Here is a 66,835-nt window from a genome sequence, read left to right on the forward strand (position 1 = left end):
AGCGAGAGAGGGAACACAAGCAGGGGGAGTGGGAGAGGAAGAAGCAGGCTCACAGTGGAGGAGCCTGATGTGGGGCTCGATCCCATAACGCCGGGATCATGCCCTGAGCCGAAGGCAGACGCTTAACCGCTGTGCCACCCAGGCGCCCCTCAATCAGCATTCTATATATTTTTTTCAACAGGTAAAATACCCTGCAAGTTTCCACAGGGACCTCTGAAGCTTGAATGAGGAAGGTGGCGTGGGGTTTGGGGGGTGGCTGAGGTCTGGTTCTGGCTCCGCCCCCTTGCCTAGACTCAGTTTCCTCTTATGACGGAAGGTTGGAAGAGATGGTATCTAAAAGCCACAGAAATTCTGCCTTCGGAGTGGAGAGACAGGCCCCCAGATAGACTGTATTCATTTCCTGTGGCTGCCTACCAAAGTACCACAAACTTGGGTACCGCTTGGTGGCTTAAAACAACAGAAATTTATTCTCTCACCGTTCTGGAGGCCGGAAATCCTAAATCCAGGTGTCGGCAGCAGGGCCACACTCCCCACCCCCCAAGCTCCCCGAAAGGTTCTGGGGGGAGATCCTTTCTTGCCTCTTTCAGCCTCTGGGGGCTCCAGGCATTCCTCGGGCTTGTGGCCAGATCACGCCGGTCTCTGTGTTGTCTTCACAAAGCTTCTGGTCTACCATCTGTGTCCAATCACCCTCTGCCTTTCTCTAGTGAGGACACTTGCCGTTGGGTTGAGGGGCTGCTTGGATAATCCAACGTGATCTCATCTTGAGAGCCATCCCTTAATTACATCTGCAGAGACCCTTTGTCCAAATCGGCCCACATCCACAGGGCTCAGGTGGACATATCTTGGGCAGGGGAGGGGTGTATCATTCAACCCATTACACAGATGAAACAAGAACACTGAGAACAGGGAAGGAGTACGTGGCAGAGGCTGGACTGGGAGGTGTCCAGAGCCTCATGATTACACACGCCCGTTCCAGCACGGAATTCCGGTGGACCACCCTCCCGTGAGGACCCAGGTGACCAGTCCATCCTACACAAGGCTCTTAGAGGTTGTGTGAACTGCCTACGTACTCCTGGACATCCCCCACTCCGAGGATGCTTAGTCTTGAAGGGCGTTTTCCTTCTTCAACTGTTTTAAAGATTTTATTTGAGAGAGAGAGACCAGGGGCAAGAGCAGAGGGAGAAGGACCAGTATACTCCGTGCTGAGCACAGAGCCCCATGGGGGGCTTGATCTCACGATCCTGAGACCATGACCTGAGCGGAAACCGAGAGCCGGTCGCTTAACTGAGCCACGAGGCGCCCCCATTCTTTGACTGTTAACGTGGGGTCGAGAGACCTTCTCTTACACAAAAACTCCAAACAACACAAAAACTGCAAACAACAGTAAAAGCCAACACTTATACACAGCACTTAATTAGGCCAGGCTCCGTTCTAAGTGTTTAATATCTATTAACTCACTTAACCCCCACAAAGTCCCTATGAGGTCCTTTTATAGAAGAATAAACTGAGGTGCCAAGAGGTTGGAATTACAGGTTGGAAGTTATAGAGCTAACATTGGAACCCCGCAGTCTAGCTTCAGAGTCTAGGGCCTTTTTTTTTAAGATCTTATTTATTTATTTGAGAGAAAGAGTTCGAGTGCATGAGCAGAAGAGAGGCAGGAGACTCCCCACTGAGCAGGTGTGGGGCTCGATCCCAGGACCCCAAGATCATGACCTGAGCCCAATGCACATGCTTAACTGACTGAGCCACCCGGGGACCCTAGAGGCGAAGGTCTTGACTGTAAGCCAAGACACTGTCTCCTGGGGGCACACTGTCACGTGTTCAATCTGGACTTTGCGGGGGGCACCTGGGTGGCTCAGTGGGTTAAGTGGCCGGACCTTGATTGCAGCTTCCATCATGATCTCAGAGTCGTGAGATCGAGCCCGGGGTGGGGCTCTGCGTGCAGTGCAGTCTGCCTGAGATTCTCTCCCCCTCTCCCTTTGCCCTTCTCGCTGCTCTCTCTTTCTCTCTCTCTGAAATAAATAAATAAATCTTAAAAAAAAAAAAAAATCTGGACTTTGAGGAAGCCACGCTCCTAGATCCGTGGTCAGGCAACTGTCCGGCCATGTTGTCAGATACGGCAGCCACTGGATGAGTGGTGACACTCTTGAGAGCTTGAAACTTGTTTGGTCCAAAACAAGATGCGCCATGAGTATGAAATCCACACTGGAATTCGAAGACGTAGTGCAACAAAAAACATGTAAAACATCTCATTAAAAACTGCTGATGTTGAGGGGAGCCTGGCTGGCTCATTCGGAAGGACATGTGACTCTTGATCTTGGGGTTGTGAGTTCACGCCCCGTGCTGGGTGTAGAGACTATTAAAAAAAATAAAACGGACATTGAGTACACGTTGATATAACGTTTTGCATATTTCTGGTTAAATAATATATACAAACAGAATTATTTTTGCCTGTTTCTTTTTACTTTTTCTTAGGGTGGCTACTAGAACATTCTCACTTAAGCACGTGGCTTGCGTTGTATTTTTTCATGGGCAGCTCTGGTCCCTGGAATTTGCCCTCGGCACGTTCTCCATCTGGGGCCACTGAACCTCAGGATTTCTTGTGATCTACTAGAACAATCCACGCCAGAACCACATTCAAGTAGAGTGGCTGGGACTCGTGTCCAAACGTGGCCTCTAAAGGATGTTCTGAAATCCTTGCTGCCACCAGGCCCAGACTGAGAGGATTTTGTGGCCACTCTGTATACAGAGTTTATTTTTTATTAATAAATTACATAAACGTGTGCCTCTACTGAGAATGCTATAAAATAAACACTTACGAAGCTGAGATAAATACTCAGCGTAACTGGACAAGCCAGCCTGCCTCAAGGTCGAGAGTTCAAGTCCTGACTCTGCCCCTTCCCTGGCTGTGATTCCTTTGGTAAATCATTTGTCCTCACTGGGCCTCAATTCCTTCATCCAGAGCTGGGAGTGTTTGTTCCTGGCCCTGACGGTTATTGGGGGAAACTCCATGAGGCAGAATGTGCAAAGGAGGGGAGCCTGGGTGGCTCAGTGGGTTAAGTGTCTGCGTTCAGCTGAGGTAGTGATCTCAGGGTCCTGGGATTGAGCCCCGCATCGGGCTCCCTGCTCATCAGAGAGCCTGCCGCTCCCCCTGCTTGTGCTCTCTCTAATAAATAAATAAATAAAATCTTAAAAAAAAAAAAAAAAAAAAGAATGTGCAAAGGGCCCAGCACACTGCCCAGCAGAGAATGAGCTCCGCCAACCAGTTATCTTAGGGGTGGGGGCCTGGCTTAGGTAGAGGGATTCATGCTAAGTTCCGAACAGAGGGGATGGTTGAGTTAGCCCTTGAAGGATGGAGAAAAATTCAGTAGGAGAAGGATGGGAAAGGTCTACCAGGAAGAAGGAACTGAAGTTCAAGTTCAGGTGGCATGCAGGAGCACGTTCGGGAAAACGCAAGCAGCTTGGGTATGATTTGAGGGCAGAATGAATATGTGTTGGGGAGAAGGGAGGGCAAAAGATGAGGATGAAGAAGCAGCAGCATTCAGGCCACGGAGGGTCTTGTAGGTTATGGGACTGGAGCACTGGGGAGCCATAGCAGGCTCGGAGCAGGAGGAAGACCTGACAGGAGAAGCTTGTGTTTTAGCAAGATCCTTCTGGATGGGAGGGCAGGTAGAACTGGGGTAAGAGAACGGGGCGGGGGGGGGGAGTGTAGGGCAGAATGAAGTGGGGATAGGGGATCAAGTAGAAACAGAGAAGAGGCAGAACATAAATGAAATCTTTAAAAGACAGAATGAAGAGGAGAGACAGCCTATGGGGGGAAATAGAAAGAAAGCAACCAGGATGAGGCCAGGCCTCTGGTCCAGGAGACGGGGTCAATAGTGGGCTTCTGCCTGAGCTGGGGACCCTGGAGGAGGAGGCACAGGAAGGGAGCTGCAGAGGTCAGGGTGAAATCCTGTAGGACATCCAAGAGGAGGCATTCAAGAGCTGCCAGACATTTGGATCTAGAGTGCAGAAGAGATGGCAGGACTGAGACTGGGAGGCTGTCAGAGCTCACACAGGGCTGAAATCCTGACAGTGGGAGAGGGTGGAGGGTGCAGCTGGCCAGCCAGGGCTGTGGGAAGTGGCCTGGCCCAGGAGAGCGGCCTCAGTCCCCAGGTTCTCATGTCTGTCTACGCCTGGGGACATAGAGACGGGCAGACCCAAAGCCCCACAGGAGTGCCCGATCAGTGGAAGAGCCCAGACACACACAAGGATTCCATGCCTCCACGGGGTATATGTGTGACAAATGAGGGCTCCAGGAAGTACAGAGACCTATTCCCAAGGACCAGGGACAGTGGAAGTATCAGGACCAGTTCCTGGAGGGGGATTGGAGAGGGAAAGTGAATTAATCAGAAGCCTCTCAGCTTCAAGTGCAAACATGTTTAGCGAAATGTATTGTCTCGCATTTAAAAAAAAAAAAAAAAGGATCAAGGGATCATACCAGCTTCAGTCACAGCTTGATCTAGGAGCTCAAATACGATATGAAGTCACTGTTCAGTCTCTAGCTTCCGTATTTCTCTGATTTTTCCCCCCCTCTGGAGGACTTTTCCTTGAGGTAGTAAAGATGGCCCCAGCAGCTTAGGGCTCACATCCCACTCTCTTGGTGACCCCAAAGGGAAGAAAGGTCTCTTGCCCAATGGTTCCCTCACTCACAAACTGGATTGGACCACCTGTTCACCCTTGAAACAAGCACTGTCATCAGAAGTCAGAAGAACTAGAATGCTCTGGTTGGCTGGGCCTGGATCATGTTCCCTTCCCCAGAAAGGGAGAGTGGGGTGAGATAAACAGGTGCCCTGAAATTTAGAAGGGGTTGGTTTCCCAAAGGACAAGCAGGAGGCAGAAGGCCGGCAAAGCTACAGATGTCCATGTGGCTGAGAGAAATGGGAGGTGGGGAAACAGCGTCCTCACCTGTGAATGGAGCACGGGAATAGTCCCTTATCTGCTAGGTCTAGAGAGAGGATTCAGTGACATAATGCAGGTGAGGCATTTAGCAGATTTTTCTGCAAAGAGTAGGCTAGGTGCTGAATAAATGTCACTTTTTTTTTTTTTTAAAGATTTTAAGTAATCTCTACACCCAACGTGGGACTGGAAGTTAGACCCTGAGATCGAGAGGCGCACACTCGACGGAGCCAGCCAGGCACCCCTGCAGCTATTATTTTTAAAATAGTAATCAATATTACCACCGCTGAGGACCTGCGGTACCTATATGCTGGAAGGTAATGAGCTCCCAGGCACGGGATGAGACCTAAAGTTGAACAATCACACACTGGAAGATGGTGTAGTCTACATTCTGCAAGCCATTGCCCCAACTGGTTTCTCTCCAGGCTTTTGTCTTTTTATAAAGATTTGTATTTATTTATTTATTTGAGAGAAAGAGAGAGCGCGAGTGGTGGGGAGGGGCAGAGGAAGAAAGAGAGAGAAGCAGACTCCCTGCTGAGCAGTAAGCATGAATTGGGGGCCTGGAGAGAGGGCACCTGGGTGGCTCAGTCAGTTAAGCGGCTGCCCCCCTGGGGTCATGATCCCAGGGTCCTGGGATGAGTCTGGCATTGGGCTCCTTGCTCAGCGGGGAGCCTGCTTCTGCCTCTGCCTGCCGCTCCCCCTGCTTGTGTTCTTTCTCTCTGACAAATAAATAAAACCTTTTAAAAAATGGTTAAAAAAAATAAAACACAAGGTCGCTTTAGATGCCCCTTGTCTTTAGTTTGTAGCCACATCACCTCCTCAGAAAAAGGCCTTTCCTGACTACTCTTGCCAAAATATCCGCATTTGTTCGTTCATTCATTCATTCATTCATTCATTCAAGTAATCTCTATACCCAGCGTGGGGCTCAAGAGTCGCATGCTCTACCACCAGCTGAGCCAGGAAGGCGCCCCTATCCCCCTTTATTTTAATATATCATCCCATTTTACTTTTCTTATAGCACTTATCACAATCTGAAAACATCTTATTTACTTTCTCTCTCCCCATTAGAACGTTAGCCTCACAAGGGCAGGAATCTCTGTCTGTCTTGTTCACTGCTCTGTCCAGGTCGTCCGCCACAGTGGCTGGCATTCCGCGGACCCTTGATAAACATTCCTGGAATGACGAGATAAATACCACTTCTGAGAGGTAGTGAGTTCTCCACTAAGAGAGCTATCCAGGGCGCCTGGGTGCCTCAGTTGGTTAAGCAACTGCCTTTGGCTCAGGTCATGATCCTGGAGTCCCAGCATCTAGCTCCGCATGGGGCTCCCTGCTTAGTGGGAAGTCTGTTTCTCCCTCTGCCCCTCCCCCCTCTGGTGCTCGCGGGCTCTCTCGCTCTCTCAAATAAATAAATCTTAAAAAGAGAGAGAGAGAGAGGTATCCAGGCTGAAGCAGAGGGATCGTACCTCGCAATTCATGCTTCAAGGCCCCAACCCGGGTCCTCTCCGGCCTCAGTTTCCCCATTTATAAAATGGGTCCGCGGGCAGGGGGGACCCTTGGCCCAGCTCCTGCCTGCGATTCCAGCAGGGGCCGCCAGGGGGCGCGGCGCCTCTGCCCAAAGCCCGCCAGTGGCCTCCCGAGTCCCGGTGGAAGCGTCCCGACGTTCCTGGAATGTTCTGAGCCCGGGCGAGCGGAACCCAGGAGGCTCGAGCGGATGCGCGGCGTCCGGGGCCGGCTGGCCGCGCTCGCAGCACAGGGGGGCGGGCGGGAGGGAGGTGACTCAGGCGCGCGCCCCCGGCCCCCAGTTCTCGCGAGGGGGCGCGCACGGCTCGGGAACCCGCGCGGCGCCGCGTCCATTTTTACCCGAGCGCCGCTAAAAATAGTCGCCGCGCTCGGAGCCGAGCCCGAAATAGCGGCCCCCAGATAAGGCAGGACGACTCAGCGCTTCCGGGGAGCGGAAGGGGAGGCAGCGGGGGGCGGAGGATGGTGCCGGGCTCCGCGGGGCCTCGCCGCGCAGTCCCGGCCGGTACCCACCCCCCGCCCTGGCCACCGCGCTGCCCCCAGCCGGTCCCCAGCCTGGCTTCACCCTCCCCTCTGCCCGCTGCCTCCCGCGTTGCCCATCTCCTGTCCCCGTCCACCCTCAGCTTCCCCTCCATCTTTCATCCCTGACCACTGGCCCTCCTCTCCCCTTCCCTCTCCCAAACCCTGCCCCGAGACCACCATGTCCCCAACGGGCATTCATCGCCAGCCCTCAACCTCCCCATCCCGGAGCCCTGGCCCTATTCTCCCCCAGCCACAGCACCGATCTCTTGCCTTTCTGAATCTGCCTCTGCCCTCCTCCCCAGTTCTCAGCCCAACTTCTGACGGGCAGGGGTGGGTCGCGGGGTGGGGTGGGGATGGGGAGATCACAGGAAGTCAGACAAGCTGAGGGCTGGGGGTGAGGCTCTTTGACTTATTGGTTTGTTTCTACAGTGGACCCGGTAGGTTTAGGTCTGGGTCTGTGTCCATTTTCTCACCCCATGCCCAGCGTTAGGATTCAGGTTGGGGCCAAGACACAGGTCTTCCGTCACCAATATTGGGGTCTCTGCATCGTCAGAGTCAGGGCCCAGCCCAGCACTCACTCTTTTGTTCCCAATCCTAAATCCACTATAGTTCTTTCCTCCTTTGCAAGTCAGTGATTGGACGCAACAGCTCCAGGCCTGGGGACAGGCCGTGGAACAGCCAGAACCCTGCTTTCTCTGGGCCTATGTGTCCCCTTTGCACTTGAATCCTCTAAGGCACCTTCCTATTCTGATATCCTGTGACTCTCAGTGCTTAGTCCAAGAATCAGCCTCAAGGAATCTTACACTGCATTTTCCAAAGGTTCAAAGGCAACAACTGCATCTTCTAGTCTCTGAAACATCACAGCACAGAGGGACGGCCTGTCCTGTGTGGCCCCGGAAAGCAGGGTGTAGTAGACAGATGTTGGTTCAGGCAGAAATGCTTGGCTGTAGATGGAAGGCCTCAAGTGGTGGTAAGGTCCCTGTCCCTAGAGGACACCAAGCTTTAGCCAGCCGCCTGCTCAATTTGTTGTCTGGATGGCTGGGGGATCTCACCACCAGGCAAAGGGATTGAACTGGAAGGTCTTTAAGGCATGAAGAATCATGTATTTGGGATCAAGGAATTAAGAAGCTGGAAAAGTCTGCAAGGACCAGACCAAACTGGGTCCTGTGGGCCATGCTGAGGAGACTGGACTACCCCCAAGAGCACTGGGGAGTCATGGCAGGTTCTAAGCAGGGGAGAGACAAGGACAGATTTATGCTTTAGTCAGATCTTTCCAGACTTGTGGATGTAGGCTGAGGAGGGGAGGAGGAGGACAGGGCAGATATGAGAGACAGGCAGGAAGGACCAGACTTAGTGGCCAAGAGACTGTGGAGGGAGGGGAGCCCCTGGGATGAGGCCCAGGTCCCTGCCCAGGTGTCAGGGTGGGTGGTGGGGTCCCCCCTGAGATGAGGCCTAGGAGGAGGAAGGAGCAGGTATGGGTGGAGGTACCCAGATAAGTTCCAAAATCAATCCAGAGATGGTAAATTTTAAATAATAAGTTTTTTTTTTTTAAATTTTTGGAAAACGTATTGGCAAAACCAAGGTTATACCTTGGTTTTCCTCCTCCCTCTGATCCCCACTTCCCACTGTTAGCTATTTCTTGTGTACATTGGCCAATAGGATTCGAAGAGCTCTCATCGTGTCCTTCCTGGCCTGTGCTAAACCCAGCCCAGGAGTGCCCTTGCTCAAATCACCCCTCAGTGTGTGCGCCAGGCACCAGTGCTATGCCCATCCTAGAGAAGTGAAAACTGAGGCCTGGAGAGGTACATGGAAGTCCTTTCACCTGCCTGGCTCTGACAGCTTTTCAAAATTGAAGGCATGGGAACTGGTGAGGTTAGAGAGGGAAGGTCCATAAGGCCAGAGTCTACAGCCCCAAGAACAGAAATGGCAAAGGGGAGGGGCGAGGGGAGAGAGAGCACAGTGGAGAGTTCAAGGAAGGCTGCCTGGAGGAGGAGTGAGAGTAGCCAGAAAGGTGGCTTCCAGAGCCTTCTGACTGAAGAGTTTGGATGGAATGAAATCACTTCCTTGGGGGGAGGTGGCTGAGTTACCACTGGCAGCAGGGTCGAACCCCCTCCACAGGCCCGCAGGACCCCAGAGGTGTTTATAGGAGACTGGGGCTGCTTGATGACGTTTCAGGGACACAGTGATAGCACAGCGGGCTGTTATGACGTCTGAGTGATTCGCCAACTGCCTGTTACAACCAGCATCTCTAGTCATGCCCTGTGGGGGGGATGAGGATGGGAGGAAGTGACAGGCCATGGGGTGGGGGTGGGGGCGACAGGGAGGCAGTCCTGCAAAGACCAGGGACTCAGGACCTGAGAGATGCATTCTGCCCCTTGCACTAGGGAACCTTCTCCAACCAGCGGTTGGATGTGAGGATCCATCCTTTTGAGCTGTGTCTAGGGTGGAATTGGTCTGGGCTCAGAATCACATGTCAGCCCAAGACTGCTGGGATCAGGGGCCGATGTTTTTTTCGCTGTGTGTCCCTGTCACCTAGGACGGTAACTGGGACACTGCCCTCTCAATACATCTTTATTGAATGATGGAATCAGATGAAAGGGGTCAGCGTTCTCTGGGACTCAGTTTACCCTCCTGCCTAAAAGCTGTGGCCATCAGGGCCCCTCAGCCAAAGACGTCCGTAGCGATACCCCTCCCCACCGCGGGTCTCGGATGCCAGACCTTGCTTCTTCAGTGGGGCAGAGGGACCACCAAGAAAACGTGTTCGCGCCTCTGGTGGACTCCGCCCACTTGTGATGTCACAAGCCGCTAGGGGATCCCGACCCTTGTCCCTCCCTTGGGATGGGGCGTGGAGAGGAACCGGGAGTCGACTCCGGCCCCTCCCCCGGGCCTGGCGGTGTTACACAACCCGACGTCGCGTCCCCAGGGATGTTGCCGGACGTCCTGACCGGTCCGGGGACAATGGGCGGGGAGTGCCCCTCCCGCCAGGAGCCCGAAGTGGCAGGGGTGCCCCCTCCTCTGATTCACCCTTGTTTCCGGCCCCCTTCATCCTCCTCCTTCTTCTCGGGGATCCTTAACTCCCCCCAAACTCTCTCTATCCTCAATTCTTGTCCCCCTATAACTCAGATTTTTGCCCAACCCACCTGCACTCAGCCTCCCCCCAGCTCCCGGCCCTCACTCGGCCACTGTGATTCTCGAAACTTCCAGATTCCCATGCCTGCCTTCATTCACCCATCCCGGGGCTCCTCTTCCGGCTCCCTCAAACTCCTCCTCCACCTTCCTACCCCGCCCTCCCAATCTCCTCCCTTACCCCCCCCAAGCTTGCCCCATGATCTCAGTCTTCCCCAAAACCCCCCTTCCGCGACCCTCGAACTGACCCCTAATCCTTTCTTGTCCCTAATCTCAGTCCCCAGTCCCCTCTTGTATTCTCGAAACTGCCCGGATATCCCAACCTCATCCCCCCCCCACCCCCAATCGCATCCCCCCCAACCCCCTCTCTCCCTACAGCGGCCGCTCCCCGCCCCCAGGCCGGGCCGGCCCGCGCCCCTCCCCGGCCGGCTCCCACGCCCCGCGCGGGTTCCCAGGCCGCCCCCCCGCGGTGGCCCAGAGACCCAGTTTGCGGCGGCAAAACATTGGTCTCCGGGCAACAGGCCCCGCCCGCCCCGGGGCGGCCCGAGCGAGCCCTGCCGCGCCAGAGCTGGGTGGCGGCAAGGCGGCGGGGCCAGGACTGGAGCCCGGGGCCCTCGCCCCCAGAGGCCTGCAGGGCGCAGGAGACCCGGAGACACACAGCCAGCAACTAGGACCTGGAGATTCGGGGGGGCCCCGAGCAAGAAGCTCGGAGAAATTCGTGGAGGCCGAAGCCACGGGGGAGGTCTGGGACTCAGTGATGAAGAGAGACCAGGAGACACGGCGAGCAAGGACCGGCCCCCAAGTAAACACAGAGATAGCCAGATGAACACAGACAACCCCAGGCCCGCAGGGACGCCTCTGAGGGCAGGATAATCAACCTCTGATCTCAGGGCCTTTGCACTTCTGTCACAGGGACTGCCCCTCGCCGATTCTCAGTTTCCGCGTCCGTAAAATGGGTAGCACTTAGTCTACAGGGCTGTGGCGCCGCTCAGTTAATTCACCGACTTAGAGCTCGTAGCGCGGTTCTGGCTCATACCATCCATCGTTCATTCATGCAACAGCTGTGTGTGAGCACCTACTATGTGCCGGGTGCAGCTGTAAGTGCTGGGTCTTCCGACAGTGAAGGAGATAAAGATCTCGGTCCTCCCAGGAGCTCTCGCTTTGGGGGTGGGGAGGGAGGTGGTGAACAGTACAGAAGCGTAAATAAGCGAAGTATTCAGCGCCCTGGAAAGTACTGAGCGCTGGGGAAGTGCGGAGAAAGGCAGGGCTGAATTGCCATTTTAAATAGGGTAGTCCGGGAAGGCCTGCAGGAGAAGGTGATGTTTGAGCAAAGACCAGAGGCGGGTGAAGCTGATGCCATGCACGCATTCGTCTTAGCATCCGGCTAAGACGATCGCAGTCCCCGGGGGCAGCAAGTGCAAAGGCCTTTAGGTGGGAACATTTCTGGTGTGTTACAGGAACAGGGAGGCCAGTGTGTGGCTGGAGCAGAGAGAACAAGGGGAGGGGGGTGGCAGAGACAGGGAGAGGGAGTAAGGTCAGATTGTGCAGGGGTTTATGGGCCATGGTGAGGCCTTTGACTTTGACCCAGAGTGAGTCAGGAGCCATGGGAGGGTTTTGAGCAAGAAGAGGGGCATGAATGACTTTGGTTTCAACAGCATCCCCAGGTCCGTATGTGGAGAAGACTTTGGGAGGCAAGGGAGGAAGCAGGGAGACCAGCGAGGAGCCCCAGGCCATGGTCGAGGTAACAGGAGGTGGTGACTTGGACTAGGGGTCGTGGGGATCCGATTCTGGAGGTGTTTGAACTTGGAGCTGCAGAATTTGCTGCCAGGCACGTTCACAGCAAGCCCTCAGTAGATGGCAGTAGTTACCATAGTGTTAGTGGGTGTTCACAACCTCTCCATAGGAATCGTTATCACCCCGTTTCACAGATGCAGAAACTGAGCCCCGAGGAGGTCACTCAGCTTGCCTCACGACTCACAACGAGATCAGGCTCCAAAGATGGTACTGTTGTCAAATTCACAACACCTTCGGTGCCTGGAGCTACACTCTAACTTCTCCATGTGAGCCCCAGGACCCCGGGAGCAAGATCCTCCTTGGCCGTACCCGGTGGGCTTGAAAGCGATGACCCAGGAAGAATGCTGCCCAAGTGGTGTTTGGGTTGTCAGCCAGTCACCCATGCTGGCCCAGGACACTTGCTTGGAGGCAGGCAGGTACACGCAGAGAGGGTGCACCCAGCACCTCCCATCCCGGCATCTGCGTCCCACACTTAATCCCAGCGCTTGGCCCTGGCACACCCCAGCGCTGCCTGCAGCAACCTGCTGAACGGTCCCACACTCGCACGCAGACGGGGACGTGGCCCTCCACCGAGGAGCTACATTTTCGGGCAGTGTGCCCAAAACATCGAATTTCTGTCCCTGGCTGTGTCTCTATGTTCCCCTATCTTTCCTCCTCTCCTTTGAACTCTATCCTGTTTCTCTCTCTTCTGGTCTCTGTCTTGTTGTTTCTGTCTCTCTCTGACCCCACCCTCACCCCCACTCCGTCTTTGTCATTCAAATCGCCACCCTCAGGACCCTCTACCTGCAGTGGAAATCTCTCTAGTCCCTGGCCACGTGTCTCCATAGAACCTCTCCTAGTACGTGGCGTCAGAACCTGGCGCTGGGACAGGTATGTCGGAGGCCCTGGGTCAGCAGTTCTGGCTAGCTGATCAGAAGCATCCAGGGAGGATCTCACAGGTTATAATCCCTGCCACCTCTTTCTGAGACTCTGACCCACAGCCTCTGGGTGTGGGACTGGAGAGGGCCACCTTTAAAAAGTTCCCTTGGTGACTGGGACCCCTGTTGGCCTGCTTAGTTTCTCCACCTAATTTTGCACCCAGGGCATAGCAAAGGTTCAGAGACCAGAGGCCCCAACCCAAGGTCACACAGCAGTCCGCTGTGAGGGGCTCCGTGCTGTCCAGAATCCGTGGAATCCCCTTGGGAACAAGTTTGGGAGTCAAAAAAAAAAAAAAAAAAAAAGAATCAGAGAGAGAGAGAGAGAGACCCAGAAAGGAATAGAGACTCAGGATATAGAGACTCAGGAAAAGAGGGAGTACCAGGGGTAGACAGAGACCCAGAAAGGGACTTAGGGGGAATAGAGACAGTGACAGAGATGCACAGAGATAGTGAGACAGAGACAGAGAGATAATGGTCAGAAAGACGCAGAGAAAGATACACATGAAGAGGCAGGAACTAAGACAGCCATTCAGGGGGCTAGAGATACCCCAAGAGGGGAAGCTTTTCTTTTCAATGAGACAGTATACACATGGCCCACGTCTTATAGGCCCTACTTCCTAGAAGCAGCCTGGGCCATGGTTTGGCAATTGCAAGCTTACCAAGCCAGGTCTCCTCCCCAGGCCCGGTATGTAGGATGCACGTTAAATGCATTTATATAACCTGCCCTCTGTGCAGAATCTAGGAGCTTTACATAACATAGCCCTGTGAGTCATGCTGCAGACATGGGGCACTGACCCGACACACCCAACAAGAGGGGACCCCCTCACCCAGGACCATTATCTGGAAGTGACTCTGTGAGATGTGAGCGATCACGCGTTTCACTGAGGAGGAAGTAGAGGGCCAGAGGGGAGCGAGACACTTGCTCTGGGTCACACACACAGGATCCGGCAGGACAGGAATCTCAACCATATCTGCCTGATTCCATAGCCTTTGCATCCCAGGGCACCAGAGAAAGACAATGACTCTCGATGCCCTCTTGTGCTTCTTTCCACATGAGGAGAAATACAAACACTAGTAATAGGACAATGCCCCCCCCCCCATGTATTGAGTGCACGGTGCTGCAGGGAGTACTTAACAAACACCATCTCATTTATTCCAAAACCGAGTGAGGTAGGGACAGACCCCAGTTATTAAATAACATCATTGTAACCGTTATGTACGGAGCACTTACTATGTACTAAGTGCTTAACAGGACTTCACAGAGTCTCAGTTCTGGAGGTGAGTGATGTTATCACCTCCATTTCAGGAAGGAAAGAGGCTCAGAGAAAGGAAGTCACAGGCCAAGGTCACAGAGCGAGTATTTGAACCCAGGTCGTTCTGGCCGGTTATCGATGCCACCCGTCCCCTCGGACGTGCTCACAGTGCGCCTATGCACACGTGCATAGTCTAACATCTAACACTAATATCTCAAATACTTTAGTTCGGAGCTCCCGCCTCATAGTTTTTCTCTGCTCGGGAGGTTCTAACCCGGCCTCCAATCCCCTCCACCTCCCCGACGCCTGGGGAGGGACCCTCTCCTCTCCTTGCAGCGCCTCCTTCTCGCCGCCGAGTCTGCGCCTGTAAAATGTTCCTGCCCCTTTAAGAGAGCGAACAGTCGGCCGGCGTTGCCCAGCAGCACCAACGTGGTTGCCAGGCAACGTCAACAAACGACGCGGCCGCCGTCTCCGCGTGCCCCCCCTCCCGCCCGCGCAGACGCGGTGACGCGACGGGCTGTGGAACGCCGTCGCCTAGCAACGTGAAGGCTGTTTGTCCCGGCCGGGCTGCGCGGCCGCACAGGGCGCAACCAGGACGGGCCCGGGCGGACAGACGCGCCGACCGGGAGCCCGGGGGGGGGGGGGGGGGCTGCGGTGATGGGAGCGGGGGAGAACCGGGTCCCCAAATTGCCGGTTTCCCTTTAGACAGCCGCCGTCTACTTGTCGCCCGCTCCTCCTGTCTGACCCGGGACCGCCTCCGCTCGGGTATCTGTTCGTCTGGGCCCCCTCCTCCCCGGCATGTCTGTTTGTCCAGCGTCTCCTGCGCCGTGGCTGTCTCATATTCCCCCAAACAATAACAACCAAAATAGACACAAGCTTTTGCCTCAGACTCCCGCGTTTCTGGGTGCATTGTTGTTATGGAGGTCCCAACCAGTGGAGACGAGCCTGTACCCGCACACACAGTTGGAGCCACAGCCAGAGCTCCCTCCCGTTCCTTTCCCCGCTCCCCTCTCGGGTTCTGTTCTCTTGCCTGTCCTTGAGCCTCTTTCATCGGACAGGCAGCCCCGCGGTCCTTCCATCCTGTGTCCGCGATGCTGTCCACAGCTGGGAGAGTCTAATAACTCATCCCAACTCACCCCCCCAACACCCCCCATCCAAGTAGCTTCATGTGACCAGGGCTGGGGCGAATCTCCAAGCAGAGAGAAGAAATTGGGTGTGTGACAGCGTGAATGGATGTGACTGGAGGTGCATGACTCGGCCAGTGACAATGTGTACGTCGGGTATTTCCTGTGTGAAAGCACGATCATGAGGGCTTCCTTTGTGTGTGAGAGCAACTAACTACCGGACTGAGAGTTTCCCCAGCTTGCATTTGCGTACCTGGTTATATAGGTATTTGGAGCCCTGCTAACTGTAGCTGTGGGTGTGTTTGTGTAGTTGTGTCTCTGCATGTGGTCATATGTGAAACAGTAAGTTTGTGAGTACCTGTGCATGTGTATGGTTTTGCTCTGGTTTGCATTTCTGGTTTCTTGTGTGTGTGTCGTTCTGGGTCTCGTATGTGTCATCTGCATGTAACTGGATGCAGGTCCTTGTTTTTGTGAGTAGATTATCTCTAGAGTTCTCTCTACAGCATTTATCACAATTTCTAGCAATGCCTTTGTTTGTCTACCATCTGTCTCCCCCACTGCACTGTGTGCCCCATGACAGCAGGGCCCAGAGCTGTTGTGGTCACTGCTGGGTCCCCAGCACTGCCTTACACACAGTAGGTACTCGTAATTATTTGTTGAGTAAATGAATCAATGAGTCGTGTGTGTCCCTGTCAAGTGCACACATCAGTGTAACTGTGTGGGTAGTCCAGTGCTTCTGGGTGGTGGTCTCCTGTGTGTGGTTCGGATCACAGGAGGGGGCACTGCGTTTGGCTGTGCAGCTCTAATTTGCAGCACCCACCACACTGTGTGACGCATAGGAGGGCCTCCGTCAATATTTATGGACTTGACCTGCGTGGTTGTCTCTGTTTTAGCGTTAGGACCTCTGCATACCTCAGTTTTCTCATCTGTCAAATGGGGATAATAACCGGCCCACTCATGGGACTCTTGTGGGGAGTAAATGAGTTCATCTAGAGAGCATTTAAAAAGTGCCGGGCACAAAATAAACATTTACCCAAATCTCACTTTTGATTGTCAGCAGTATTATTACTTCTTCTTCGTGTGGCCCTGGATGCAGAATTCAAGTTACAGACTCAGGTGTTAGCTGTGTGGTCCTGAGCTAGTGGGTACCAAAATACTTCTGAGTCTCAGTTTCCTTCCTGTAAAATGGGCGTGATGACAGACCTCGTCCAGAAGTGACTGTGGCTAAATGAAGCTGAGTCCGAACATCTCAGCTCTGGTCGGGCTCTACAAGGCCCAGTCACATTGTCACTGCCAAGCTCAGGTTCTGGGGAAGGCCGAGGAGGGGTGGAGCTTGGGGGTGGGAGGAGTAGAGGAGCAAATCCTTCAAGGGGACCAGGCACGCACACAGTTGAGAAGAAAAAGCATCTACTGAGGCAGGCTGGTGGACGGTCAGATTCCAGAAAGGACTTCTTCCAAAGGCTGTTAGGGGCTAAGGATTAAAAGAAGCTGGAACAGTCTGGAGGGCTGCCTGGAGGAGGAGAAACCAGCCTGAGTCTTGCAGGCTGGGGGAATGGAATTTGGGGAGGGGGTAACACTAGCACTCATCATAAGGTACAGTGTGTAGACCCCCGCTAGGGGCTTTGTGACAGATTTCTGTCTGTCTTGTTCCCAGCTGTGTCCCCAGTGTCTACAGTGCCTGACACAGGAGACCCGCTGAGTAGATGTGTTTGAACGGCTGATTGAATGAATAACATGAGTGAATGAATTTCACCCCACAACAACCGGAGTCTAGGTCTTGGGGGGAGTTAGGGAAGGCCCGGTGGGCTGGCAGGGCTGGAGCGGGCCCTGAGCCTCCAGTCCCTGCGGAGTGCTACCCCCCCCCCTGCTGTTCCCACAGCTCAGGGCTGCGGAGGGCGTGGAAGGGGCCGGGAAGGGAGTGTCAGGCGGGCCGGCCCGCTGCCCGCCCTGGACAGCTGCCCAGAGTGTCTACTGCAGGAGGGAAAGGGTAGCTCAGGCGCCTGAGTCACCTCAGAGAAACCCCGGGCCGCATACCTGGCCGCTGACATCACCCAGCCAGGGCACCCCCCGGCCGCCCAGACAAGCGGGCTGAATCACAGGCGGAATTCAGCCACCGCGGGCGCGGGCACGTGGCCCGCTGTGACCCCCACGAGACACCCCCGCGTGGCCGTCTGGCTGCGGGGGCCGGCAGGCCGCCTGGGGGTCAGTGAGGGGGCACGGGGCCTGAGTCAGGGACCGGGCGGCTACCGGCGGAGACCACCGGGGCCGCAGGCGTCCTCGAGGTGCAGGAGGGAGAGCGTGGGGCCCAGAGCGGCGGGGAGGCCCCGGAGCTGGAGGAGGAAGCCCGTGTGGGTGTGCCGGGGAGGCTGTGGCTTGTGGGCAGTGGCTCGATGACCTGCTGGGGTGGGGTGGGCCAGGCTGATTGCGCAGAGAACCACGGGTCAGGGAACAATGGAGTCGCCATACAATGCGCTCACGCAAGCACTCTCGCACGCGGACACACCCACACCTGCAGGCACGCACACTCGGAACCCCCGGTGGGGAGGCCCCTGCCGCCATCCACCCCGGGACTGCGGAGCCTTCCTGCCTGGGCAGGCGCCTGGGCCTCACTCCACACAAGCCTGCAAGTTGGGCAAGTTCCCTAAGGGCTCCGGGCCTTGCTTTCCGTATCTGGGGAATGGGGATAATAATTCTGCTCTCCCGGAGGCGCCTACACTCGCGGGGGCGCATACTTTCTGCCAGGCACTGCTCTCAGCATTTTGCATATAAACTCATTTACTCCCCAAAACAACGCTAGGAGGGAGGTGCCCTTGTTATCCCCACTTTATAGATGAGGACATTGAGGCTCAGAGAAGTTAAGTTACTTGCCCAGGGTCACACAGCGAGTGCCCTCCCTAGAGTGTTACTGGAAGAGTTAAACAAGAAAATACAGTGGTCCTAGGGGGGCCTGGTAGGGTCCTTCAGTGGAGCATGTGACTCTTGATCTTGGGGTCGTGAGTTCCAGCCCCACACTGGGTGTGGAGCTTACTTAAAAAAAAAAAAAAAGAATATAGAAGATAGAGTAGTTCTGTATAACGTAGCACCTGTCACATGGTCAGTTTTCTTAAGTGACTGCTGCCATATTATTAATACTACTCAGATTATTTTCATCCTAAGTCCAGCCGGAAAGGTCTCCAAAAGAGTCATCCTCAACACCTTGGTCTGGTCCTCCCTCTTAGCTTCCCACCGTCTCTCCTGCTTCCCCTTCTTTGGTCTTACATGTCCGTCGGGAGAGAGTGCTTTCAGGGACTCACTCCTTATCTAGATCTTTTCAGGACTTGGTGGTGGTCGTTCAGACTCACCTCCACCAGGAAGTTCTCCTGGCTTGCTCCAACCTCGCTGAACGCTCCTGCCACCCCATGCCTGGAGTGATTATAGCCAGTGACACACCATCACACTGGGTGGGTCTGGGTTACAGGTGAATGAGAAGCGAGCCCCCACAGTGAGGGGGGTCCACAGCACCCCCGGCCCCGGGGCCGGAGACAGGCCAGGAGCTGAGAGGGGCCTCTGCTTAGCTCGGTCTGCATGCCCGCATATGTGGAACTACGTGTGTGTGGTCTGAGCGCGCAGGAGAGAGCAGACACAGTCATGGAAGCTGGGCGTGTGAGTCTGTGTATCTGTGTGCCTTGTTCTGTTGGTTTTTATACAACTCTGAGCAAGTCCACGGGCCCGTGCATCTGTGGGTGCATCTCGGCACAAATGTGGATATCTAAGAAATTCTGTGAGTCCGCAGCACTGGGGTCTTACCCGGTGGCGGGGGCGCCTGGCTCTGCCGGTTTGTGCGTATGGAGTTGTGTGTCCGTGCAGAGCGACAAAGGAGTGCACCTGTCCGTATCTGTGCGGTTGGCTCTATGCGCACCTCTGTGATGTGTCCACACAACAGCGTGGGTTTAGCTGTGTGTGTGTGTGATTGTGCATTTACTTCGGTGTCTGTGTATCCGTGCAGACAAAAGTGAAAGGCGTGCGCCTGCCCACCTGCTTCGTGTGCGTGTCTTTCTGTCTCCACGGTTTGGATTCTGTAAATCAAGCCTCCTTCTTCACACCCCGGAAAAATGTGTCTACCCCACCCCACCCCACCCCTGGAAAGACCCACGGTCACCAGCTCAGCTCAGTTCCCCCTTGGACACGGGCAGGAAGGACAAGGAAGCCGACTGTTCATTGACACCTGCAGCCAGGCCCTGACACCCACGTGCAGCCTCCCCGCTTGTCAGCGGGTCGAGAACATCTTCCCCCTTCCAACAGCGTGATGACAAAGGAACAGAGAGGCCCAGATATGCTTCTGTCTGAGACAATCTGTCAGAGTTTGAATGCACCAACGAGTGAATAGTGAAGATTCACTTAGTCCACAAATGTTTACTGAGCACCTATGGAGTGCCCAGCACTGTGTGGGGACATGGCAGTGACCAGGACAGCCCCAGCCCAGGCCTCAGTAACAGTACAGCCCAGTGGGGGAAAGAGCCCCAGTCCCCAGAGAGTGATGAACCCAGAGAGGCAGAGCCCAGAGGGGGACTGCCCCAGGGAGGGCTTCCTGGAGGAGGAGATTATAGGCTAAGGAAGCAACAGGGAGAGTGCTCCAGGCAGAGGAGAGAGCACATGCAAAGACTTGAAGACAGGGAGGGAGACCGTGGTGTCTAGAACATGGAGATTTGGCACAGGCCAGGTTATCCCTGACCTTATGGGCCACGGTGAATGGGGAGTTTGAATTCCAAGTGCAAGTGTGCTGGGAAAGTCAAGCTAGGGGGGCGCCTGGGTGGCTCAGTCGTTAAGCATCTGCCTTTGGCTCAGGGCGTGATCCCAGGGTCCTGGGATTGAGCCCCACATCAGGCTCCTCCACTAGGAGCCTGCTTCTTCCTCTCCCACTCCCCCTGCTTGTGTTCCCTCTCTCGCTGTCTGTCTCTCTCTGTGTCAAATAAATAAATAAAATCTTAAAAAAAAAAAAAAAAAAGGAAAGTCAAGCTAGGAGGCCCCAGTCCGGACCACTTGGCTTCCCTGAAATGCCACAGACACCCCCTCCAGGAGGCCTCCAGGACTGCTTAGTGGGGAGCTGGCCCAGCTAGCCAGTAACACTATTCAATGCTGGGTACCAAGGAGCCTGCAAGTCACCAACCGGCCTAGCCCTACAGTCATGGAGTTGACAGTCACAACAGCAGGACACACACCTGCACATGCACCCCCTCCCAACTCCATTCCGCAGAAACACCCACAGACCTTCCTCTTGCGGCTGAAGCCCCAGCATCGCCCAGGGGCTTGCTGGCAATGCCAAAGGCCCCACCGGATCTGCACTGTAACCAGATTCCCCAGCTCATTCACGATCACACAAACAACTAAGAAGCCTTAACCGCCTTTAGTTTCTTTTCTGCACAATGTGGATAATAACACAACCTCCTTAGGGGGCTGGCGCGCTGTGAGGATTAACTGGGGTAACGTGCGTGAAAGCGCCAAACGCAGCCTACTAAGCATTTGCTTTTTTCCTCCTCCTCCTTTTCATTATTAAATTTTGGAGCCTGAAAGGACTCTCAGAGCCCACCGTCATCCAGCCTTCTTGCTCTGTAGATAGGGAAACTGAGGGACAGGGTAGCATGAGTTTTGCCCAAGGAAGGATGGAAGATGGGCTGAGGCCCGCCTTTGGCAGAGCTGGCCCCATGGCTGTTTACAGGATGCTCTGAGCAAGGGGGGCTGGCACTGCCACCCCACCCCCCACCTGTGGGGGCAGAAGGCTGAGGACTCCCCCTGCCTCCTCCCCATGCAGAGCCAAGCCCTCTGGAGCCAGAGAGGGGGAGGTCTTGCCCTCTCCCCCACATTCCAGCCCTCCTCCTCCTGGAAGCTCCCTGGGATTGAGCGCCATGAAGAAAGACTTGCCTTGCCCACCTCATGCTCTGTGTGTTCGGTGTGCCTATCTGTGCGTGTGTTTGAGTGAGACTGTGTGTGTGTGTGTGTGTGGTCACCAGGGCCAACTTTTCTCTTAGGCACAGAGGGCACAGTACTAGGGCCTATGATACTTTTAGGAGCCCACCAAAAATGTAATTTCTTTTAAAATCAGAAGAAAAAAATCCCCTGAACTTCTAGGTAAAAATGTTCTAATATACAGTATTATCTGTCTTTATACCAATGCAGTCATAATTAATATCCTATTTTATTATTTTTCTAAAGGATTTATTTATTTATTTGAGAGAGAGGGAGCGAGAATCTCAAGCAGACCCCTGCTGAGCGCAGAGCCTGATGTAGGACTCGATCTCATAACCCTGAGATCATGAACGGAGGCAAAATCAAAGTTGGACCCCCCCAACGAACTTAGCCACCCAGGTGCCACATAAAATATATTTTCAAAGATGTCTTTATGGAGGAAAAAGACAATGAAAACAAAAGTTTCCGTGGCTCAGGAGGGTTAGAATGGGACCTTGTGTATCTCTCCTTCTGGCTGACATCTCTGTGAGGGTCTATATCGGCAAAGGTCCGGGTGGCTCTGTTTTAATAACAAAACAAAATCCTACAACGTGCCAGGCATATTCCAGATTTCCTGATACTCACCTCATGCAATCCCCCACCAGCCCCATGAGCTGAGCACTACTCCTGTCCTCCTTTCCCAGGTGAGGAAACGGAAGCTCCAGACATCACTGACTCAAGGTCACCCAAGGATAAGTGCTGGGACCAAAATGTAAGCCCAGGCCCCCTAGATTCAGGGTCTGCCTGTCAAGGGCATAAATGCCCAGTGTCTGCATGAATGTGACCACCTGCACGTGAATATATTGATGTACGTAACTCATTAAATAATTAAAAGCACAGGCTCTGGATGCTTGGCCGGCTCAGAAGGTGGAGCATATGACTCTTAATCTCGGGGTTGTAAGTTCGAGCCCCACACTGGGTGTAGAGATGACTTATAAAAAAAAAAATCTTGGGGGCGCCTGGGTGGCACAGCCGTTGAGCGTCTGCCTTTGGCTCAGGGCGTGATCCCGGCGTTATGGGATCGAGCCCCACGTCAGGCTCTTCTGCTGGGAGCCTGCTTCTTCCTCTCCCACTCCCCCTCCTTGTGTTCCCTCTCTCGCTGGCTGTCTCTCTCTGTCAAATAAATAAATAAAATCTTTAAAAAAAAATATGAGAGGGGCGCCTGGGTGGCTCAGTCGTTGGGCGTCTGCCTTCGGCTCAGGGCGTGATCCCGGCGTTATGGGATCGAGCCCCACGTCAGGCTCTTCTGCTGGGAGCCTGCTTCTTCCTCTCCCACTCCCCCTGCTTGTGTTCCCTCTCTCGCTGGCTGTCTCAATGTCAAATAAATAAATAAAGATCTTTAAAATAAAAAAAAAATCTGAGAAAATAAATAAATAAATAAAATAGAAGCATGGGCTCTGGGGTTGACGTGCTGCGTTCTTATCCCAGCTTTGCCGCTCTTTGTGTGACTCTAGGAAAGTGACTTCACCTTTCTGGGCCTCCATTTCCTTGCAGGTCGAACGACGGTTCCTACCTCATAGGAGTGTTGTGAGAAGGAAGGAAATTAATATGAGTGCTCAGGAAGAATTAGCCCTTGTTATAATTGTGGGAATGCGGTTCAGGTGTGTTGGGGACCGCATGACAGTGTGTGTTTCAACGTGTGTGGGGGGGGTGTTGCCGGTCGGGGGTGAATGCCCACATGAGCCTGTGAGTATGTGCCAGTGGCTGTGAGGACACATGGGCCACCTGTGTCAGGGTGTGAAGGTCTTTGGGCCGCCAGGGTGTTTCCCGTGTGCCTCCTTTATTCTGTGGGAGAGATGAGGGGCTTGGACAGGACAGGGAACGAGGGGTCACTCCCTGTCTGCTGCTGGGCCGAGTCACTGCCTGCTGGTGGTTGCTGTGTCATTCCTAGTCCCTGTCCCCACTTCTAGACTGGTGGCAGACAGAGGGGGCGTGGGGGAAAGAGGTGGAGGGTAGGCTGGAGGCTGGGCTCTTGTCTGGAAACCTCGACCTCCCCCCTTCCCGTGTTGCCCTCTGTGTCCCTCTAGCCTTCCACATCTCCCTCCCCGCTCCCCACGATGGAAGCAGGGAATCAAGATTCTGCTGGGAATCAGGCTCCACCCACCCTCTCCTGCTCTGCCTCGGACCTGCTGTGTGACCCTGAGCCAGGGCCTCCCCCTCTCTGGGCTCCAACAATCTCCAAGCACTTCTCCCTCCGTGCCCAGGGCCAGGTTAGGCTCTGCATTGGGATGGAAATACCGGATCTCTGAGATTTGTGAAGCAGCAGGTGGGACCCTTCCCGGTGGCTGCTTAAGAGTTGGAGGCTGTGGCATCCCAAATACCCAAATTAAACTCTTGAACCCCGTTTCCTAACTGGGAGGCCTCAGGCAAGCAGCTCTACTTCTCCGAGCCTGGGTCACAGCAGTGCACACTGGGAGCGGACAGGTAGGTTCGCGAGGCTTCGAAGCTTCCCCGGAATATCACCGTTACCATTGAAACAATCCCAAGACCCAGGTTTTTCAGGGAGTTTCGCTGAACCAGGCAGTTCTCAGAAATCAGGAAGGGAGGAGGAGCTCTGGAGTTTAACCTTCTGGGTTTGAATTTCTTGCCATGGGATCCTGGGCAACTCACTTAACCTCTTCAAGTACTTTTTCCCTCTTTAATAAAGTGAAGATTTTCCTCCCTTAACCTTCAAACGCTGGTTTAAGGATTACAGATCTCGTGGTGAAAGGCTTAGTACAGGAGCTGGTATTTGGTCATAGTTAAATACACGGCATCTATTATTATTATTATTATTATTATTATTATTATTATCATCATCATCATCATCATCATCATCAATTCTTCTTCACACACACATTCTTTCTGTCTAAAAGTAGGATTATGAAGCGGAAAGGCGACGTTACCAACACCAGCAGCAGGGACGCTTCATCCTAAATTTCGTTCTCTACCCGCTCCAAACCCGCATACCTCCCAAACGCCGGACTGCGGGGCCAGCGGGGTCCAAGACACAACTGGGAAAACTGAAGCTGAAGCTCAGAAAGGGAAAACATTTCCCCAAGTTAGGGCCGTGAGGGCCTCCACCCCCACCTCCACTTTCACCCGGAGCATCACAGCCCCTCCCACTCCGCTCAGGACTCAGTTTCCCCGCCTACGTGACTACACCAACAGTAGCCAGGGTCTCTTTCTGGGGTTCTGACCTTCCTCTTGAGTGAGGGCGCTGCTCCACCGGGAGAACTGGGAGGGGCTGCCAGAGGTGAGAAGTACCCACTTAGCCGGGTCTTCCCCAGGCTAGTTTCAGAGCCTATTAATACCAGCCCCCGGGGCGGCGCGGCACTGCGCAGGCGCGGGCGGGTTCCGCAGGCGCGCGGGGTGAGCGCGCGAGCGAGCGAGGGATTCCCTCTGACGTAATTGCTAGGATACCAAACAAACACTCTGCCGCGCCGGCCGAGCTCCTTATATGGCTAATTGCGTCACAGGAACTCCTGGGAGGCGGGGCCGGGATCCCCTCCCGCCGAGGGCTCTGGAACGCAGCCCCCACGACCCCCAGGGCAGCGAGGGTGATGCGGGTGGACAGATCCAGGCTAGGGCAGACCTCTTGCCGGACGGCGCGGGGCTGAGTTCAGCAGGGCCGGAGATTTTAGGAAGTTTGTGGAGCTTGGGTCGAGTGACGTAAGCAAGGAGGCGGGTCCCGGGCATATAAATACAGGCTGGCGGCTTTGGGGTTCATTCATAAGACTGAGAGCTACGGCCTCGGCAGGGACAGGCGGAGCTGGGACTTGGGGACTTGATTGTTGTGGTTCTTCTTGGGGGCTGTGAAGTTCAGTTTATTTTTTTTTTTCCGGCGAGAAAGTTTTGGGGAGGATTCTTCTAGATAATTCTACATTTTATTTTGGAGGAGCGACTTACTCTTTTAGTCTTCTTTATTACTCCCCTCCCCCCGTGGGACCCGCTGGACGCGTGGAAGAGACCGCACCCGAAGCCGATTCTGTACAGCAAGACAGCGCTTTCCGCCTCTGGGGGAGCGATCCCCCCCACGCCCCTGGGTCCTACGGAGCCTGGACTTTCAGGAGGCACAGCGGCATCTTGTGGGGGCCTGGGCACCGCAGAGGAATTGCACAGAAACTTTGCCATTGTTGGAGCGGGACGCTGCCCCCATCCCGAGTTTCCTCGGACAGCGCGCTTTGGGGACGCGCTCGGCTCACCCCGGACTCGCACCTTTCTTTTCCACCCGGCCATAGCCTTGGCTTCCCGGCGACCTCAGCGTGGTCACAGGGCCCCCCCTGTGCCCAGGGAAATGTTTCAAGCTTTCCCCGGAGACTACGACTCCGGCTCCCGGTGCAGCTCCTCACCCTCCGCCGAGTCTCAGTATCTGTCTTCGGTGGACTCCTTCGGCAGTCCACCCACCGCCGCCGCCTCCCAGGTAAGTTCTAGAGGGCTGGGGTGCTGCTTTATGTTTTTTGGGTTTTTTTTTTAAAGTCCGGGGAGGAGCGAGCAATCCCTCCACCCCAAATAAAGACGCACCAAAACTCAGAATCTGAGAGGGAATAGGCTCACCATGCACTTGGCAAACTGCAGAGTCGGGACGTGTTTGCAATTGGTGGTGTGCGTGGATCTCAGGGAGGGAACGTAGAGGGGTAAGCTTTGGGGGGTGGGGAGAATGCTCCGTTCAGTGCAACGTGTATGCGGTAGCAGTGCTGAGAACTTTTAGCTTGCTCCGGGACTGCTCCCGACTCAGGTCCCCAACCTGAAGCTAGCGCAGTTAGGCTGGTGGGGAAAATCCCGGGGAAGCTTCCAGTAGCCTTCTCCCTTTTCCTTCTCCATCGGAGCGCCTACTCCGGCATCGGGTTGCCCTCGATCCGGCGGGCAAGCTGGCCTCGAACCCTAGCTTGGAAGCTCTGCCTCCGCCTCCTGCGCGGAGACGTAACGGGGGACCCGTGCGTAACGGCTGACGCGCTGGAATCCTCCGTCTGACGCGGGGCACGCACGGCGCGCGGCGCCCCCTTCGTCCGCCCCGCCCCTGACGTCCCGGAGCGTTCTATTTTGGAACGCCGGGGCCACGTTGCTAAGGGAGGGGGCAGCCCGGCGTTCCGATTGGCCGCCGCGGCGCGGACTATAGCCAATCAACTTTCCCTTCCTATTTGTAGGGTGCAGTTCCCTTCCCCCCTCTCCGTCCCCGGAACTCGTGGTTCCTCTGCTCTGGGGTCTCTTTTACGGGCCTCTAAAGGCAGAGCGAGGGGATTCCTGTTGTGACAGGAGCAACCCTCTGCGATCCAATGGGCCCGCCAGGACCTTGCGGGGATCAGGACCCTCCGATCTCAGGGGCCGAGGGTGTCTGTGTGCCGGGGTCTCTTTGGGAGACATGGGTGGCCGTCACCCTCTTCTCCGGGCACACACAGACACAGTCCCAGTCCCTCTGTTCCGGACGCCCAAACCCTCCGCTGTGTCGGAAGACAGGACTAGAACCGCTAACCCAAGGGGAACCGGCCAGGTGGTCTCCAGGAGCCCCGCCCCCTCTGGGTTTCCAGGACTCTGATTGGCCAGCGAGCCAGCCCATCCCTCACCACGCCCCCTGGGAGAGTAGTTAAGCCTTCCGAGCAGTCCTAGGATTCCACTTGGGGGTGGGGGTAGATGAGCGCCGCTTGGGCGCGGGGCCTCGGGACCTACACCGTTCTCCCTCCGTGGCAGTCTGAGGGAGCCCGGATCGTCACTTTTCCCTACCTGTCCGTCCACCGTAACCTGTCTCTTGTCAGTCTCACTCTGTGGAGAGACAATTACTTGAAACGTTGTTCAAAACTCCTAAGCCTGTCCCCCAACACCCTTTTAACTAAGACCCCCGCCCCTGCACGGAGGTCTCATGGACCTTCCAGTCGCTCATCCTCCCGGCTCAGAGGGGTGTGTGTATGTGTGTGAGTGTAGAGGAAGGCTTGGCCTAAGGCCTCTCCCTCTCCCTCCCCTTGCCTCTGGGGTGGGGGTGGGGTGTTGTGGCTGTGTGTGTGGCTGTGACTCCTTCCCGGGGGTTCTGTCACCCGGCTGTGTCCAGCCTCCTCCCCACCCCCCCCACCTAAGAGTCACCAACCCGGGGTGTGATTCACCACCCGCTGGAACCGTGCAACCTTTCCCCGAAGAAGAAGGAGGAGGTAGAAGCCAGTTGAGCAGAAATCCTCTCATTAACCACTGCGTCACGGTGTAGTGGAAGGGTGGGTGTTGTGGCTTTTTGCCTGTGACACACACATCCACACCCGCTCGCCCTGTGCTCACTCACGGGGTCGGTGTGTGTATGTGTGTTGGGTGTGTGTGTGTCGGTGTCTCTGTTTGTGTGTCTACGCCTGTGTGTGTATGTGTCACCCCGTAGGAGTGCGCCGGTCTCGGGGAAATGCCCGGTTCCTTCGTGCCCACGGTCACCGCGATCACAACCAGCCAGGACCTCCAGTGGCTCGTGCAACCCACCCTCATCTCTTCCATGGCCCAGTCCCAGGGGCAACCACTGGCCTCCCAGCCCCCAGCCGTCGACCCCTACGACATGCCAGGAACCAGTTACTCCACGCCGGGCATGAGCGGCTACAGCAGTGGCGGAGCTAGTGGCAGCGGTGGGCCTTCCACCAGTGGAACCACCAGTGGACCTGGGCCTGCCCGCCCGGCCCGAGCCCGGCCTCGGAGACCCCGAGAGGAGACGGTGAGTAAGGGGCATCACAACTTGGCCTGGGAGTAGGAAGCAAGAGAGGCAGGAACTTTCTCACCAGTGGGGTGAGGGACCACCAAGGCCTTAGTGCTACAGAAGCCCTAGCGTCCTTGCCACTGTCAGGGAGGACTGGGTTCTGGAAGAAGAGGAGGTTTGGGATGGATGGAGGCGCGGCACCGGGTCCCCAAACCTCATGGCCTCTGTCTCTCCTACTCAGCTGACTCCGGAGGAGGAGGAGAAGAGGAGGGTTCGCCGGGAACGCAACAAATTGGCAGCAGCCAAGTGTAGGAACCGTCGGAGGGAGCTGACTGACCGACTCCAGGCGGTGAGCATGGGCCCCGGGGGGGGGGTAGTGAGGGTACACCGAAGTGGGGCTCTCCCCCCTCCTCCACCCCTTGCCACCTGCGCCCTGGCCCCGGGGCTGAAGGCCAGAGGAACTAGGTACAGGTGTGGCCAGACGGGGTAAGCCCAGGCGCACACACAGACCCTCACCCCCCACCCCGGCCATGCCAGCCCCGGTTTATGACCCTGCACAGAGGTCCTGTCCTTTCTTCTCCCTTTTGGGCTTGGGCAAGCCATAGCCCATTTTTGCCTCGGTGTCTCCATCTCTTCAACCCCTCGTGGAATCTTCCAGACTCCTTCTAGCTTTGACATTCTGGAGAGTCTGGGAAGCAAAATGCTTTGAGCCCATGTCAGTTGTCAGTTGCTTACCGCAGGCACCCAGACCTCTCAGACCGCAGGCGGGCGGCAATTGCCGGCGCCCCCTACCCTTTTTTACAACTCACCTTGGTCTGGGAGTGGTGCCTGCAGGGTGACCTGCTGCCCCTAGAGGAAATCGGAGAAATCCTCTCCTTTCCCGCGCCACGGGGTCTCTTCCCTGGGAGACAGAGGGGGAAGGGTAACCGCGGGGAAGAGGTGGCATTAAAAACATGGAACAATTGTTCATTCATTTAACAAACCTCCGAGCGCCTCTGACAACCAGAGCCCTCCATGGACCCCTGGCCCCTTCTCAGTTCCCACCAAACACGTGGGGCGGGAGGGACAGGCTCCCGGAAGGCAAGACCCTGGCCCCAGTCCCATAACACATCAGGACCCCATATCAGGGGGTCTCGCCGCTCCATCTGGAGCCGCTTTCCAGCCCCGGGGGCCTCATCAGCAAGGGTAAGGGAGAAGGTTTTAGCCCTGACCCACCTTCTCTAGTCGCTCACGGCCTTTTGCTCCTTCTTCCCTCTCCTCCATGACCGGACCTCAGGAGACAGATCAGTTGGAGGAAGAAAAGGCAGAGCTGGAGTCGGAGATCGCCGAGCTCCAAAAGGAGAAGGAGCGTCTGGAGTTTGTGCTGGTCGCCCACAAACCGGGCTGCAAGATCCCCTACGAAGAGGGGCCGGGTCCCGGCCCGCTGGCGGAGGTGAGAGATTTGCCGGGGTCAGCATCCACTAAGGAAGATGGTTTCAGCTGGCTGCTGCCGCCCCCGCCACCACCGCCCCTGCCCTTCCAGACCAGCCAAGACGCACCCCCCAACCTGACGGCTTCTCTCTTTACACACAGTGAAGTTCAAGTCCTCGGCGACCCCTTCCCTGTTGTTAACCCTTCGTACACTTCCTCGTTTGTCCTCACCTGCCCGGAGGTCTCCGCGTTCACCGGCGCCCAACGCCCCAGCGGCAGTGACCAGCCCACCGACCCCCTGAACTCGCCCTCCCTTCTTGCTCTGTGAACTCTTTAGACACAAAACAAACAAACCCACAAGGGAGAGAGATTTGGAAGAGGAGGAGGAAGAGAGAGAGGGGAAGAGACAAAGCGGGTGTATGGCCTTCCTGCCTCTCCTGTCTGACTCTCTGCGACCACTGTCATCGGACAGGAGGACCTCCTTGTGTTTTGTGCCGCCTCTTGTTTCTGTGGCCCGGCGAGGCCAGAAAGCTGGTGACTTTGGGGGCAGGGGGTGGGGAGGGAATGGACCCCCGCCCCCAGCTGCCTGTTGGTCCTTTCACCTCAACCCAAGCTCTGGGGATGGGTGGGGGGGGCGGTGGGGCGCCTCGCTTTGGGCGGAGGGAAAGGGGTGCTGGTGGTGGGCTGCAGGGTGGGCTGGAGTCTGCTTCAGAGAGGCTCGACAAGGAAATGCCACAGACCATGGCCCCACGACCTCGCCCACACCCACCCTTCAGGGGGTGACCAGGCCGGTTCTCCCTGCTCCCCCGACCCTAGCTTATTTATCCATTTCCACGTAGTGAGATCCTCCTCGGAATTGAGCCTCCCTTTAAGGGAAGTTGATGCCCCTTATGATAATCTCCTTCCCTCCCACCCAGACTTAGTCTGAAATGTGAACCTCCCTCCCTGACTCTCCAGCCTCTTCCTCCCAGCAAAAGTGGCTCTGATCTGAATTCCTGGCCTTCTAAGGCTCCCCTCCCCCCCAATTCGGCCCCCAGCCCTCCTTTTCTGATTACAGTGTTACCCCAAGCCTCCAAGCCTGGCTCAACCTTCCCTCCCGGCCTTCCTTGCTGGGCCTCTCTGATTCAGGCAGCAGGGGGCGCTGTGATGCCCGTCCTGCTGGAGTGCTTTATACTGTGAACCGAGTTGGCCGGATTGTTGGGGGGGGGGGGGGAAGGGGGAGCCCGGTGGGACTGAACCCTTCGGGGGGGAGCGGATTGTGCCCCCCACGCCTCAAAGCCTTTCTATCCCCTCTCCCCAGCTGCCTCCTTCCTCCCCTCAACAGTGAGTTAGACTCAAGGGGTGACAGGATCGAGAGTGGGGGTGACAGTTATCTATCCGCGTGGCCTCTGTCCTCAGGACGCCCAGCCCCAAGCCCTGGCCTTTTTCTTTAAGGCCTGTCCCCCTACCCCGGCCTAGGACGCCAACTTCTCCCTCCCCGTGGCACCCCTACATCCTTTCTAGAAAGGGAGCAATGGGAGGTTGCCAGGGGGGCCCCTGCCCCAGTATTTTTTTTCCGGAGAAGATTTAAAGGCCGAGGCTTTGGCCCCCAACCCCCAATATTTTCAGACTGGCAAACTCGAAGGGGCGGGACTCCCGCGGTCCCAGCTCCCCCGCCGCAGCCCCCCAAGCCCCGATTCTTGGTTGGGGCTTCCCACCCCCCCTTCCCCTGTGCTTCACCTCACGAGAATCGTCTCGTGAGGCGGATTGATATTTTTTAACTTCGGGTGGGCCACGCCGCCTTCTGTGCTGCATGGGCAACATTCCACGTGCCCCGTCCCGCGCCTCCCGTCCCCGTGGCTATTTATCCCTTTCCTGGTTTCCGAAAGGCACTTATATCTATTATGTATAAATAACTATATTATATATGGGTGTGTGTGCGTGTGTGCGCGTGAGTGTGTGAGCGCTTCTGCAACGTCGGCCTAGGTCACGTTGGCCCCCAAAGTGGTGCCCGTGGAATCGGAACCACTGCTTCTGGAAACTTCGAGTCAGCCTGTTCCAGGCTTTCTTTCCTCTGGCTGTCTCTCGCTGTCTCTCCTGATCGTCTCGGCCCCTCTGGGGGCTTGGGGCAGTCTCTGGCCGTCTCTTTCTCCAGCGTCTCTCCCACCCCGTCTTTTCTCTGCCTGTTTTTCACCGCCTGTTTTTCACCGGGTCGTTTTCGGTCTGTCTCTGTGCTGACCGTCCCCGAGCCTCCAGCTGTCTCCTGACTCTGGGTTTGTTGGGGACCTGAGATTTTATTTCTGTGAGCGAGCCTGAGGGATCATAGACTTTCACAATCTGTATCTTTTAAGGATTCTGGGTGTGCGTGCGAGACTGTGAGCAGGGCCTGCCCCTGCCGGACCACAACTTATTGAATCCCCCAAGCGCCCCCCCCCATGCTGTATTTGTGATTCTTTTTGTATTTTGCACCTGACCTTGGGGGGCTGGGGCTGGCTGGCACTGGGCCACGACCCTCCCGCCATGGTTCTGCACTGTCGCCAATAAAAAGCTCTTAAATATGAGTCTGCCAAGCTGTAGGGTCTGTTTGTTCCCGATGCCCGGCCCCTGCCTGCCTTTGGCAGGAGCGAATCAGGTCAGATCGGCCGAGGGGGCTGTACACACGCACCGCGCCTTCTGGGACTCCCACCTGTGAATCAGTCGACAACAGGACAACAGGACAGAGGTGGCTAGGCAGTCAGAGGACCTCCCACAGGAGCTGCCTCCTCTCCGAGGGGGTGAGGCAGAATAGTAGGCGTGAGCTACTGAAATGCCAAAGGGGGTTTGGGGAGGTTTCTTGACAACAGAGGAACTTATCCAGACCCTGCGTGTTCAGGATGACCTGAGTGAAGGTTGAAAAGGTAGAGAAATTTGAACCACGCACATCCCACAGTACTAAAGATCAGCAAGGATTTGTCAGTCCTCAGGGTCACATGAACCACAAAAACATGGATCACTTTACACTGAAGTGGACTTTCCTTTTGTGCTTTTCCCACCACCATATTTTCTGGGTTATGAACCTATAGGGGCCAACCTAAAATGGACTGAACCGAAAATATTGCCTCCCTTAGTTTATTAATCAATATGAAACATTTCCTAAGTACCTACTGTGTGCCCAGCCCCGTGCTGGGCAGTGTTGGGGACATGGCGGGGACTGAAACAGCCCCAGGCTCTCCCCTCCGAGGGCTCACAGTCCAGAGAGGGACACAGACCTGTCGGGGATGATCTCAAGTACACAGGGTTGGGGGGATCCATGGGGCTGGGAGAGCCCAGTGGGTGCACATAAACTGGTCGGGGAGTCAGGAAAGACTTCCTTGAGGAGGGACGGCTGAGCTGAGTCCTGGAGGCTAAACAGAGGACATAGAAGGGGATAGAAAATTACACAGCGCAAAGAGCTGTTGGTGGGGACAGGGATGGATACATTTAATGAGCTAGAGGTTCACAGAGCAAAAGGTGTGGAGAAATTGTTTAGCAAGGACCAGATTCTGCAGGCTTAAATTCCAGACTAAGAATTCAGATCTTTTCTTGCAGGCACTGGGGAGCCACGGCAGGTTTTGAGAGCAAGAAAGGCAGGGGCGGGCTTGTGCTTTAGGAAGACCTCTTTAACCACCAAGTGGAAGGTAGCTGGCAGAGAAAGGGGTAAGACTGGGGCAGGAGACCAGGGAGGGGTCTAGGGTGGGGACACTGGTATGTGTTGGGGAAGCCCAGGACAGGGGCAGGGCTATGAGATAGAAAGGAGGATTGGAATTGAAAAGACAGTAGGAGGCAGAACAGACAGAACTTGGTAAAATACTACCGTCAGAAAGACAGCACAGGGCAGGAGTAAATAGCATGGGCCAGGGGTCTGAGCCTACCAAAGCTGCGTGACCTTGGACAAAAGGTTCATCTCCATGAACCTCAGTTTTCTCAGCTGCAGAATGGGGCTATGAAGAGTCAGGGAGCTTATGCGTGCTGCTGCTGAGTGCAGAGCGAAGGCGCGGTTATCACCATCCTCGCTGCTGTTTATTGGGGCCACCTTGATCCCTAGCTTGGAATATTCCCCCTTCTGTTGGCTCATCCGCTCTCATCCTTCAGGTGTCTGCCCACATGTCACCCTGACACCACATCTGAACTCAGGTCTCCCTATTAGATGGCCTCTAAGATCAGTACTTGCCTTCCCAGTAGTTACCACCTTTGTAGTTGTTCATTAAATGTGTAATTAATGATTGTTTAATGTTTGTCTCCTTCACTGGACTGGGAGCACCATGAGGCCAGGGCGGGGGCTGGGATCAACACTGTTCCCAAAGCCTGGCACGAAGCAAATACTTGTTGAATGACTGACTGAATGAATGAATGAATGACTATTTGACCTATGAATAAGTCCATGCGTAATTAAATACATGAGTGAGGAAGTGACTGAATGGGAGAATAAGCAAGGGAAGGGGAGAGATCCAGGATGATTTTCATCATCTTTTAGATCATCTTTGATACTCCCAGTGAAAGTGTAACCGTGGGAAAAGAGACCCGCGTGGCGGAGATTCAGCTGTGAAGCAGAGGATCGCAGCGATGTTATTAGGCGCTGGCCCGAGGGTCGTTCTCCCCAACAACCCGCTCTAATGTCCAGTCCGATGGGAATATAAAAAAACAAAATTAGTCGCCCGAAAGGTGGAATTGAACCACTCTGTCGCTAGACAGCTACAGGTTTGAAGCCTGCACCCCAGACCACTGAGGATCATCCGGGCAAGATTCGCTTGCTCCCACACAGCTATATAAAACTCAAAACCCGCTAACTTTTTACAGTTATGGTCACATAATTTGGGAGGGTGTGAGATTGTTGACTCTGATATCTATAAATTCTCCCCAACTACGACATATATCCGTCCAGAATGTTACCTTTTTCTTGCATGGGCATGAATCATCCTCCCTTTTGAAACCGTCTTCATTTGCATAGCGCCGCGCATTCTGGGAAGCGGCGTTCGAGGACGGGCCGCTTGCTTCTAGATGTTAAAGGGCCCGAAGCTCCTTTTCCCAAGTGAGAAGTTTGTTTTTTAAGAGGAGAAAGTCATAAGTCGGCTTTCAGAAGCCCCTTCCCTGAAAAAATCCGAATTCGAGCGAGCGAGTTCCTGCTAGAGTTTGATTTAGCCCAACCCCGGAGACTCGGGGTAGGCGGTTATAGAGCTAGTGCGACACCTGCTGTTCCTTTGTAGAACTTCAACGACCTACAGAGTCCCACGTTCATTCAACTATTTATCGAGCGCCTACTAAGTCAGTCCCAGGCACTGTCCTAGGCAGCGGGATGACAGAAATCCTGTCACTACTGAGCTTAAGACACTAGAGGTCATCAATTTCTGACCATATTTTATGGCCAAGGAAACCAAGACTTAGAAACAGGTAGTACTGTACCCCAGTTCTCACAGCCCATCCGCCTGGGGGAATCAAGCCTGCGCCATCCTAATTGTTATTACAAAGAAGGTGGACCCTTTTATAATCTAAGTCAGAGATCCTTTCACAACACTATCGTTCTGGACCACAGGGCTCCCATCTCAGAGCAAAAGTCAAAGTTCCATGGTCCTACAAAATGCCTATGTTTAGGGGTGCCTAGGTGGCTCAGTTGGTTAAGTGTCTGACTTCTTATGATCCCAGTGCCCTGGGATCCCTGGGATGGAGCCTGGCGTGGGGCTCCCCACTGAGCAGGGAGCTTGCTTCTCTCTCTTTCTCCCTCTGCCTGCAGCTCCCCCTGCTTGTGCTCTCTTTCTCTGTCAAATAAATAAATAAAATCATTTTTAAAAATCCCTATATTCTAGTTCCTTTCACTCCTCTGACCCCATCTCCTATTCTGCTTTTTCTCATTTACCTGGCTTCTGGCATACAGATCTGCTGCACACACCAGGCATCAGACATGCTTCTTTCTCAGAGCCATTGTGTTTGCTGATCCCCCTGCCTGAATTTCCTTTCCTCCACGTGTCCACTGACTCACTGCCTCCCTTCACTCTGGCCTCTGCTCAAATACCACCACTTGGTGAGGTCTTCCTTGACCACTCAGTTTAAAATAGCAAGTCCTGTCACTCCATCCGCTTACACTGATGGACTTTTCTCCACCCCTCTGAGCACCACCTGCCATATACTATGTCGGTTTGCTTGTTCTCTGTCTGCTCCCACTAGAATACTACTTCCATGAAACTATGGACTTTGTTTTGGTTTCTTTCTGGCCTACTGCCTAAAGAGTGCTTGAGAACTTAGCACATGCTTGGTGAATGTTTGTAGGATGACTGTAAGATGATTACATTATCCTTCTCTGAGCCTCGGTTTCCCCACCTGGAAAACAAAATTAGTACAACTGATTTCACTGGAGGAATCGCAATGAGCAGATGGATATAAAAGTCTGGGAGGCACTCAATAAAGGCTGTTTCAAATTCCAGCCTCTTTCCAGCTTCTAGTGAGGGTGGGCTCACTAGAAGCCAAGGATGGGCTTGGGGGCTTTAGCCATTCTTGGACCCATAATTTCAACCAGTCCCTCTTCCTCCATCCTTTTTTTTTTTTTTCTCCAATAGTTGTTTTTTTTGGGGGGGGGAGGGGGGAAACGCCCAGGGACTCAGTTGGTTAAGTGTCTGCCTTGGGCTCAGGTCATGATCCCAGAGTCCTGGGATCAAGTCTGGAGTTGGGCTCCTTGCTCAGCAGGGAGCCTGCCTCTCCCTCCGCCCGCCACTCCTCCTGCTTGTGCCCTCTCTCTCTAGCAAATAAATAAATAAAATCTTTTAAAAAATAGTTTGTTTTCTTTTTTTAATTTTACTTTGAAATAACTCTTCTCCCAATGCCGGGCTCGAACTCACAACCCTAAGATCAAGAGTGGAACACTCCAATGAGCAGGCCAGGCACCCCCTCCCCCCTTCTTCATTACAAAGCGACACTATCTTATGGAAAGTGCAAATAAAAGCATCTTTTGGAAATTTGGCAATTTTTTAATTTGGAAATTGAAAACACAGTCCGTGCTTGGCAGATCTGGATACAAGAGAAGCCCCCTTAAGCCCTCTTTTCTTTTTCTTTTTTATTACATAGCTGCTGCTAGGCAACCCCTGCAGACACAAAGACGGGCTGTAAATACTTGTCCTGCAACATCATTATCTATCTCCTAAAATGTGACATGCGTCGCTAGAGGCAAGTGAGATGATTTTAGGTGCTGCACGAACAAACAGTTTAAATGTTAGTAGTTTTGTGTTTATTTTTACTGTTACCTTCTATTCCTGGCAAGTGATACTGACTTCCTTGGTGGCGAAGAAACATTTCTTTTTAAAAGACATTTGTTTTATTTTTAATGAACCAATTTAAGGAAAAATATTAGATGAAAAGCAGAATGGGTGCTAGAAAGATCGTGAAGGTCATGAGGGGATGACTGAGATTTGGGAAACGATGTCATAGCCCACAAGCAGCTTCTGTTTACTGAGCATTTAGTGTTATGCCAAGGGCTTTACAGGTCGGCACAGTTACGGTGAGTTTTCCATTTGAGGAAATTGAGGCTTCGAGAGGTGAAGTCACTTGCTCAAGGTCACACAGCCAAGAGGTAGGGAAGCCGGGATTCAAATCCAGGTTTGTGGGTCGTTAGAACCCAGTCCCCTGCCTCCTTCTCCCTAGGTTTTGGAACCTGAGGCCCAGAAAGGCCATGAGGCCCTTGACTTGGTCCCAAGGCAAGTGGATAGAGAGAGATGGTTGGGTGAGAGACATTTGAGAGAGAGGATAGAAGCGGCTTCCTGACTTACTAGATGTTGGGGCTGAGGAAGTAGGAATCCAGGGCCATACCGAGGTCTCTAGCCTGATGACAAAGTGGCAGAGCGGACATCCCTGAGCTAGAAATCAGACAGGACAATAACAGGTTTGGAAATGTTTGTGGAGGGAGCTGTCCAAAGGCACTTGGGCACAGATCTGGGGCTCAGGTGAGAGGGCTGCCTGGCAGACACAGTGTGGGGATCGACTAGTGATGTCTGCCTTGGGCACAGGCATGGAAAGCGGTTGTCAAAGGCTTGGCTAGCCCTGGGACGGAGGGTCTCTCATCTTCCTCTCAATCATTTCATAATATAAACAGATTATTCAGGGAGCTTCTTCTGGATAGATGGGGAAGGGTCCTCCTTGAATACCACTTAGGTGCTTTTCGGTGTAGGAAGGTGAAAGCTGGAGGAGGCTGGAAGCACAGGAGGCCTTGGGTTTTCCACAGGAGTCTTTATTACAGTGTAAATCCAAGCTCAGGCCTCCCCTGGGCCCCATGCAAAGCCCTGGCTTTGGGGCTAGTGGCGTCCAGGAGACACCAATCTCTCACGGCGCCTCCAGCGGCGGGGTCACGGAAGTGCAGGGCGGGTGCCCTATCTAGGCAACTACAAGTCCCAGCAGGCGCCGCGGCCAAGGTCCCTCGCCCTTCCGGGACTCCTAGAGCAGAGCCTCTTGGGGGATGTAGTCCTGGCCGCTCAGGCAATTTGCACAAACTCCCTGGGGCGAGCGATCCAGACACCCGCCGGGAAATGGCTTGGGCGGAGGCGGAGGCGGCGGAGGGAGGGTGGGGATGGAAGGGAGATGGAGCTGGGCAGAGGGCTGCGGGGGATGGGGGCAGGCGTCCCGAGGGCAGAGACACCCCTTTCATTCGGCTTTGGCTTTGGATCCAGAGACTGCGGCTGCTGCCGAGGCAAGGGCTCCGGACCCTGGGATCTTAGCTCGGATCCTGAGGGAGAAACAAGTGGAGTCACGAGGTGGGGCAAGTGACCCATAGGAATCTGAGAATTAAGGGGAAATCTGGAATGGGGCTGGGGGCGGGGGGGGGGGGGGGAGGACACACACTAGCTGAGTGCCCAAAGCCAGCCCCTGCCCTCCACCTGATGGCCTGGTTGGAACTGTCTTTGAGAAGGGGGCATGAACCCCAAAGAGATTTAGGGACAGGTACTATCTGGGAAAAAGTTCCTCAGCTTCCCCCCTCCCCATCCCCTTCATCTCCATCCCACACCCTTACTTAGCTTTGATGTGGCTCAACTGATTGGTCACCAATCCCACATACTGGTCCATCTGGGCCTGCGGAGACCGAGAAGGAGAGATGGGAGGGGTCCTTCCCCACGATTCATTCAGGAGGCTGCTTCCTCCCCCACCTCCAAACGAGAAATTGGGGAGAGCGGTCCACTACTCCACCTTCAACTCTAAGCCTAATAAAACAGCCTTGGAAGTCAGAGGTTCAAGCTGAAGTGCCGGTGGGTTGGGCCAAGTTCTGCGTGGGGAATGATGTCAGGTAGACACACAGGAATTTGCCAGTCAGTCTGTTTCCTGGGCATGACTATTAATCTCCGAGTGAGTTGTACGTGCGTGTGTCTGTGTGTGAGTCAGGTGAGCGTGTGGGGCACTGGTGTTGGTTGTCAAGTCCCTGCGTGGATTGACTTCAGTACTGGTTTAATTCACAGCGTGACCGCCTTTGAGCGTCTTGGTGATTCCAGCATGTGAGGGAGTTCGTACTCTCCCTGGCAGGCGTGCGTATCATCTGGCTCTCAGCTGTGCCAGAGAAGGGACTGTCAGTCCATCTGCCCGTCTTTGGATAGGATATATGTCAGTTGGCCTCGGGCCTTTCAGTGTTCTGGGCAACAGCCGTCCCACCCAATGTTGACAGTCCTTGGCAGTTTCGGGGTGAAAGCCATCGGTTAGTCTATCTGCCTTGGGTTCAGGCATGACAGTCGGATCCTGGCTCTGCAAAGGGGACACCAATCAAAATGCTTATCTCTGGCCATTGAGACATATTCATTAGACTCTAGCTGCTTCGAGAAGGGGCTGCAAGCAGACCACCTGTGCCCCGCTGGGACATCTGTCAGTCAGACCCTGACTCTTCCAGGGGCGGAAACACCAGTTGATCCTCCTGTCTCTGGCAGGGACATCTGTCAGTAGGACACTGCTTGTGGTGGGGGGTGGGGGCGGGGAGGGGAGTCAGACCACTCATGTTTGGCTGGGACACTGCCAACTGAGAGCCTGTCACACCCACCTGGTGTTGCCGGTACAGCAAGGGGACAGTGAATAAACCGATCACTCCTGTAGGCACAGAAATGGGGATGAGGGTTCTCCCAAGAGATGAGCAGCTCCGTCTAGAACCCTGTCCCCCATCAAACCCCGATGACCCACCTCCCCGCCCCGCCCCCCACGGCCTTCCCAGCTCACCCAGAATGAGAAGAGTCAAACCATTGAAGACGGCACCCACGAAGGTCAAGATGTAGAAGAGAAGGGCCAGCTGGGGGTCAGGGTCAGGGTCAGGGTCAGCAGAGCCTACAGGGCACTCCCCAGGCTGTGAACTTCCCCAGCAATGGCCCTCCTACCCCCCAGGGGCAGCAAGGCGAATGCTGGGGAACCCAGGAAGGAGTGGGGGTTTCAGGGCACCTTGAGGGAATCCACGAGGTCTTCTACCAGGAAGAAATGCCGCAGCTGGATGGCCACAGACACCACTCGGGAGGCAATCTGCTGGGACAAACGTTCCATCTGCTCCTGAGTCAGGGTCAGGTCCACATCCAGATAGGCCCTGGGAGGACAGAGGGGTGTCAGGCACCTCAATGTGTGGACCAGCCCAGGCTGAGAGGTGTGGCTGGGACAAGGGCAAGAAATAGGGCTTTGAGGAGATGGCCAGATGTAATGGACTAGGGTCAAGGTCAAGGGCAAGAGATGGGCTCAAGGATTAAGGGTAAGGGGTTAGGGTCAGAGGTTAGAGCTGGAAGTCAGAGTCAGACTCAGAGTCAGGGTGGAGTCAGAACCAAGAACAGGATGGGTCAGAGTCAGCATGAGGAGTGCCTGACTGGAGGTCAAGGGTCAGACCACCCCTTTGGTCAACACTGGGGTCTAGACAGAGGTCAAGGCTAGGGGCCAGGGGTTCTCACTGGAAGGGGTTGGCACCGTCCCCCCGGTGCACGGCCTGCAGCACTTTTCGGTAAACCCTGAGAGAGATGGTGCCACAGAGCAGCAAGAGGGCCACATGGGCGGTCACGGACACGATGCTAAAGTGCAGGAGGCAGAGCAGGGAGACCATGAGGCCCGTGAAGACCACTCCTGACGTCCTCGTGTCCTTCCAATACAGCAGGTCCGCCACTGTGGAGGGAGAGGGGGCCCAGCGGTCAGGCTGGGCTTTGCACCTGGCCTGGCTGAGCTCTTGACCTCCCACTTTCCGTCTAGGGCTGAACCTTGACCTCTTGACATACTTGGCCTGCACCTGAATTCAATTTCCCAATTTCTACTTATCTTCTTTGATTCCCAGCTGCTTCCCCTCTTCTCCTGGAAAACCCAAGTTAACCGTCCAGCAAGTGCCCTTAATCTCAGTCCTGCCATAGATTATGTGTGGATATAATTTTTGGTCATTATTTATGAAAATTGGAATCATCTATACATTTTTCTGCCTTACACACATCCCACTCTTTTCCCTCCTAGAATTCCCTCCTTGTCAGTTGGAAGAGCTCTCGATTCATCCTTCACAAGAGCGCCACAAGATTCTGTTGTGTGGCTGTCGCATCGTTCATTTCATTCAATATTGACCTATTGCTGGGTCATTCACTTGTTTTCTTAACCTCCATTCCTCAACAGTGCTGCAAGGACCAGCCTTCTACAGACATTCTTACCTCCCTGCAGGGAGGTTCTATTTCTGAGATAGAATCCCAGATGTGAAACAGCTGGGTGGACGAGCTCTGTGCTTCTGAATGTCATAAATGTTACCAGATTGCTTACTAGCAAGACTGTTAACAATTCTCGTTTCCATGAGCAACTCGGGCGTGATCTTTTTCCAGCATCCTGCCCAACAATGGGTGTTATTGTTCTTTTTCTTTTTTGCCAACCCGACAAGTGTAAAGTGGTATTTTCTTGATACTCCCACCCGCATGCACTTGCCTAAGTCCTAAATGTATTAATAACACCATCCACCTTTCTATGCCCTGATTCAAATTTCTGACCCCTTTCTGAGATGCTACATTCACCTCACTAGCCCTTCCTGAGCCCTGACCTCCAGACCCCAACGTTTCTTTTTTTTTTTTTTCCAATGGGCTCTGTGCCCAACGTGGAGCTTGAAGACACGACCCAGTATCAAGAACAGAGAGCAAGAGTCACATGCTCTACCCACTGAGCCAGCCAGGTGCCCCCCCAATATTTCATTTTGCCCATCTAAATGTTAACAGCCTTTCCAAAAAGGTGATCCCATCTCAGCCCTGAACCGGTAGGCCAATACCCTTCCAGACCCTCCACCTTCCCACCGTCACTCTGATCAAATTCTGACCTGACCGGTCCCCCTCAGAGTCTGACTTCCCTCACTTCTGTATTGTCCTTACACCCTCCCATCTACCTCTAACTAGGGCAGGCCTCCCCCTACCCGCAATGCAGGGCCCTCCCTTGCAGCCTCCCCAAGGCCTATGCCAGTGGGTGGGGGAGGGGCCGGGTCGCCTGAGGCGGGGTCTAAGTTTAGGCACGCTGGGGGGAGGGGGGAGCCTGGCCCACAGCTGTGCTGGCCTGTCCAGGTCCTGAGTGACAGCGCCGCCTGGGCCTGAGACTGGGGGAGGGGGCCTCCCTGCTCTCGGGCCCCAAAGCCTCGGCTCGGGGGAGAGGGGACCCCACGCTCCCTCCACTCTCTCTCTAGACACCCCCGCAACCCCCCCAGCTTCAGCCTGCAGCTCTGGGGAATCTGGGACCCGTAGGAAACATACCCGCAGCTTTGAGGGAGATAAGAGAGAATCTGGACCCATTTACGCCATCCCCCAATCCCGGTCCCACCAGCCCGCTCCGCAAGCCCACCTTTACTCCCCATCTCCGCTCCGAGTGAGAGGCTGCGGACACCGCTACTTCTGAGGGATTTTGCCCACTTCAGTGGGACCCGGAGGGAGGGAGTAGGGGGCGGGGCCCCTTTGTACCCAGCCAATGGCTCTCCATAGAGGAGGGGACAGTTCCAAAAAGGGGTGGCTCTCTTTGTAAACACCCAAAAGCAGTGATGTCTATAATCACCGTGGCCGTTCGTGGAGGCTAAGCGTATTTTAGAAGAAGGCGGGCTCTATTTGCAATTGGCCAGTGGATGCGGTCAGGGAAGAGGAGCGTTTTTAAGAGGCGTGGAGTTTACTTGTAAGTGTCTCATGGCCACAACCAGAAGACGGCCTAATTTTTTCAGGGATTTGTCCTGTCCAAAATCAGCCTCTAGGAGGCGCACACCAAAAGAGGGATTATTTTTCTAGCCATCAGCCAATCCTAATGTTCAAAGGAGGGCTCATGCCTCAAGTGGGAGGGAGAACTACAGAAAGAGCCAATGGTAATCTAGATAACGGGGGGGGGGTTGTTTAAGGGCGGAGTTTATATCTAGCCAATAGCAATACCTCCTCTTCTCCACTTTCCTCACTTCCTTCGCGAGGCTGGTCCCCTTAAATTCCAACCCTCCTGTAACTATAGTTCAAAGGAGCACCTTTACTCACAAGCTTTACCTAGAAGGAGTGGTTCCAATGTGAATTCTGATTGGTCCGTGCTATCGAGGCACTGCCCCGTGATTGGCTCCCGCTCCAGGTGCCCTCGCGGCTCTTCCTCCTTCTGGTCCAGCGAGGGCTCATCAGGCCAAGAGTTCGAATCCCGGGATCGGGGTGGGGATGGGGTACCAGCCTGGGGGGTTCCAGAGGCGGGGCTGGGCTGCGGAGTCAAAACTTCCGGCGGCGGTGCGGACTGAGGGAGTCCGAGTTGTAGGTCCAGTTCTGGCGCGTTAGAAAGAGAAGGCCGTGAGCTTTCACCTTGGAGGTGCCCTGAGGAGAGACCACCCACCCCTTGTGGCTTGGTCCCAGCACTTCTGACATCTCACCTTTCCCAGCCTCTCCAACCTCCGACCCGTCGGGCTCCTCGTCCTCCAGCGGAGTGGAGCTACTGGTGGCAGAGTCTTCTCCGGATCCCGCTCCCCGGGCTGCCCAGCCCAGCTGGTCCAGCTGGAGCCCTAGGTCCTCCAGGGGGCGTACGGCCGGAGGGGCAGTGTCGGGTTCACCGCGGCGCCCAGGTTCTGGGGATTGGCTCAGGCTGGGGATGCTCTCCAAACTATCGCCCAGGCCAGGCTGAGGGGGTGGGTCTCGTGGTTCTGAGACTGAGCGGCCCTGGGGCCGGGGGCGGCGGGCAGCTGAATCCCGGCGCGCTCCAGAGCCCACCACACCGTCGAAGGCGATGTAGGAGAAGGTCAGCTCCCGGGGGGTGCCCCAGTCCTGCGACGTGGTCTCTTCCTCGTCGTCCTCCGAGAATTCTCGGGCTGTGTGAAGCTCCCGAAAATCCGAGTCGTCATTCCCTCCTGCAGTAAGCAAAGGAGGGTATGAGCTACTCTAAGCGTGACCCTGACCCACTCTCTTCAACCCCCCTACCCAGCAGTAAGCCCTTTCAAGTTCTGCTCTCACATCCTCCCCCTCCACTTACCTTCCGTGGAGTCAGGGGTAGAGGACGCTGTAGATGGAGCTTCTTCTGCGAGAAGGAAAGAATCAAAGATTCTTAGAAGCTTAGACTGTTGGAATCACAGAAGTGTGCCAGTCCTGGAAACTTGGACGGTCCGAATTCAGGAATCTTAGAATATTTGAATCACAGGACCTTCAGAACATTCTATATACAGACTGTAAAACCTTACTATAGTGCTATGAGAAGCTCAGCCTTATAAGTTCAAATCCAGGAATCTTAATCTTAAGAGTCTTCAAATTAGGAATTTTAGGAGGTTTCAATTAGTTCATTCTTTCAAAAACCATGTACTGAACACCTACTATGTACCAGGCACCGTTTCAAATGTGAACAAAACAGATAAAATCCCTGCCCTTGCAGGGCTTACACCCTACAGGCAAGAAAGACAACACACAAATATATGATGTTGGGTGTTAAGTGTGCAGAAAAAAATAAAGCAGGGTAAGGGAAGAGAAAGTGAGAGGGTGCTATTTCAGACAGAGTGGTCAGGAAGGCTTCTTTGATAAGATTACATTTGAGCACAGCCTTGAATGAAGTGAGGAAGCCATGCAGATGTCTAGGGAAGAGTCTTTCAGGCTGAGAAAAAAGCCCAGTGCAAAGGCCCTGAGGCAGGCACTATGCTTGGCAAATTTGGGGAACAGAGAGGTGTGAAGGCATGACTGGAACAGAGTGACCAAGAGGGAGAGGGGTGGGAGATGAGGGCAGAGGGGTGGTGGTGGTAGGGATCATGTAGGGCTTTCCTTTGTAAGCCGAGGTAAGCACAAGATCTTAGAATGTTGGGATGATACTCTTCAGTGTTGAAATAACAAATGCTTAGAAATTTTGGCATCTGGACTCCTAGGACATGCAAGTGGCCAGATCTGAGAGTGTTGAAATTCTCAGTTGCGGGAACTACGGGGGTGTGAGACAGAAAATGTTAGACGAGGACTGTTCAAGCCCTGGTCTCAGAGATCGTGAGGATCAGATAAGGTATTTTGAATTGTGGAACCTAGCTCTTCAGAGGTAGCTTGGGGCTTTGCCCACAATAGATGTTCAATACCATTTGGAAACTGAAATCAGATGCCCCCCGCCCCGCCCCCACCTCGTTTTGACAACTGGGGAATCGGAGGCCTGGAATCAGAGGCCTGGAGTAGAATGGGTGTCTTTCAGGGTTACTACTTATCAGTGGTAGAGCTCAGTAAGGACCCAGGAGTCCTGGCCCTAACCCAGGGATGGCTGTTTCCGAGGGACACGGTGTTGGACAGTTTGGGCGAGGTCAGGGCAGCCTCTGAGTCTGGGTAGAAAACGGAGGTGGGATGCGAAGATGGATGATAGGGGATGGTGGTTAGATCCCTCTTCTCTACCCTGGCTCTACCCCTCCATTCAACTCCCCTCCCCGCCGGCTGCAGCCAGCACCAGGGCGAGGGGACAGCTCCCGGAGAGCTTCCTCATCCCTGGGTGGGGTCCGGCGCCATATCCCAGAGTCCGGCGCGACCCCCGCCGGCTATCTCAGTGCTCCCCACCTCCGCCTTGACTCACTCAGGTCCTCCGGTCAGGTCGCCCCCATCGCCGCTGGAATGCGGGGGGAGGGGAGAGCTTCCTTTGTCTCCTTCGCCTCCTCCCCCAACCCAATCCTCCCGCGACCTGGTATGGAGGGCTTACTGGGGGGCCCACCTGGGCGTCTGGGCCCCACACCAGGCCTGAGCCTCCCCCTACTCACTGCAGTGGGCGAAGACTGGCAGGACCTGCCCCATGGCCCTCCTCGGGCCTGCATCGGGACCCCCGCCCACTCCGGCCACGCCGCCCTGGGCCTGGGGCCGCCAGCGCTCATCTCCGCCGCGCCCACGACGCCGCCGCCATCCTCGCCGCCTCTACCTCCCGGGCCGCTCCAGCAGCAGCAGCAGCAGCCGCCGCCGCCGCCGCCGCCGCCCTCTGCTCCGCACGGCGGGGGCGGGCGGGGCCGCGATGGGGAAGGCACTGCAGCGCTGGGCCGGGGGCGGGGCCAGTGGACCAGCGGGGCGGAACCTAAGGAAGGGCGGTGGGGGGGCGGGTAAACACATACGGGCAAGGGAGGGGCGTGGCTTTTGTACGAAAGGGGCGAGGCTAGGTTATGCTACTGGGCGGAAACGGCGCGGAAGGCGGCCCGAAGGGCGGGGCCTCCTGGAAGAAGGCGCGGTCTCTAGCGGAAGAGAGGAGGGGCCCAGGGTAAGGTAGGGGAAGGGGCTCCCGGAGAGAATGGTGAAGACGCCTAGGATGAGGGCGTGGATCTCAGAATGGGTTGGGGCGGAGCTAGGGGAGGCATGCAGGAGAGGGTATAAAGACTCTTACCGCTCCGAGGCTAGGGTCCGAGTTGAGAACCCCAGAGGGAGTGGGATAGGGGGCAGGAAAAACTACTCAGAAAGTTTGAGACAAGGGGAGGGGCTCAGATATGGGTGGGGCTTAAATTGGGCGGTAGTTGGGCGGAGTCAAAGACCAAGGAAGTAGAGGTGTGGCCTAGAAAAAATAGGAAAGTACAGGCAGGGGAGGGGGCGCGGCCCAGAAAGTAGACGTAACCTATGGAGAGAAAGCCAGGCTCGCCAGAATGTGGGGACTGGGACTGTAGTTAAGAGGCGGAGCTAAAACTGCGAAAATTAGGAGCGTCTGAGGCTGTGTGTTTGAATGGATGGGTAAGACCTGGAAAAGAAGCGACTGAAACCCCAGGGCAAGACCCAGAAGTGGAGAGGTCGAACTGAAAACATAAAGGATTTAAAGATTTTGAAACTGGGGGCGGGACCACTGAGGTGGGCGGATCTTAGAGGGAGCAAAGCTGGGGACCCGAAGCTAAGAGTGTAGAGAGCATGAATTCTAGAGTTCATTTCCCTGCAAAACTTCTTTTATGACTCAGTTTCCTTTTCGGTAAATCGGAGATGATGTAAAATAGTGGTAGCACATGGTAAGTGCTGTTTACTGCTATTATTTTTCCGTAACCCAGACCCCAAACATCACTTTGAAGGTGCAAGAGAGAGGACACCCAGGAGTCCAATCTCTTCTAGTAACTCGACTTGAATGCAGGTCAAGGGCACAGGAAGGAGATTTAGGTGGTTTAAAATCTCACAGTGGAAGGGATTAACGAAGTTGAGGGGGGGCAGGTGCAGAGGGTGGAGGCTTCCTGATCCCAGGGCTGAAGGATGGCTGCCTTTGCCCGCCTGCTGGAGCGTCTCCTCTGGCCAGCTCGCAAAAAACAGGAGTCAGAAGAGGAAGAGGAGGAGGGGCGCAGGACTCACCACGGGCTTCAGTCGCTCCTGGACGCGCCGCGATGCGTCCAGCGGCTGCACGGGGGTGCGGCCGCATCTTGGGGCCTGCGCTTCGGGGCGAGCGCTGTGCAAGGCTGGCGCGCGCACATGGAGGACGCGCATTGCGCTTGGCTCGTGCTGCCGGGGCTGCCACCAGGCTGGGCATTCTTCGCGGTCCTCGACGGCCACGGCGGGGCGCGAGCTGCCCTTTTCGGCGCGCGCCACCTGCCGGGCCACGTGCTCGAGGCTCTGGGCCCCGCGCCTGGCGAACCCGAGGGAGTGCGCGAGGCGCTACGCCGAGCCTTCCTGAGCGCGGACGCACGGCTGCGTGCGCTCTGGCCTCCGGGCGAGCCGGGGGGCTCCACCGCCGTGGCGTTGCTCATCTCCCCGCGTTTTCTATACCTGGCGCACTGCGGTGACTCCCGAGCGATGCTGAGTCGCGCTGGCGCCGTGGCCTTCAGCACCGAGGACCATCGGCCCCTCCGGCCCCGGGAACGCGAGCGCATCCACAACGCGGGAGGGACCATTCGCCGCCGGCGCCTCGAAGGCTCTCTGGCAGTATCCCGGGCGCTGGGCGACTTTGCTTACAAAGAGGCTCCGGGAAGGCCCCCTGAGCTGCAGCTCGTTTCCGCGGAGCCTGAGGTGACCGCCCTGGCTCGCCAGGCTGAGGACGAGTTCATGCTATTGGCCTCTGACGGTGTGTGGGACGCGATGTCTGGCGCTGCCCTGGCGGGACTGGTGGCATCGCGCCTCTGCTTGGGCCTGGCCCCGGAGCTTCTCTGCGCGCAGCTATTGGATACGTGTCTGTGCAAGGTCCTGGGGGCGGGGCTTGGAGTCACTGAGGGGAAGAATTTAAAGGATCTAGGGAAGATGGATTTTGAGGGAGAGGCTCCCTCAAACTAGAGGAGGGGGTAAGACTCCACTAAAGGGAGTGGCCTGCTGGAGTGGGCAGGGCCAAAATATGGAGAGGGCGGAGACTGAGGGCTGTCTTGAAGCAAGATGGGAGAGCCTTGTAGTGCCGGGTCGGTGAGTGGGAGGGACTTAAGAGAAAGGGCGTGGTCTTTTGGAAGGGGCCTGCCCTGGGTTTTAGGAGTGGGTCCTGAGGCATGATTAGTGCCAGAAGAAAGAGCAAGGGGGCAGCGGAGTGGGAGGAGCTTCGACGAAGGGGCAGTTTCTCTGTTAGAGTGAGGGCGTGGTCTAGGTGACTGGTCCTGCTGGGAGCACTTAGTTTAGACTGGCAGATGGGCAAAACTAGAGAGAAATGGGCCTAACCAGATTGGGGAAGAGGGCACTAGAACGCTGAGATTGTTGGGAAACTCCGCTTCCAAGGGCACGGAGCCCCGTGCTGAGGCTGTGTCCCACCAGGCTCCCTTTTCTCCACTTTCTCCAGGGCAGCCTGGACAACATGACCTGCATCCTGGTCTGCTTCCCCGGGGCCCCCAGGCCTTGTGAGGAGGCGATCAGGAAGGAGCTAGCGCTGGACGCAGCCCTGGGCCACAGGGTCGCCGGTGAGCAGGCTCCGGGAGCGTAGCGGGAGGGGTGGTCAGCGGGCAAGGGCTCTGCCATAATCCTTGCCTCCTTCTCAGAGCTGTGTTCCTCTGCTCAGGAGCCCCCCAGCCTGAACACGGTTTTCTGGACTCTGGCCTCAGAGGACATCCCAGATTTACCTCCTGGGGGAGGGCTGTACTGCAAGTGAGTGGGGTGGGGAGCGGTGAGACGGGATGGAGGGAAGGGGTGGTGGAAGGAGGGTCCCCTCTTGAGGGCCTCTCTCTGCTCTCCAGGGCTGCTGTCATTGCTGAAGCTTATTCTCAGCTCTGCCAGGCCTCAGGATGCCGCTGGCAGGTAAGGACCCTATGTTCTTGAATGTTTCTCTTGGAAGCCTGTAACCCAGCCCTCCTACCTCCTTTAGTGTTTGGTAACTTGAGGCCAGAGGAGACAAGGGATTTGCCTGATATATTAATATATTCTCACTCCTGGCCCTGAAGCATTGTGCTGGACATGATGGGGGCAGGTGAGCGGGAAGCAGAAGCAGAGAAGAGACGGCTCCTCTTCCTGAGAAATGTGTCCTCCGCATTACTCTGTAAAGCCCCATCAACCCAAACACCACCCCCTCCATCCATAAATAAGGCAGAAAAAAAATCCAGGAATGTTTATGACCAATCCCAAGACCTGAATGCACATTCACACATGACCACCGGGACATCTCTGAGGATGGTCTGGGTCTTGGATGAGAGAAGTGGTGAATTGGGCCCAGACAGAATCTGGAGCTGCCCAAAGAGGTGGTGGGTGGACCCACATAAACTAAGGCAGGGAATGGGAGTCAGGGAGGAAATGGGAGGTAGGGAGCTGGGACTCAAGCCCCCCCCCCCGCCCCCACCAAGGGAGTTAGGTTATTATCACCCTCACCCTCACCAGGAGGGGGAGGGGGGATTGCTGACAGTTCCTCAGCAGCGGTAGGAGGGATTTGTCAAGACGGTTTGATTGGCAATTGACAGACACCCAATTCCACCTGGGAAAGCAAAACAGGGAACTTACTGGGTCACGTAATTGAAGAGTTCAAGGATGGAAGGCATGACCACTGCAGTTGTCAGATGATGTCATCAGCAACCATCTCTTAGTTTTACTTTCTCATCACTGACTTCATTTGCAGGCAGGATCTCTGCATGAGCTAGCAGAGTTGCAGCTCTAGCCTCCCGTCCCAGGAGCCCAACATCCCCAGGGGAGAGAGTTCACCAGGTTCCTAGTAGCGGAAGCCCTGGTCCCACGGCTGGTTCTCATTGGCCACACTGGACCACATGTCTGACCAGTCCCCTTGTCTCTGACTGGCCAGGCTGGAGTCACATGCCCACCCCTCAGGCTTGGGGCTGAGGTCCACTCCACCCAAACCTGATGGACTGGGAGATGGGGAATGGCGGCCCCTCAAAGGAAAACAAGAGTGGTGCTTCCAGAATGTAGGGGAGCCGATACTGAGAACCAAGAAGAAGTTCTTATTAGCCATTTCCCACCTTCTTTGTTACAGAAGGGCCCGAATGGGGCCGGAAAGCCCACTGGCACCCACTGACACCCACTGAGACTCTTCCTTGGACTTGGAGGCCTGACAGCTGTTACTCTTTGGGGACCCTCTACCCAGCCGGGGCCTCATGGGAACTAAGGAAGAAAACTGCCCTTCCCTAGCTACACAGACCAGCGGAAGGAAGACAAACGGATGGAGGAACCCCAGAATGCTTACTTCCCTCTCACAGAAGGTCTTATGAGAGGGGAAATTCCACCCACCCTCTGAACAACAACGACAACAAAACCAACAAAAACCCCAAAACCAAAAAACCACCCCAAACCAAATCAAGTGTTTTTGAAATATTTTGAGCTGAATGGAACCTTGCGTGATCACCCAGTTCAATAACCTTCTCTTCCTTTCCCATTTTTCATCTGTTTTGGGGGGAGTTAGGGGAGAGTATTTATTATTAAATTTTAATGATATATAACTCAAAATAAATTTCTCTTGTAGGAAAAAAAAAAAAAAAGCCACCCAGACATTATTTGTCTCGTCATTTGGCAGATATGTACTGGGCACCTGCTGTGTGCCAGACCCAGCTCACAGCCATCAACCAGGCAGAAACACTGAGATCCTGCCCCTCCCCCCCCGGGGGGGGTGCATCTCCCAGTGTGTGGGGAGACCGCGAACAAGGGAACTGATAATATCATCTCAGATACTAAGTGTCTCAAGGAAGATAAAACAGAACAGGGTGATAAGATGTCGGGGGGGGGGTGAGGGCGCCTGGGTGGCACAGCGGTTAAGCATCTGCCTTCAGCTCAGGGCGTGATCCCGGCGTTGTGGGATCGAGCCCCACATCAGGCTCCTCCGCTGGGAGCCTGCTTCTTCCTCTCCCACTCCCCCTGCTTGTGTTCCCTCTCTCGCTGGCTGTCTCTATCTCTGTCGAATAAATAAATAAAATCTTAAAAAAAAAAAAAAGATGTCTAGGGGGGCTACTTTTTTTTTAAATTTTACTTATTTTTTAAGATTTTATTTATTTACTTGACAGAGAAAGAGGCAGCGAGAGAGGGAACACAAGCAGGGCGAGTGGGAGAGGAAGAAGCAGGCTTCCTGCTGAGCAGGGAGCCCGATGCGGGACTCGATCCCACAATGCTGGGATCATGACCTGAGCCGAAGGCAGACGCTTAACGACTGAGCCACCCAGGCGTACGGGGGCTACTTTTTAAAAAAAAATTGTATTCTTTTTTTTTTCTTCAATGGGGAGAAAGTTCACTTGGTTCAAAATTCAGAGGGTACAAAATGGTGTACAGAAATGAAAAGTCTTGGGGAGCCTGGGTGGCTCAGTCGGTTAAGCATCTGCCTTCAGCTCGGGTCATGATCCCAGGGTCCCGAGATCGAGCTCTGCATCGGGCTCTCTGCTGGGTGGAGAGCCTGCTTCTCCCTCTCTCTCTATCTGTTCCGCCGGCTTGTGCTCTCTCTCAATTAATAAATAAAATCTTAAAAAAAAAAAAAAGTCTTGGGGCACCTGGATGGCTCAGTCGGTTAAGCATCTGCCTTCGGCTCAGGTCATGATCCCAGGGTCCTGGGATCTTGCTCAGTGGGGAACCCTCTCCCTCTGCATCTCCCCCAACTTGTGTGTTTGTGCGTGCACACTCTCTCTCTGTCAAATAAATACATAAAATCTTGAAAAAAAAAAATCTTTCTCCCCCCTACCCCTTAGTCACTCAGCTTTCCACCTGGGGTTTTAAACGGGGGGATCAGGGAAATCTCTGAGAAGGGGCCAGCCATGCAAGTATCCCAGGGAAGAGTGTCCCAAGGCGCAAGGAATAGCCCGTACAAAGCCTAGAGGCTGGATGGAACGTGGCATTTTCCAGATGAGGCTTGGGATGTCTTGAGATGTCTATGACCATCAAATGCCCATTCTCTATCCTATTGGTAACCACCATAATAGGTTTGGAGTGGATCTTTCCAGACCTTTTACTCTGCGTGTACACAGATGTATGTGGTACCTTTGGTGTTTCCTTGATTTTTTTTCATACTGTGTATCACTTGGCAATTATGTCTTCCCCTCAGTGATACCTTAGAGACTACTTTCATGCCATTTACACGCCTCATTTTTTTTCGTTGCTGCTCAGCACTGCAGACAAGGGGATCTACCATGGTTTTCGTTATCCATCCTCCTCTTGATGGACATTTTTAAAAAAGATTTTATTTCTTTGTTTGAGAGAGAGAGTGAGTGAGCATGAGCAGGAGGGAGGAGCAGAAGGAGAGGGAGAAGCAGACCCTGCTGAGCAGAGAGCCCCATGTGGGACTTGATCCCAGGACCCCGTGATCACCGTCTGAACTAAAGGCGACACTTAAGCGACTGAGCCACCTAGGCGCCCCTTGATGGACATTTAAACTATTTCTAATTTCTTGCTCTCACATCGCTGCTGTCACAAAGATCTTTGATAAGGCTTCTTTTTTTAATTTTTTTTTTAAGATTTTATTTATTTATTCGACAGAGATAGAGACAGCCAGCGAGAGAGGGAACACAAGCAGGGGAAGAGGGAGAGGAAGAAGCAGGCTCATAGTGGAGGAGCCTGATGTGGGGCTCGATCCCAGAACGCTGGGATCACGCCCTGAGCCGAAGGTAGATGCTTAACCGCTGTGCCACCCAGGCGCCCCGTGTGCCACGCAGGCGCCCCAGGCTTCTTGATTACACATGCCAGTCTCTCTAGTGTAAGGGTCCTGCCACCTGTTTTGTACAGCTCCTGAGCTAAGAATGGTTTTTACATTTTTAAAAGGATGGGAGGAAAAAAGGGAATATGTGAAAGGGACCCTATGTCTGATATGCCCCCAATATTTACTATTTGGACCTTTATAGAAAACATTGCTGACCGAAGTGCAGGTGGCACACAGAAGCACCAGCCCTCCCATTTCACAGATGGGAAAGCTGAGCCACAGAGAGGAGAAAAAAATTGCCCGAGGTCACACAGAACTGGGGTTCTCATTCTGGCGGATAAATGTGTGTTGAGCTGCTGTTCCGGGCTTGGCTGGATTGACCGAGGCACAGAAACTGATCACGTCTACCCCTGTCCCCAAAGAACTCACAGCTGAGGAGACACAGCGGGAAGTAATTATAACTTAGTCGGACCAGCGTTCAAGATCTCCCAGAGCAGGGTAGAGAAGGGGAGATTACTCAGTTCTTTAGAGGGGAATTCATGTCAGAGCATGGCCTCGAAGGATGAGGTGAAGCTGGACAAGGTGATTCCCTCACCCGGTCACTGGGGTCTGCGAATTGTTGGTTTTACACTCCTACCTCGCACCCAGGCACCACTATGATTCTGAGGGCTCAGGCAAGAGGGCTACGGCCCAGAGTTATTCTTTACCTCCAGGCCTCAGTTTACCCATTTGTGAACGTTCAGCTGATGATGTCCCAGGCATCCTGCCCACGCCTAGGGCACCTGACCCCGGCCAGGTGGCGCTCTACGGGAGGGGAGTGGCCACTAGTGGCGTCACATGGGGCGGGGCCTGCGGGACCCGCTGCGGAAGCCTGGGAGGGTGTTGGGGCTGAGCCCCAAGCCGCCGTTTGGGGGAGGGGATTCCTAGGAGCCAGCACTAGGGTGGGTGCCCCTGCCTCCGCGCCCTCCTACTTCTGGATGATCCCCCCATCCTCTGCGGGCGACACTGAGTCATGGCGAGGCATGCGTGGAGAGAGGTCCAGGGGCTTTACCCACATGGGAACCTGGAGTCCCATCTCCACCCAGGTCCAGCCGCACCCCCACCCCCACCCCTCGGCTGTGAGTCAGCGGCCGGCCGCGCCCCCTCGGCCCACTTCCTCCTCACCTTCCTGGGGCGGGCGGGGGGCGGTGAGAGGGATGGGGCCCTCTCCGCCCATCCCCCTCCTGTGCTGGGGAAGGGGGTTCACCCCTTTGTAACCCTTCATAAATTGGCAAAGAAGAGAGACGTTATGGGTCTGAAGGTAGCATTTAAGGGAGAAAATTTGAGAGTATCTATCTTAACCAGAAGATCCTCTTCGCCCCCCCCCCCCAACTGAGCAGAATGTGAAGAAATGGAGAAGTCGTTGGGGAGGGTGAGAAGAAATTGTGTCCCCATTAAGATCCTCCTAGGAATTTCCATCGTGGGAGAGAACGAGGGATCAGAAGGATCCCTTACCCTCCACCAAACTTGCCCCCTAATTTGGGGGTGACCCTCGGCGGGCATCCCTAGGCAATAAGGTTGGGGAAGAGGTAAATAGCGGAAGTCTAGAGTTCCGCGTTGCCCTTTTAAGCGCCCTTCACCCCCCCACCCCACTGTCTTGAGGTGTCCGCGGCCCCTTTAAGGCGCAGGGCATTGTGGGTGCGGGGAGTGGAATTTTGGAACGAAATGTAGCGAAGAGAAGTACAGTAGTAAGAGTAACATTGTACCCGCCGCCGGCCGAGGGGGCGCGCCGGGGACAGGACGCCGCACCCCCTTTCTGCAGCAGGGACCCCCGATCAAACCTCCAGAGGGAGGAGGCGCCTGAGGACCCGCCCCGGCCCCGTCCACGTTCCCCCCAGGAAGCCGGACTCTATGGGGCGGGACCCTGGGGGAGACTGAGCAGAATCTGGAGCCAGCCCCGAACCCCGAACCTTGAGCCAGGGCCGCCCCGGGAGCACCCACCCGTGGGTGCGCCGCCCTCCCGCTGAGCAGCCATGAGGTGAGCCTCGAACTGCCTCCAAACCCTTCCGCGCTCCGCGCGGGCTGCCGCCCCGCCTTTGTCCCCCTCCCCCAGCTTGCTCCGGGCTGGAATTTGGGGACAGGGCACTGGGGGCCTCGGATTTGAGGCCGAGGCCCCTTGGACGAGCTCCAAATACTGATCACTTCGCCATGACTCCGAAGGCTTGGGGTGGTGCCTGTGAGGTTCTCCTGGGAGCCCTCAGATTTGGGGGCGCTCCGAGGACTCCCGAATTTCTTAAAGACTTTTCAGAGAACCTCCAAGTTGGCAGATACTCCCTGCATGGAGGCCAGGATTTAGGCAGGGCTCAGACTTCCCCCCAGATCTCAACTCGGGCTCTGGGAGGGATGGCGGGGGGACCGGTTTGGGGGTCCCTGGGACCTGGAAGAGACATTTGCGACGTAGACCTTGGTTTGCGGGGTCTCCCTTTACGTGGCGATGGAAAAAGCTTTCCCAAGTGGGACCTCGCTACTTAACTTTGGGGGTACTTAACCCCCTAAATTTGGGGGGCTCTCGTCCTCCTGTGGAGGTTGGTGTGGACGGACCCACGGACCCAGACGCAGCCTCGAGGGTCTGGTTGGGACTCCCCTCCCCCGCCGCTCCCCACCCACACTCTGCTTAAAACAAGCGGTGCCTAGGACGGAGCTCCAGCGCTTAGCACTGAGGGCGGCTCCCCGGCCCGGGGCCAGAAGGGCGGCCCCTCGCCCCCACCTGCGCCCTCCTGGGGAGGGAGGGGGCGCGGCAACTGGGGGTAGAGGGGCCTTTGTCTTCCTGACTCACCTGTCGAGACAGCTGGTGTGGGGGGGCGGGCAAGGAGCGCTGTGGGCCGGCTGCTTTCCCCACCATGCGCCTCCCCCTGCTCTCACCACCGCCCCCCTTCCTGGCCATCCGGTGCTGTGGGGTTGGTGGGGGGGGGGGCGCTGTAAAGCTTCAAGGTCACAGCCCTCTCCCCCTGGGATCCAGGCTTCCAAGATAGTTCCAGCTATCTTCCCAGGAATTTAATCCTGGGGGTGGGGGGCCCAAAGGACCCAAGGATTTTGTGTTACCCGGTCCTCCCGCAGAACTCCTGGGCTCACCTGAGGGCGGGGCCGGTGTGGGCTGGGGGACCGGCGTAGACCCTCCCCCACTCTCCCCGGCCCCCCATAATCTCTCCCTTGGGGCCTGAGCTTGACAATACTATCTCCCTTCCTCCACTCTCTCAGGGACTTCCTGCCCCCAAAGCCCCCAGCTTGAGGGGGAGGCCCCTGAGGAGGCCTGGGGATTAACCCCCTGGTGCCCACATCCTCCCACTTCCCCCTACGTTCTCAGGCCTCTGCCCTCTGACATCAAGAGTGGCATTGCTTTTTATGACCATTAGACAGTCCCCTCCGTATGTGTTCCTTCTGACGTGAAAGTGTTGGAAAATTTGGAGCCAGGGGGCACCACAGACACCCTCAAGGTCTCCTGCCTACCCCCATTATAGCAACAGCTCTTCAAGGCCTGCCCCGGAGAGGGGGCATTTTTCGGGAGCCAGGCTCTCTTCCCTCACCCTCTTCCCAGGGGACTCAACTCTCCCACTGCTCCCTAGCCCCGCCCCTCGCCCCCCCTCGCGTTTCCGGTCCCAGGCACCGTGGAAGGCGGATGGCGGATGTCCGAGTTAGTGCTGCCTCACTCACTGTGAGACCGTAAAAGGGCAGGAGCAGTGTCTGGGCCGGCCTCCCGGCCCCCCTCCCCCAGTCCCGGAGGCCTTGGTCCTCCCACAGGGCCCCCCCACTTTTGGATGCTGCCAAACCTCCCACCTCCTGGGGGGTGGATAGGAGTTGAGCTGCTTCGTGTCCCACCAGAGGGTTACTCCCACCAACCCGAGGGGTCTTCCCTGCTGGTGGCCACACCCAACTTGCTGGGCTGTGCCCCCTCTTCCAGGACAGCTAGGATTCAAAAAGACCCTTGATGAGGTCAGCTGGGGAAACTGAGTCTCAGAGAGACAGGTCTGGCCCGAGATCCCTCAGCAATTCACAGGCAGTGTTGAGGGAGGGGAGGGGACTGGGATCCTCTGATTTCTGTCTGGTTTGGCTGGGGACAGCCTTGGGGGCAGTAGGAAGAGAGGATGTTAAAATGGAAAATTACAAGATATAGTTCTTTTTCTCCCAGTTTGACAAATATTTGTTGAGTGTCTGCTGTGTGCGAGACTCAGCTGGAATTCTGGGAAGGCTGAGAAAGGGGGCAGAGGTCTGAGAATCTCAGGGCAGAAGGGACTCTAGAAGTATTTGGGTCCATTTCTTTACTCTTCCAGTAATGGTAATCATTGTTACCTTTTTTTTTTTTTAAAGATTTTATTTATTATTTATTCGACAGAGATAGAGACAGCCAGCGAGAGAGGGAACACAAGCAGGGGGAGTGGGAGAGGAAGAAGCAGGCTCATGGCGGAGGAGCCTGATGTGGGGCTCGATCCCATAATGCCGGGATCACGCCCTGAGCCGAAGGCGGACGCTTAACCGCTGTGCCACCCAGAAGCCCCGGTAATCGTTGTTACCTTAAACAAATTTTTTAAAAATAACAATAAGAGACCATTTGATCAAACATCTACTCTGTGCCAGGCACAGTATTGTTATGACTGCCTCCCTCCATGGGACAACTGAGACACAGAGAAATTAAGTAAATCACCTATTAAAGTCAGTTTGAAAGTAGGCAACTCTGGATTTGCATTTAGGGCAGTCTCCAGACTATGATACTATTATTACAGAAAAAGGAAAACAAAACCTTTCATGGTCTTTAAAAAAAAAACAAAACACCACCACACGTAACATGTTTTTCCTATATGAACACTTCAGATAATGCAGATAAGCGAAACAAACCCTTTACCTTCCTGTTCATTTATGGGAAACTGAGGCTTATCGGGGAGGAGGGATTAGAGTGAACCCACACAAACCCAAAGACCCTAGATCTGGTTGCTTACCCAGGCTTGCTTCAAAGACTTGCGGTTTGCAAGGGTTGTAGTGGTGTGCGCATGGGGGGCTGGGGGTGGATTACAAGTTTTATGGTTTAAAGAGGCTGTGGGGTAAATCCTGAGCGGGGCAGGGGGTGGGGATGAAGGGGTGAAGGAAGGGCAAGCCACTAATCTGGAAGGCTTGAGTAAACCAGAGTGACTATGCTTGATTGCCTCTAGTGATGAGAAACCCTCTTCCTCCTGTTTTGACGCCCAGCTGCCTGTGTGGAGTCTGTGCCAAGTTCCAGGTCCCAAGCTTAGGGCTTTTCTTATCTCTTTGAATCCTTACAGCAAACTCAGTGAGTTCTGGTTTCCAGGGCTGGAAACTGCAGCTCAGATTGGAAGCCACATAGCCTTTGTCATCCACCACATGTTGGAGAGTTTTCCCGAATGCAGGGACTTCTGGGGGAGGTGTGGGGTCCTGGGCTGGCGAGGGGAGCCCATGGGAATCAGGCGCACCCCCGTTTCAGACCCACTCCCTGCTTCCTGGGCTGTGGGATTTTTCCATTCAAGCTTTTGCCTGGTTTAGAGTTTTATTTTTTGAACTTAAGTAATGAATTAGTGTTTTCTAGGTAATACGGGCCCGTGGTTGGAAAAGAGGAAAGAAAGAAGCAGTTCAAAAGGGTAAACAGCACCAAACGTCCATTTCCTCCCTCCTTCCTCAGGCCCCGGTCGGTGGCCCTCCTCCGAGGCAGCCCCAGTTAGCCTCCTGAGAAGCTGCCTCTGTCCCTATCACCTCACCCCCTTGTGTGCGGGTGTATTTATAGCCCCTCACCTTTTTTTTTAAACCGCCAATACACATCAGTTTATACCTCGCCTCTTAAAAAATTCTGCTTAGCTCTTTCCTCATCTTTAAATGAGGTTAAGAACGTGGGTAGACCAGGGTTCAAATAGGAGCCCCTCCGCGTACTTGCTGAATGACCTGGGACAACTGTCTTCAGCTCTCTGTGCCCACGGTTGCTTATCTGTTAAAAGGGTAAGCACCAGAGCCCCCGCCGCGAGGTCATGTGCAAATTGGGGCCCAGTACCTAAAACAATATCTGGGACAAAAGCTGACCCATAAACGACAGTGCCTTTGTTGAGAGTTTTTCCTTTTAACGATGAACAACGAATTGGCTAATTCGGCAACTACTGAGTACCTACTACGTGCCAAGGCACCATTCTGGGTTGTCAGGACACAGCAGGGAACAAAAAGAAAAAGAATCTCTGCCCTGACGGTTTGGTAGCGGAGGCAGGGATCCATCAGGCAGGATCCCTGCTGCGGAAAGGAACTTGGGACCAGAAGGAGAAGTTTTTCCTGCTAGGGTAGTCAGGGAGGGCTTCTCAGAAGAGGCGACATGTAAGCGGAGACCTGAAGGAGGTGAGAATACAGGTTGAGGGAGAACAAATGCACAGGCCTGAGGGGGTAATCTGTCTGGCATGCTGAAGGAGCCGCGGGGAGGCCAGTAAGGTTGGAACAGAGCAGTGGGGCTGGAACAGCAAGCTTGAGGGAGGGAAGCAGTGATGAGATCAGAGATCACACAGCTCGCGCAGACCACAGAGAGAACTTGGCTTTTAGTCTGCGGGGAGCCACGGGAGCTTTCCGAGAAGAGGAGGGACACGATCTGACTTGTGTTCTAACAGGATCCTTGTGCTGTAATGGGGACACTGTGGCCTGGAGAGGGGCAGGACCAGCCTGGGGTCACTCAGCAGACGCCCAGTTCTCCAGCCAGGCCAGACACTCAGCAGGGCAAGGCTGCTTGGGAGAGCAAAGTGCAGCCAGGGTGGGGTAGCAGCTCTAGCCCCGGGCGCCTGGCCAGAGTCTGCCCTGGGTGTGAGTGGCAGGTGTGGGCGAGGCCTTAACCCAGCCCTGCCAGGGGCAGCGGGAGCCAGAAACAGTCCCCGAGGCTGCACTTGTCTGGAAACAGCACCTGATATTTGGGTAGGGCCCACGCAGTCTCCGGTGGTGGTGAAGACCCGGGACCTGAAAGCCAGGTGGCCTGGGTTCAAATCCTTGCTCTGTTGCTTACCAGCTGTGTGATCCTGGACAAGTCCCTCAGCCTCTCTGGGCCTCCATTTATAGTCCTCACTTGCCAAACGAAGATGAAAACAGTGCCCATGTTGAAGGGCTGCAGTGAGAATGAAATGAGTGTCTCTGGAAAGGGCTTCGAGAGCCTGACTAGCTGTGGTGCCTGGTAAGAGGGAGGTGCCTCAACTGTATAAACTTATGGGGAGGAACGGGGGCTCAGCTTCCTGGCCTAGGAACTGGGTCTGCCGAGGGGCTTTCCCTGCCCTGTCTCTTACATTAGCGTCACGCCCCAGCACCCAGCCCTGGCTGAGACAGAGCCATTGCCCGTATAATTTATCTCCCCGGAAACCCCTGACCACCAACTTCCTCTTTTCAGGAAAAAGTCCGCTGGGGGGTGGGGTGGGGTGGGGACTAGTGCTTCCCCCTGGTCTGTGTGTGACCTTGGGCAAGTCACTTCCCATCTGGAAGCCTGAGTTTCCTCACTGAGGGAGGGGGCTTGGAACGAACCCAGAAGGACTGGTGGGGGCTTCGGAGGGATGTGGCCGTCTGACTCCCCAGTGGTGTCTTCTGTTCAGGGTGCCGTGAAAGGGATGCTGACAGTTACTAAGCACTCAGTACGTGCCAGGCACTGTGCCAAGTGCTTTCTGTGCCCAGACTCCATTTACTCCTCCCACTGCGCTGGGAGTCGGCTGGAAGATCCCCACTTTGCAGGCGAGGAAGAAGAGTTACCTGGGTGGGAAGGTGGCTTCCCTGAGTCACATGGAGTAGGTGTCTCTGAGGATCTGAACCCAGGTCTGTGGATGGCAGATCCTGAACTCTGAACCAGTTTCCTGACCCTTCCCTGCCAAGGCCTTCTGCAGGAGGCCTCCCTGACCCCCAGGCCAGGGCAGGTGCTCCTTCTGGGCACCCCAGCCCTGGCCTTGGGTTGGCACTGTCTGGGGACGGGACCTTCTCCTGCCCTGGAGGGCGGGGCCAGGGCCGTCTGGATCATTGCCCAAGACCTCGGCCTGACAGAGCAGGGAGTGTCTGCTGGTGGCCGTTGGTGCCCGGGACCCGGATGGATGGGGCGGAAGAGCCTGGGATCTAGCATCCATGCCCAGCATCCTGCAGACCTCACCCTTCCCCTCCCTGAGGCTTGGCTTCGTCTTCTGACCTGAGCAGGGAGTGGGGGCTGGGGGACTGGTCAAGCACCCTGGCAGAGATAGGGAAACTGAGTCTGAGAGCACCAGGCAGGGGCTAGTCCCCAGTGTTGCCCAGAGATCTCGCTGGGTCCCCACCATCCCGCTTCTGAGTCCCCTCGTCTGGCTGTCTCCCGACTCTGTCTTCCTCCATCTGCCTATCTTACTCCCTTCCGTCCTTGCCTGTCTCCAGCCCCTGCCTTTCCACTTGTTCCCTCCCCCATTCCCAGTCTGTCTGTCTCTGTCTCTCCCTTCTCCCCGGTCTCCCCACATCCGTCTGAATGTTTGTCTCTTCCCGTCTATCCGTCTGACTCTTCCTCTCTCTCACGGTCCCAGTTCACCTGTTTGTTTCCCTTCCAGTCTGTCTCTGTCCCACCTGGCTGCTTCTCTCCCATCCTCTACTTGGGTCTCCCCATCTGCCTGTCTCTGACCCTCTCCCCTGTCGGGGTGTCTCCCTCCCCCTCCCATGCCAGGAAGCTCTGAATGTCCCTGGGAGACCCGGATGCAGGTGACCGGCCACTTGGAGGGTGGGGGCCGTGCTCCCCTCCGCTAACCCGCCCTTCGCCCTGCCCTCTCCCCGCAGTGAGACGGTTATCTGCTCCACCTGGGCCACTGTGATGCTTTACGATGACAGCAACAAGCGATGGGTGCCGGCGGGCACAGGCCCCCAGGCTTTCAGCCGAGTCCAGATCTACCACAACCCCACCGCCAATTCCTTCCGGGTCGTCGGCTGGAAGATGCAGCCAGAACAGCAGGTGAAGCCTCCCCCTCCCCCTCCCCCTCCCCTTCCCCTCCCCCTCGGGGCTGCGGGGCCCCGCCCCCGCCCCCACCATCCTCACCCGCCCTCCCCCTCCCGCCAAGGTGGTCATCAACTGTGCCATCGTCCGGGGTATCAAGTATAACCAGGCCACTCCCAGTTTCCACCAGTGGCGCGACGCCCGCCAGGTCTGGGGCCTCAACTTCGGGAGCAAGGAGGACGCAGCGCAGTTCGCAGCGGCCATGGCCAGCGCCCTGGAGGCCCTGGAAGGTGAGAGGGGGCCGCGGGGCCCCCGGCGCTTTACCACTTCCGAGTTAGCCCCCGTTCTCGTTGACTGCTACTGCACGGCTACCATGGAGAGTTATGGTGTGGACTTCGGAGAGGCTCCTGGGTGCCCCACGAGCACCCGCGTATATTCCGCAGGGGATGTTTTTACACATGCATGCTCCCAGGTGCCCACCTCCCCGATCCAGATCCAAATCCAGATCCTTCCAGCCCCCAGAAGGCTCCCTGTGCCCTTTCACTAGATAGCCGTTGTAGTGATGGGTCATGAGTTAGTTTTCCCGCCTCGCTGTTAAGAAAAAGATCTCTAGTTGTATTTCTTAGACGTGAGCACGAACACGCATCCTCGGGGCTGGTGCGCCAATCAGTTGGGCCTGGGCCCGCCGGAGCCTCTGCATTTGTAACCAGTGCCCCTGTGCTGAGGCTGTCAGTTCACCCACAGTACTCTGAGGGGCGAGGCTTTAGGAGACCGCAGTGCACTAGAGTCTGGGGGGACTGCTGTCAGACTTCACATCCCCCCAGAGACAGGCATTTGAGTGCCAGTGGGGAAGGGCTTGCTTGGCTGGGGACACAGAAAAGTACGGTGGGTGGTTCAGGTAATGGGGGCCAGAGGCCTGGAGGTGGGTGAGGAAGAGGCTCCCAACCTTTCCAGAGAGTTCTGGGGCTGGGGTCTGAGTGGTGGTGACAGTGGTTAAGAGCCCGGAGGCTAGAAATCAGCCTGAATCGGTCTTGTTCACGCAAATTCTGGTCTGCAAGACATGGGGCAAGTGACTGACCAGAGGCAAGTGACTGCCCGCCGCAGGCCTTCACTGGGAATCATCACAGCACCTGCCTCGTATCTGCTCAGTCAGGGGAGGCTGGTGCCGAACCTCATCCCACACCCCAGCCTGACCCGCAACCATACCCCAGCCTGAGGGTCAGGGTCTTGCAGGAAGAAGGAAGAGAGCGCCTCTGGGAGGGATTCCTGGGACAGCTGAGACACAGTGTCACAGGGTGGGGCAGAGTTCTGGGGTTGACTCACCATGGTTTTCTACTCCTGCCTTCTAGGAGGTGGGCCTCCACCACCCCCACCACCTGCGGCACCTTCCACCTGGTCTGTCCAGAATGGTCCCGCCCCAGAAGAGGTGGAACAACAGAAAAGGTGGGGCCAGCCTCTGGGTGGAGAACCTTACCAGCACCAGAGTTCTAGGATATTCCAGAACCCCTACCTCCCAGAGTCCAGAACGCTCCAACATTCAGTTTCCAGAATGTTCCTACTACTCCCAGCAGGCTAGAAATGAAGGGCTTTCAGAAAACCCCATCTCCGGGAGTCTGAGAAACTCCCACACCCAGAGTTGCGAAACCTTCTGACCCCTCAAGTCCTGGTCCCCCACATTCCCAGAGTCCCAAAGTGGGTTGTTTAAAAGATCTTGGGCATTTTGTAATTCACATGTTCTTGAGAGTCTGATGACTCGAATGCTAACATCTTGGCCCCACCCTGACCCTGCCCTTCCCCCCATCTCTTCCTGGGCCCCTGGGGGAGGAAGGCAAGTGTGGGGATTGGCAGTCACCCTCCCTGGAGACCTGGGAGGGGAGCCAGGAGGTTGCTGGCCATCCTTGGGCCCCTGAGTGACAACAGCTCCATCACCCCTTCCCAGGCAGCAGCCGGGCCCCCCAGAGCACATGGAGCGCCGAGTCTCCAATGCAGGTGATTGCTCGGTGGCCTTGGGGGGGATGAGGACCAAGGGTGAGGGGGGCTCCCCAAGGAGGGGGTGGGCCAGCTGGACATCGAGGAGTGAGTCTTCTCTCTTAGCACCCTCCTTTTCTGTGTTCTTCCAGGAGGCCCACCTGCTCCCCCAGCTGGGGGGCCACCCCCACCTCCAGGACCTCCTCCTCCTCCAGGGCCCCCCCCACCCCCTGGTGCCCCCTCAGGGGTCTCAGCTGCAGGGCACGGAGCAGGGGGAGGCCCGCCCCCTGCACCCCCTCTCCCCACAGCACAAGGCCCCAGTGGTGGGGGAACAGGGGCCCCCGGCCTTGCAGCAGCCATTGCTGGAGCCAAACTCAGGAAAGTCAGCAAGGTGAGGGGGCCATGTGGGGCAGGACGTGGGGTGACGACCCTGATGGAATAATGGGATGAGGCCAGAGTTGCTGGGGATGGGGGTGTCACAGGAGGGCTGGGGGGGGGGCAAGTGGCCTGCCCATAAAGCCCCCTTCCCTTTGTAACTTCTCCAGCAGGAGGAGGCCTCAGGGGGGCCCCCAGCCCCCAAAGCAGAGAGCAGTCGGAGCACGGGTGGGGGGCTGATGGAAGAGATGAACGCCATGCTGGCCCGGAGGTGAGCCTGAGCCTGGAGCCATCAATGCCTTGGAAAGCTCTGGGAAGAAACCCCTCAGACCAGCAGTTGCCACCTGGAGATTCCAGTTCAGGGGACGAGGTTGGGGGAGGGCTCAGATTCCCATTTGGTTTGTTTCTTTGGGTGAAAGTTCCCTCTCTGACAGACAGATTTGGGATTTAATGCTGGAGATTACATTCTGCTGAGATGGCTGAGGTTTGGAACCACCTAGGTAGCCTCCGGAATGTTCTGAAACCCAGAATTCTAGGACCTCAGGAGGTCTCCCTGTAGGAGATTCTGCCTCAGAATCTTGGAAACTCAGATTCCTAGAATCCCAGCCGTCTAAGACAGAGACTTCTTCCCACCCTTAGAATTTTTGATTTCCAAATGTGAGAATCGTAAGCCCCCACCCCAGTTGGAAAACAGCACTCTCGTTAACTTCTAAAACTCCAGTTTCCTTAGCTTTGGAGAATTCCAGAACTCTACACCTTAGACTCCACCTTTCTAGAACTCTGGTAAGAATTACTGAGTGGCTGAGGGAGGGCTGAAGTCATCTGTTTTTGCCTGTCCCTCCTGCAGAAGGAAAGCCACACAAGTTGGGGAGAAACCCCCCAAGGATGAATCTGCCAATGTGAGTTAGGGGCTCTTCCTGCCATACGCACCTTAGGCTGTACCATTCGGGCAGGGCTACTGGGGAGGGCCGGGGGTGTGATAGGAATGGGCGGGGTTTGAAGCCGGAGCAAAGAAAGAGCCGGCGGTCTCATGACAGTTTTACTTCCCACCAGCAGGAGGAGCCAGAGGCCAGAGTCCCAGCCCAGAGTGGTGAGTGAGCCAGTCTAGCCTTGGAACTACAAGTCTCAGGGTACCCTGTTCTCACGTGGAATGCCCCCTCATGGGGGAGTCTGCAAACAATGCTGGGGATTGTAGTCTCCTAAGAAGGTTCTTTGAACAGGGGGTTCCTTGAACAGGGGCTGATGGGCTCGGGGCGGGGCGGGGGGGGGCGGAGATGGAGGTGGGACCCCGTGTCCCTGATCTTCCTGGTTTGTCGCCTTTCCCCCAGAACCTGTGCGGAGACCCTGGGAGAAGAACAGCACAACCTTGCCAAGGTGGGCCATCCATGCTGCCTGCTCCCTCCCCCGCCCCCCACAAATAGATGGGATTTGCCAAATTTGTAGGAAGGAACACAATGCGACCCCTGGAACGGGAAGCAGGGGAGGCAGACCCTCTCTCTAACCGCATTTCTGTTCCAAACCACACCGACTCTCCTAGGATGAAGTCCTCTTCTTCCGTGACCACTTCCGAGGCCCACCCCTCTACGCCCAGCTCCAGTGATGAGTCAGACCTGGAGAGAGTGAAACAGGTAGCTTCGAGAGGGGCCCAGGGGTGAAGTCTGGGGGCTAGAAAGGGGCCACAGGAAGAAAGGAGATCCGGGTCCAAACTCTAACACCAGCCTGTCCTGTGATTCTATGAAAAGGCCTCAGAAACCTCAGTTTTCCAGCCTGAGAAAGGGAGAGTTTGAATCAGATCAGGGATGACACACATAGCACAGCCTCCTCTTCCAGCACTGATGACAGACCTTACTAATCTATCACTGCACTCATTCGTGATGAGTACCCAGAGTCCTTTCCAGCACACTGGCCCCAGACAGCCAGCACTACCTGGAATTGGCAGGAGACTGGAATGTATTTGCCAGCCCTGGTCCTGGATGCTCTCCAGTCCTTTTCATCTGGCTCCAAGGATCCAGAATTTTCCCCTAGAATTCTCCAGTCACTCTGTGGCCTTATCAGTGATGTCACTGTGTGTGTGGGTTGGGGGGGGGGGCAGGGGTGAGTCTTGAACCTTCTTCCTCTGGCCCTTCAGTCATTAAGAAAGGGTGGCTTCATTTATGTAAGTCCAAGCGCCCTTCCTGATTTGTTGCACCCCATTATTTCCAGGAGCTTCTGGAAGAGGTGAGGAAGGAACTACAGAAAGTAAAAGAGGAAATCATTGAAGGTGAGGTGGTTTTTTATTTTAAACATTTGTTTTGGAGGCATCATGTCTCCTGGAAAGGGCCCTGTGTTGGAAGGGAAGGCGGAAGAGGCTCTGCCCCTGACCCCTGCCCCTTGTTTCCTTCCAGCGTTTGTCCAGGAGCTGAGGAAGCGGGGTTCCCCCTGACCACAGGGCCCGGAAGATACCATATCTCCTTTCTGCGCACCCCGCCTGTCACCCCGCTTTCCCTGCCTCAACTTGGAATTGGCCGGAGACTACACAGGAATGCATCTTCCCCACTCCCCGTCCTACTTGGAAAATTCCAAAGGGGTGTGGCTTCCTTGGCCCCCCACGCCCACACCCATACTGGCTGCTGATTGGCTGGGGAGGCCCCCACCCTTTGCTCCCTTTGGTCCTTCCCCTCTGCCATCCCCTTGGGGCTGGTTCCTCTGCTGGGGATGTACCAATTAACCCCACAGTAAGGGGGAAGGAAGGAGGGAATTTCACATTCCCTTGTTCTAGATTCACTTTAACGCTTAATGCCTTCGAATTTTTGTTTTTTAAAGAAAATATATATATATATATTTAGGTTGGGGGGAGAAAGGGAAATTTTGTTTCTCTTTGGTTTTGATAAAATTGGGGTGTGGGGAGTTTTTAAATGCTGTGCCCCCAGGCTTGTCCCATTTAGGGCAGCTATTTAAGGGGGGGGGATGTCCCACCAGGCTGGGGGCACCTCCTCCACCCCCACCCCAGGGAACTCCTTTCCCTTTGGCTCCTT

General features: G+C 55.4%; 4 protein-coding genes, 1 long non-coding RNA gene and 1 other non-coding gene across 10 annotated transcripts in view; 3 read left to right on the forward strand and 3 right to left on the reverse strand.

The window, feature by feature from the left end:
• Nucleotides 1–1,410: 1,410 nt before the first annotated feature.
• LOC148108287 (uncharacterized) lies at nucleotides 1,411–6,669 on the reverse strand. Its single transcript, XR_015728123.1, has 2 exons — nucleotides 6,402–6,669; nucleotides 1,411–2,356 (listed from the first exon to the last, which is right to left on the reverse strand). It is a non-coding gene; the product is annotated as an uncharacterized LOC148108287 (long non-coding RNA).
• Nucleotides 6,670–24,875: 18,206 nt separating this feature from the next.
• On the forward strand, nucleotides 24,876–31,745 carry FOSB (FosB proto-oncogene, AP-1 transcription factor subunit). Its single transcript, XM_045809455.2, has 4 exons — nucleotides 24,876–25,576; nucleotides 27,509–27,829; nucleotides 28,053–28,160; nucleotides 29,088–31,745. Exons 1-4 carry the CDS (start codon nucleotides 25,451–25,453, stop codon nucleotides 29,547–29,549), a joined length of 1,017 nt encoding a protein of 338 aa, XP_045665411.1. The 5' UTR covers nucleotides 24,876–25,450; the 3' UTR covers nucleotides 29,550–31,745.
• Nucleotides 31,746–33,870: 2,125 nt separating this feature from the next.
• Nucleotides 33,871–33,957, reverse strand: TRNASTOP-UCA (transfer RNA opal suppressor (anticodon UCA)). Its single transcript has one exon. It is a non-coding gene; the product is annotated as a tRNA-Sec (tRNA).
• A 3,454-nt stretch (nucleotides 33,958–37,411) lies between these two features.
• RTN2 (reticulon 2) lies at nucleotides 37,412–45,515 on the reverse strand. 2 transcript variants are annotated; one of them, XM_045809056.2, is made up of 10 exons: nucleotides 45,348–45,515; nucleotides 43,616–43,660; nucleotides 43,023–43,493; nucleotides 42,658–42,918; nucleotides 40,093–40,300; nucleotides 39,602–39,740; nucleotides 39,386–39,455; nucleotides 39,213–39,259; nucleotides 38,205–38,263; nucleotides 37,412–37,919 (listed from the first exon to the last, which is right to left on the reverse strand). In XM_045809056.2, exons 1-10 carry the CDS (start codon nucleotides 45,379–45,381, stop codon nucleotides 37,838–37,840), a joined length of 1,416 nt encoding a protein of 471 aa, XP_045665012.1. In that variant the 5' UTR covers nucleotides 45,382–45,515; the 3' UTR covers nucleotides 37,412–37,837. The 2 variants fall into 2 exon arrangements, with proteins under 2 accessions (XP_045665012.1, XP_045665092.1); XM_045809136.2 differs by lacking the exons at nucleotides 42,658–42,918; nucleotides 43,023–43,493; nucleotides 43,616–43,660; nucleotides 45,348–45,515 and adding an exon at nucleotides 41,984–42,142.
• Nucleotides 45,516–45,774: 259 nt separating this feature from the next.
• PPM1N (protein phosphatase, Mg2+/Mn2+ dependent 1N (putative)) lies at nucleotides 45,775–50,833 on the forward strand. 2 transcript variants are annotated; one of them, XM_045809251.2, is made up of 5 exons: nucleotides 45,847–47,712; nucleotides 48,290–48,407; nucleotides 48,486–48,591; nucleotides 48,681–48,741; nucleotides 49,919–50,833. In XM_045809251.2, exons 1-5 carry the CDS (start codon nucleotides 46,795–46,797, stop codon nucleotides 49,958–49,960), a joined length of 1,245 nt encoding a protein of 414 aa, XP_045665207.2. In that variant the 5' UTR covers nucleotides 45,847–46,794; the 3' UTR covers nucleotides 49,961–50,833. The 2 variants fall into 2 exon arrangements, with proteins under 2 accessions (XP_087727036.1, XP_045665207.2); XM_087870910.1 differs by lacking the exons at nucleotides 48,290–48,407; nucleotides 48,486–48,591; nucleotides 48,681–48,741; nucleotides 49,919–50,833 and adding an exon at nucleotides 45,775–45,832 and having other exon boundaries at nucleotides 46,512–48,084.
• A 3,393-nt stretch (nucleotides 50,834–54,226) lies between these two features.
• The window catches only part of VASP (vasodilator stimulated phosphoprotein), a 12,832-nt gene continuing 223 nt past the window's right edge, over nucleotides 54,227–66,835 (forward strand). The window contains exons 1-13 of one of the 3 annotated variants that reach the window (XM_045808943.2): nucleotides 54,227–54,572; nucleotides 61,325–61,496; nucleotides 61,603–61,768; nucleotides 62,828–62,921; nucleotides 63,418–63,467; nucleotides 63,599–63,837; nucleotides 63,995–64,092; nucleotides 64,669–64,720; nucleotides 64,875–64,911; nucleotides 65,150–65,195; nucleotides 65,359–65,449; nucleotides 66,024–66,081; nucleotides 66,206–66,835. The exon at nucleotides 66,206–66,835 is cut by the window's right edge and continues 223 nt beyond it. In XM_045808943.2, coding sequence (XP_045664899.2) covers nucleotides 54,568–54,572; nucleotides 61,325–61,496; nucleotides 61,603–61,768; nucleotides 62,828–62,921; nucleotides 63,418–63,467; nucleotides 63,599–63,837; nucleotides 63,995–64,092; nucleotides 64,669–64,720; nucleotides 64,875–64,911; nucleotides 65,150–65,195; nucleotides 65,359–65,449; nucleotides 66,024–66,081; nucleotides 66,206–66,243 — 1,146 coding nt within the window. In that variant the 5' untranslated portion in view covers nucleotides 54,227–54,567 and the 3' untranslated portion in view covers nucleotides 66,244–66,835. Of the gene's footprint in view, nucleotides 54,573–61,324; nucleotides 61,497–61,602; nucleotides 61,769–62,827; nucleotides 62,922–63,417; nucleotides 63,468–63,598; nucleotides 63,838–63,991; nucleotides 64,093–64,668; nucleotides 64,721–64,874; nucleotides 64,912–65,149; nucleotides 65,196–65,358; nucleotides 65,450–66,023; nucleotides 66,082–66,205 lie in introns of all 3 variants that reach the window. The other 2 variants (XM_045808875.2, XM_045808815.2) reach the window with 2 other exon arrangements.

This window comes from Ursus americanus, chromosome 21, assembly GCF_024610735.1.
Source record: "Ursus americanus isolate L20-20 chromosome 21, mUrsAme1.1.p, whole genome shotgun sequence".
Taxonomy (NCBI): domain Eukaryota; kingdom Metazoa; phylum Chordata; class Mammalia; order Carnivora; family Ursidae; genus Ursus; species Ursus americanus.

What these genes read in the sequence shown, in the direction of transcription:
- PPM1N (XM_045809251.2), top strand. Translation starts at nt 46,795, where the DNA reads ATGGCTGCCTTTGCCCGCCTGCTGGAGCGTCTCCTCTGGCCAGCTCGC. An exon ending in CCTGGGCCACAGGGTCGCCG is followed by an intron (nt 48,408 to 48,485) that starts GTGAGCAGGCTC and finishes CCTCCTTCTCAG; the next exon opens with AGCTGTGTTCCTCTGCTCAG. An exon ending in GGGGGAGGGCTGTACTGCAA is followed by an intron (nt 48,592 to 48,680) that starts GTGAGTGGGGTG and finishes TCTGCTCTCCAG; the next exon opens with GGCTGCTGTCATTGCTGAAG.
- RTN2 (XM_045809056.2), bottom strand. Translation starts at nt 45,381, where the DNA reads ATGGGGCAGGTCCTGCCAGTCTTCGCCCACTGCA. An exon ending in GCCAGTCTTCGCCCACTGCA is followed by an intron (nt 43,661 to 45,347) that starts GTGAGTAGGGGG and finishes TCCTTCTCGCAG; the next exon opens with AAGAAGCTCCATCTACAGCG. An exon ending in GACGGTGCCAACCCCTTCCA is followed by an intron (nt 39,741 to 40,092) that starts GTGAGAACCCCT and finishes CTGTCCTCCCAG; the next exon opens with GGCCTATCTGGATGTGGACC.
- FOSB (XM_045809455.2), top strand. Translation starts at nt 25,451, where the DNA reads ATGTTTCAAGCTTTCCCCGGAGACTACGACTCCGGCTCCCGGTGCAGC. An exon ending in CCACCGCCGCCGCCTCCCAG is followed by an intron (nt 25,577 to 27,508) that starts GTAAGTTCTAGA and finishes GTCACCCCGTAG; the next exon opens with GAGTGCGCCGGTCTCGGGGA. An exon ending in GGAGACCCCGAGAGGAGACG is followed by an intron (nt 27,830 to 28,052) that starts GTGAGTAAGGGG and finishes TCTCCTACTCAG; the next exon opens with CTGACTCCGGAGGAGGAGGA.